This window comes from Betta splendens, chromosome 1 (genome assembly GCF_900634795.4).
Source record: "Betta splendens chromosome 1, fBetSpl5.4, whole genome shotgun sequence".
NCBI classification, from domain to species: Eukaryota; Metazoa; Chordata; class Actinopteri; order Anabantiformes; family Osphronemidae; genus Betta; species Betta splendens.
In genome coordinates, this window is record NC_040881.3 from 20,516,284 (window position 1) to 20,588,099 (window position 71,816).

At 42.6% G+C, this 71,816-nt stretch overlaps 4 protein-coding genes and 1 long non-coding RNA gene across 9 annotated transcripts in view; 3 read left to right on the forward strand and 2 right to left on the reverse strand.

The window, feature by feature from the left end:
* The first annotated feature begins 3,812 nt into the window (after positions 1–3,812).
* Positions 3,813–6,031, forward strand: LOC121202433 (uncharacterized). Of its 2 annotated transcripts, XM_041072076.2 has the most exons (4): positions 3,813–4,123; positions 4,433–4,516; positions 4,919–5,064; positions 5,534–5,667. In XM_041072076.2, the coding sequence occupies exons 1-4, from the start codon at positions 4,010–4,012 to the stop codon at positions 5,541–5,543; spliced, it is 354 nt and encodes a 117-aa protein (XP_040928010.1). In that variant the 5' UTR covers positions 3,813–4,009; the 3' UTR covers positions 5,544–5,667. The 2 variants fall into 2 exon arrangements, with proteins under 2 accessions (XP_040928010.1, XP_040928007.1); XM_041072073.2 differs by having other exon boundaries at positions 3,828–4,123; positions 4,919–6,031.
* Positions 5,654–16,820, reverse strand: LOC114860826 (G2/M phase-specific E3 ubiquitin-protein ligase-like). 4 transcript variants are annotated; one of them, XM_041072066.2, is made up of 12 exons: positions 16,488–16,820; positions 16,095–16,178; positions 15,489–15,572; positions 14,941–15,366; positions 14,587–14,650; positions 14,319–14,466; positions 14,150–14,242; positions 13,750–13,853; positions 13,343–13,563; positions 10,690–10,890; positions 10,304–10,493; positions 5,654–6,549 (listed from the first exon to the last, which is right to left on the reverse strand). In XM_041072066.2, the coding sequence occupies exons 1-12, from the start codon at positions 16,599–16,601 to the stop codon at positions 6,242–6,244; spliced, it is 2,037 nt and encodes a 678-aa protein (XP_040928000.1). In that variant the 5' UTR covers positions 16,602–16,820; the 3' UTR covers positions 5,654–6,241. The 4 variants fall into 4 exon arrangements, with proteins under 4 accessions (XP_040928000.1, XP_029015578.1, XP_029015587.1 ...); XM_029159745.3 differs by having other exon boundaries at positions 13,750–14,039; positions 16,488–16,818; XM_029159754.3 differs by lacking the exon at positions 16,095–16,178 and having other exon boundaries at positions 13,750–14,039; positions 16,488–16,819.
* A 6,270-nt stretch (positions 16,821–23,090) lies between these two features.
* Positions 23,091–23,702, forward strand: LOC129604684 (uncharacterized). Its single transcript, XR_008695766.1, has 2 exons — positions 23,091–23,205; positions 23,417–23,702. It is a non-coding gene; the product is annotated as an uncharacterized LOC129604684 (long non-coding RNA).
* Positions 23,703–49,069: 25,367 nt separating this feature from the next.
* The window catches only part of LOC114846083 (vascular endothelial growth factor C-like), a gene marked incomplete at its 5' end in the record, with an annotated part of 29,698 nt that continues 6,951 nt past the window's right edge, over positions 49,070–71,816 (reverse strand). The window contains 2 exon segments of the mRNA XM_029134892.2: positions 49,070–49,465; positions 56,724–57,048. Coding sequence (XP_028990725.1) covers positions 49,357–49,465; positions 56,724–57,048 — 434 coding nt within the window.
* Positions 59,700–71,816, forward strand: part of LOC129604663 (syncytin-A-like) — an 82,546-nt gene continuing 70,429 nt past the window's right edge. The window contains exon 1 of the mRNA XM_055512026.1: positions 59,700–60,612. The gene's annotated coding sequence lies outside the window, so the exon portion shown is untranslated. The remainder of the gene's footprint in view (positions 60,613–71,816) is intronic.

The following is a 71,816-nucleotide window of genomic DNA, read 5'->3' on the forward strand; positions in this document are numbered from 1 at the left end:
CATCATGCCAAGGAGGGTGGCTCTCTCCTCATATTGTGGCAATGTTGTGACACAAGCAACTATCATGTCACATGCCCTCTCTGGACTGACCCTGAGGTCACATAGAAGCTGAAACCTCGTCTTATGGATGCCTATGGTCATCACCTTGGCCTCTGTTCTGCTGTGAGCCTGGTTTGGGTCCAGGCTCAAGTTCAGGGTAGGGTGTAATCAAATAGGGCAGACAAGGGTCCCCTCTGTCCCCCAGCAAGTAGCTATTGTAGTGTCCTGTAATAATTGAAATGTGTAAAACAATACAGTAAAACGTGAACTTGCGAAATTACAACATACTCGAGTAAATGTCTGGCATAGTGATGACTCCCTTAATATTGTGGAATAATGCACTGACCCTGGCCATTTTGCTTCCACATTTGTGATCAGATGGGTTGTTGGGTGTTGATGGGTTAGTGGAAATAGTAATGAGTTTAATGGTTTTAAAACCAAAAGATTCATATGGAACACCAGTTTACGTTAGCCACCTGTTAGCGACATAGTAATCTGTGGATGAAGCGCTTACTGTTATCTACTGTCATGAAACTCGCAGAGGCTCTTCTTTTAGTTGATTCACAAACGCTTTATTTAATATGCACCAACTAAACACAATACTGAACACTGCTTGCTACAACTTAACTCACTCTACCTATAATTCCCCGTCAACAACCTTGCATATATGGCACTAAAGTGACATTCTGTGACTGACATTGCCACTGCAACTAAGTGTCATCACACCTATTAGGAGGTTAGGGTTACGTAATGCAAACCAAGCGCTTCATCCACAGATTACTCTCTGTAGCTGAAAGCACACACTAACAGGTAAGTAAAGTAAACTCGTGTTCCATATGAAAGAGTGACCACGTTAAGTTTGTTACCTATCGTTAGAGCGTGCACTCTTGATCGGGAGCGTCTTTTCCCTTACCGACCTATGTGTTGTCTGTTGGCACGGGCTATCGCCTCAGTAAACTGTGGGTGAAGCAGAGTCAGTGCGGTTCAGGTCTCAGCTGACGGTTGAAAGTGAATACTGCAAAGCACTGAGACTCACTGAAATCCAAGAATGTCTAACAACTGCTTTAACAGTGCTTAAAAGCACTGTTAAAGTAAAAATACTCACCTAAAGCAAATGTGTTTATTGTGGTCTGATAAACATGGATGGAACATACCCCACTCCAGCTGCATCATACAGTAACATAGCATGGCCTTGCTAATAGCCTGTCGGCTAACATGCTACATTACCGTATGATAGCAACACCAGTTTATTGTTCGTGCAACTGCATCACCTCCGCAAATCACGAGAGTAGCGTCACACTTCATACACATGAATATGAGCCATCATGTCTCTCTGATCATTTAAATATAATTAAATTCATCAGTCAGTGGACTAGCTTGTTGCTGTGTACTGCTTATGGAGCTTTCAAGACTGTGATAACTTCATTGTTCATTAGCCAATCAGAGCGTGGAGGCAAATTAAGGTCACGTTATTGTACTTGTAAATTTAGCCACGATTTGTGTGTAATTTTAACATCCCAAATTATAAGTGTAAGCATGGTATAGCCCCACTAAGTCTACAAGTACAAATCTGGTTACGCACGCACAGATCATTTTACACACGCACAGATTGGTTTACGTGTGCACAGATCGGTTTACGCACGCACAGATTGGTTTACGCATGCACAGATTTGATTACGCATGTGGACATCTTGTTACGCACACACGGATCAGACCCTCATCATTTCATTTCCCATTACATGCACTTCATTCAACTGTCAGAAAAAAGAACATATACTGTAGCTCTCAGTGGGTATAAATTCCTAGATGCTTAGCTCTAATTTGAAAAAGTAAACAAAAATCCATTGTTAAGGCTTTGCTCCGATTTCCGGGGTTCCCTTCTTAGAAAATCCTACTCCACCTGCTCACAGTGAAGTGAGTGATCCAGACAGATGGAGAAGATGGATCTATTGTTGCTACACTAACACTTAGGGCAGAATCTGAGTTCCTGACTTGACAGTTTAGTTTTTAGTACTTAGGTTTACTACATTCCAAACAATAATCATTTTAAAATCCTCCCTCACCTGCTCACAGTGATGTGAGTTATCCAGATGTGACAACTTTGGACTTTCTGCTTCTGTGGAGCTGCTGTAATGGAGCATGCAATTTGATTGGTATAGACAGACATTCTACCATTGACAGAGGGGTCAAAAGGCAGAAGCAACTTCAGGATTTTGGGCTCTTGGCATCACACCTTTGTGGTGTACGCACTGATCTCCCCAGCTGGCTTTGATTTGTTGGTGTGCACGATCAACACCCATGTTTTTGATTTGCTTTCCCCATTAATAAATAAATAATAAATAATAATAATAATAAATACAGATGCCTGAACATTAGGTGGCGTATAAATCCCCCAAAAGTCAACTCTCTCATGTGCTTGTTTATGGGACATTTCCACCACACTGTCAATGTAACAATATTACAAGGAGCTTCAGTAAATGTGGCATTAAAACAAAGACAACAAACCTCAAACATTGAACAACCAGCCATTACTGAATAATGCTTTTTGAGCTTGTTAAGCAATTGTGGAGCAGCCTTTGCAGCATCTGTTTTTATTAAAGAAATAAAATTATCGAACTTGTTCATTTAAAATCCTTAAACCTATTGTGTCTTACTTGTGTCAGATGTCCTGACAGGTAACACGTTTTAGAAGTGCACCACGGTTTCTATGAGCGGAACTGTCTGAATGCACGGAGACTGAACTGAGGTATGGATTACATTAGAGTGGATTTTACCAAGATGTGGTTCCTTAATTTATTGTGAATATATCAATTATATAATTCATTCCCCAACACGTTATTTTACGTCAGTCAACTTTTATCCATCGTCTAATGTTTTATCAGTGAAGTGCCACCTTCTTCATCTCTCGCTCAGTCTTATTGTAGAAGTTCATTATGGCCACCAGGTGACAGCATTTAGCTGTGTTGAACCTGTTGGGATCAGTGTCCTGGTGGCTGGAAAGGGTTTGACACTGCCTCTGTAATCCCATTCTGATGGGGATAATTGCATCTGAGTGTGTAACAACCATGCTTGTTGTGTTCTAAAACTTATCTGTTAGAAAAACATCTTTGGTGACAAACAAAATGAAAAACGTTTGATCTTTGAATGACTGAACTGTTGCATTAAGAACTGATTAATGTTGGACTGTTCATGTCACAGATGCCTTCCATGTTTTGAGAGGCCCAGTCAAATCCTGATGGTGCTTTTCAGATGTACTGTAAGATTGTGAAAGTGTGGATGATTTTAAGTTCAAGGCTGACCAGCTCTTCTTTGTTTTCTATTTCTAATGTCTAATCAGAACCCGCTGGATAGAGCAAGGACCTGAAATGGGGGCAAGTTATTCACACTGTACCTTCAAAATAAATGCTGGCCTGTGATATTGTAGTTCATAATACAAATCATTTGTTTTGTCAACAAAGCACATTTCTAAAATCTGCAATGAGTCATGAAATCCATCAAAGTAATGAACAAACTTCATAACGTTCAAACACACTGTCCTCAAACCTTTCAGCCTCCCAAAGTATGGGGTGCCAAATGTAAAAGTAGCACCTATAACTAGTTTTCTCACATTTAACTAAATGACACAACATGTTTTCTCACATTTAGTTAAATGTGCAAAAGTCTAAATGTAAATGTTAAATATAAATGTTAAATGTTAAATGTAAATGTTAAATGTAAATGTTAAATGTTAAATATAAATGTTAAATGTAAATGTTAAATGTAAATGTTAAATGTTGGCCAAGTGTAAAACTGAATATTCATGATATATGCAAATACCCTCCACCCCTACCCTCAAACGTCGCTCGTGGTGCTCATCTCAGATCAGTGACGCGGACTCACACACCTCAAGCCGTGCGCACAGCCCCGCCCACATCTGACTCTGGATCGGCGGACAATACTGGAGGGAAAGCTGAAGTCTAATGAAGCCATCATGGCCGTCAGCTCCGGCTCTCTCCCATTATCAGAAATTGAACGGGCTGTAACGGCAGGTGTGCGGGCTGCACTTCAAGCTGCTGTTCCGCAGGCGTTGAATACACCATTAACGGTGAGTTAAGTAGGTTTGAATGGAATATTTCTATTGCACCTGTCGGGAATTACAGTTAGCTAACTTTACTAGCTAGCCATCTTACGTAAGGTAGTTGCAAGCTACAGTATAAACAAAGGTTTTGTGACCGATACTCTTTCTCTAAGCTGTTTAACTTTATTAAACGACTCCTTATTCTATTCGGCTAATTTTTGCTTTTAACTTTTTCAAAATGAAAACATTGTATGTAAGACTATGTATGACTATGTATTGATTGACAATTAAAGTCAATCAAAACCGTCAATGTTAAAATACAAGCTCTTATTTCAGGTCTCCACACTACCAGATGACACACACAGGCACCCAGGCACAGCCACTGCCAGCCTAGCTACTGCTGTCACATCACTGAGATCAGTAAGTGATGCTGTGGTTACATTAATGCACAGGGCGACAAAAAGACTCAAAAAAGGCCATGCATCCAAACAGTGCCCATGTCAGAATGTGATGGAACCGTGGATTCTGCTTTTTCAGAGACGAGTGTTATAGCTCTGCTTGGTCCATATCACACATGATATTGTGCTTTGATTAATTTACAATATATTAACTTTTTTCCACGTCATTTTTAACTTGCACTCACTTCACCAGTGTACATAAAGCAAGTTTTGCTTCATGTACACTGGTGAAGTGAGTTCTATATGTTTATGTTAAGCATTGGTCACATTGGGCTGACACAGCTTGTAATATGAAACATTAAAAGGATATAATGTTTTGCATTGAAAAATTACTGAGTATCCTTATTTCTTTCTCCCTTTATAGCATGAGCATACTTCCATCTCCAGAGAGGACATTGAGAGTTTGCTGGCGCTTGGCACAACACTTACTGAAGTGGCAAAAGTCCTGCAGATCTCCCGGCCTACGTTGTACAAGCTCATGCAGGACTACAACATAAGGCACACAAGATTTTGCAACATTTCTGACGAAGAATTAGATGCAACCATCAATGAAATAAAATCGGAACATCCTAATATAGGACAAATTATGCTGATTGGACATTTACGTTCGAAAAACATTGTTGTGCAGAGATGTCGTATCAGACAGTCTGTACAAAGGATTGATGCTGCTGGTATTGAGTCCAGGAGAACCGCAACAATTCAGAGGAGGGTATACACTGTGCCTTTTCCAAATTATATATGGCACATAGATGGGAATCATAAACTGATCAGATGGAAATTAGTTGTGCACTGTGCAATGGATGGATACAGTAGACTCTTAGTCTTCCTTCAGTGTTCCAGTAATAATATGGCTGAAACTGTTATGGATCTATTTCGCACAGCCATCAGCAAATATGGCCGACCCCTTCATGTCAGAACTGATTATGGGGGGGAGAATGCCCAGATTTGGCAAGACATGAGACTGCACAGGGGTGAGACCTCTGTTCTGACTGGCAGCTCTGTTCATAACCAGCGCATTGAAAGATTTAATCGGGACTTGAACAAAAACTGCAGAGATGTGTTTGCACCCATTTTCAATGAGCTTGAGTCAACAGAAGCATTGGATGTTGACAATGATACAGATTTATTTTGTCTACATTATGTTTACATTCCCAGGATCAATCAGACATTGAATGCATTCAAAGCAGCGTTTAACAATCATTCAGTTTCAACTGAAGGGAACAGGACACCGCTGCAAATGTTCTCCCTAGACAGACATACGCTCCTGTTAAACCATCCAGATGCTGCTACACAGAACAACATAACAGTAGATTCAGCATCAACATTGCATGCACCTGTCTCCTTGTGCCCACTTAACCACCAAGACCTGCAAGAACTGGCTGTCACAATTAACCCACTTGAACATGATGGAAACAATGGAAAGACAACATATCAACGAGTACAAGAATTCGTCTTCCATAAGCTTGTAAATGAGTAAATAAACACCTTTACAAGCAAGAGCATCTCTCTGAATTATTTGTGTGTCTATAGCAGTATGGCAAGCCATTTTAACACTTAATAGCTAGCCTGGACACGTATTGCAGGACTAGTCAGGATTGAATAATATATCTACAACACATCTAGACTAGCTATTAAATGTTAAAATGGCTTGCCGTATAGCGATGCAGCCTTACTTTGATTTTGTAAACTACACTGCACTGAAAATGGCTCCATTCATGAGAGCAACCAGAAAATGGTAATCAAATTCATCGTCATCTTCCAAATTCTTTTTGTTAACAAACATTTGAAGTTCATTTGAGCATGTGTGAGACACAGGAAGGTGTTTTGTCTCATCATGGACAAAAGTCAGTTTGGGACTAGGAAGAAACCCAGTAGCTGGCACTTGGCTGCTTCCTGTTGCAAAGGCCAAGATATGTCCAGCAGTCAGCGTCTGGATGAACTCCTTTTCTGCCTCAGTGAGGTCCCGGGCATGAAGACGTTCCCCAATTTCCTTCTCTACAGAGCGAATGTGATACAAAACAAATAAAAGTGGGCATTACAATTCTAGCTAACAATAAATGTTTTAAAGACTTCAACTGTATAAATGTTGTATGAAGATTAAAATGTTTGAGAATTATCATTCATAATCCAATAGCAAGTGTCACGAGTTAAAGTCATATAGATTTTGAACAAAGTAACAAGCTCCAGTGTCCTAGGATGAATTTTAGACAAAAATGTCTAGAATTCACCACAATTCACAATATTAGATTAGCATTATGCATGGTGTTCCAGCACATCAATGCAGCTACAGTCGTAGCACTTCAATGTGTCAGCCTTTACGGCAATCTGTTTGCATTTTCAGCGCGGTATCACCGGGTTTTCAGCGCGTTGGAGCTGTGTTGCGTCTATTTGGCCTATAGGTGGCGATCAACCCCCACACTGGCCTTTATGAGGCTGTCTTAAACTTATGTTATATAGGTCCATGTAGAGCCACGTCACAACGCCTCCGTGGTGTAATGGTTTGTTTATTGTTAACAGCCTTGACGTGTCCATTTTTTACTCTGGGTTCGAATACCGGTGGAAGCAGAAGTTGTAATTACTGAACATTTTTATATTTTGGCATACAAGAAAATAACAAATGATTAATAGGCCTGGCTGCCTGTATTATTTAGCAGAGCTACAGCCATGTTACCAAGAGGTTCACCAGCCGCTTTCGGCAGTGAGTCATAGACGGACGTTGTTCTGCCCGCTTTCATGTAGACACGGAAGTCTTCACTGTTTTTTTAAACGTAGATTTTGTTGATTTCGTTATTCATTTACAACAACATGCAAATGCTAAAAATTTTCTGAAAAGATGACTGTACACCCATCAAGTTTGGGTGAACACGCATCAACACGCAGGACAAAGATCTGCGTTTCTCTGCTGCTACAGCCTCGGCTGCGTTGGGTTGTTAGTCTCCCTTTCACCTCTACCATATGAAATGTGTTCCTACGAAAGTGATCAGCCGCTTTCAGAATCAGAATCGTTTTTATTCCCCAGGTTTGAACAGGGCAAACATTATTTTTATTTGTTTAAAAAAAATCCCATACGGTTTGCACTGTAACGTCACCAAAAATTACGAAAAAACGATAGTACAGTTTTAATAAATGTGCATTAAAAATATAAACAGAAAACGCTTGAAAGCGTTTCCTTTTTATATTCCGTTTATTTCGTTATTTTCCCTTTCACCTGTACCACATAAAGTCATTGCAGAGCTAGAGCCATGTTCCCAAGAGGTTCACCAGCCGCTTTCAGCGTGACGCACGCATGGACGTTGTTCTGCCCACTTTCATGTAGACACAAAACTCATCAAAGTAAAAGAGAGCTCAGTGCAGCATTTGCAATTACAACAGGCTGAAAGAGGAGGCTGAAGCAGAGGAACACAGGTCTTTGTCCTGTATGTTGATGTGCCCAGCCCCCACAGTCAGCGCTTACCTTTGCTACGGGACAGATAGCCCCGCCCACTTTTATTAAACAGACACATATGAAAGTGGGACTAACAAAATAAACGGAATGTAAAGTAAAATGCTTTCAAGAGTTTTGTCTACATCAAAGCGGACAAATCACATGTAAACGTTTTATTTTTTTTTGTAAATAAAAATAATGTTTGCCCTTTTTAAACCTGGGGAATAAAAACGATTCTGATTCTGAAAGCGGCTGATCAACTTCGTAGGAACACATTTCATATGGTACAGGTGAAAGGGACACTAACAACCCAACGCAGCCGAGGCTGTAGCAGCAGAGAAACAATTTATTTATTTTTATTATATGATATTCTCTACAAGTTAGCAGTGGTAGTCTGCCAGACCTGTGTTAAATACCATAAGAAGAGCGTTTAAAAAAGTCAAGTGAAAGGTTTTGGCGTCTCACAGCCTACGTAGGTGCAGCTGATCACGCTGCCCGATCTCCCATGGAGCTTTTTCTTTGTCTCGGAGCTAAAGTATTTTACACCTATTGACCGAGTGGAGACAATATGTTAATGTCTCTGTGCCAATACGTAGTAGGGGATGGGGTTTGAAGTTTGCTTTGCAACTGAATCAACATCACACGCTGTAACTCGCGCGGAGCGAGTTCCAAATCCACTATGTTGCCTGTGTAATAAAACATTGTTTTTCTGCAGATATTGTGGTAAATGTCATTACGGTAAAGTATAATACTGCAGCTTCCGTTTAAAAGGCACATTGCCTATGTCTTAGTGTTTTAACTGTTTAATTGCACCAAATCGTTGAAACCAAATGAGAAAACGGAAAGCGGCTTTAAATCTTTTCAGCTCGATTTTTCGTTTTTAACACGCTGCTTTGAATAAATGCCGTTTGTTTCTTTTTAATTGAGAAACGGAAAACGGTCCGTGTATGTTCCAACTGTTTGATTTGTCCCCCAGAATAAAATCTTTTTTTCCACAAAACGAGAAAACGGGAAACGGCTTTAAATCTAATTCCAGGTCTAGTTTTGAAAACACTGTTTTCAGCTCGTTTATTTGGTTTTAACACAGTGCTGTGATTAAATTCCGTTTTTCGCTTATATCAAGACAAATAAGGAAGCGGATGTTCTTTGTATTTTATTTTCTGGATAATTTACCTAGAAAACGGCTTGATTTATTTTAGAGGGGGAAATCAAAGGTAGAACGTACACAGACCCGACACAGTACTTACACACAAGGACATACTGTATAAGGCAGCAGCGAGATCAGCATTTGACAACAAACACTAGCACGCATTGACAACTTGATCCAAGTGATCTGCCTATGAATAAGTGGCTCCTCAGCACCATCGTTGGAACGTCACATCACTGTCTGCTTCAGACGGTGACGCCACTTCCCCGATTCTCTCGTTGCCTGCATTATCACATGCATACATTTCTGGTTAAGCTCTACCTGGACACATCATCTGTCATTCGGGCTTTTCATTCAGAGTCAGAGCAAACTATAGGTCATTGCGGTCTGAGTAAATTTTAAGAGTTTGGTTAAACTTAAACGCTGCTATAACGAGAGAACGACTTAGTTTTTCGTTCTCTGCTTTTTTCTCAAAACGAAAAATCAGCTTTAAATCCAACTCCGTGCCTTGTGTCGAAAAAACAACAACACTTGAATTCCGTTTGTCGCTCATATAAAGAGAGGACGAAACGAAACAAATCCAGTTTGTTTTGTATTTTTTCCTCATGATCAACACACCAGAAGACGAGTGCAAATATGCATATAAAATACATTTATAACACAGATTGATGAATAAATATAGATTCCTATTTTATGTTATTATACTTATATTATTCTATTGGATTGGCTGGAGGAGGGACTGTGTCTCTCGGCTGGCCTGAAAACTGTGTAAAAACATCAGCAGCTTCGGCAATTGACAACAAACACTAGCCCACACTAGCGAGCAAAGGCGCATAATAATCTAACTATTTATAATAATTAATTTATAAAAAAAATTAAATATAATATAAAATGAACTACTCTACATTTAATGATACAATACCATGCCATCGTTTTTTGTGCTTAATGTGCAGACACAGATAGAAATGAACAGTCAGACCTCACGTCTTTGCGCCACCTGGTGGTTAACACGAGACTAGCACCCTGATTTTTTTCAGCTTGCTGCAGGATTAAAAATCCTTAGTCGGGGACGCACCCGTGGCGTGCTGGCGACGCGCACGTACTGCGGTAAAAAAGGTGGTCGCTTTGAAGTGCTACGACTGTAACTTAGAACTTATATGGGAAAGACAATTAATTACCTTGTACACAATGGAGAAACTCTCTGAACTTGACCACCAATAACTCCTCTCTTGGTCTTTTGTTACTTCCAAGAACAGAATAGACAGGTTTTAGAAGAGTAGCTACATCATCATCTGTGACATCGTTGCATTTTTGGGGCATCTCAAGAAGAACCCGAATACCAGGGTTTTCTTTGAGAAGTGAAAAAACCTAGGAATGAAAGAAAAAACACTATTAGAAACACTATTACACATTCCAAACCTTTTGCACTTATTCAACCCAAATTTATACTTGCAGGAAAAAGTGTAAAAACAGTTATAACTAATGATGAAATGACACATTCAAACATACAGTAGGCTAACATACTGCAACTGTGAAAGAAAAATTGAATGACGTTGAAACTCACTTCATACTGCTTCAACCCCTCACCTAACTGATCATAGCAGCTCTGTCGTTGTATAAGAACATGGAAAAGTATTGCACTCTTCACAAATGCATCCTTGTTGTCCATAGTGACTGGATTTGGAAGACCTTCGATTTGGTACTGCCATGATTCACAGTATCCGATGGCTTGATCCAACTCATCCTTTGATGCAGCTTGATCAACCTCAAGGTCAATAAAGCAAACACAACCATGAACTAGAAAAAGTAATTTCTCGAGAAATTACGTGGGAGAGCTGATCTGCTGCCGCAACGATGACAAACGCTGATTAAGCTGCTGACGTCAAAAAGTTGACTACGGCAAAACGATGAAAACGATGAAAACGAGAAAACGTTGACAAAGATTAAAACGATGACAAAAGATGGCGATTAAAAAGATGATGATTAAAAAGATGACCAAGGTCATACTATGACAATATTAAAGAGATGACAATGATTCAAAAGTTGACCAAGGTTAAAAGATGTCAAAGATTAAAAGGTTGACCAATGTGCATTGTTGACAATCATAAATAAGCTGACTAGCTTTTTGATTTGAAGAAAGTATTTGTAAATAATTACCTAACTGTGTAATATTTTAATAACTAGTAGAAATTTACCAGTCAGAAACAAAAATCTTGCCATTTAGGTAATAAATTACATTGGTGCTTTTATTTTGAAAGGATTTAGAGGTTGTGTGTGGGCGATTACTAAACTATAAAATAGTCATTAGATAGTCATAATTTATCATTCAATAGCAAGAATAGCCCTATTAAAGCAAAAGATTTAGATTTAGCCCTTTCAGAATAAAAGCACCCTAATAAGTTTGAGTGGCTATTTACTGAACTCTAAAGTAGTCCCATTAACGATTGGTAAGTATTCAGAACCACAATTTTTTTTAATCAATCTTGCCATTAAAGGTAATAAATTGTAATTGGTGCTTTTATTTTGAAAGGATTTAGAGGAAATGTGTGGGGGTAATAGCATAACTGTCAATTAATCTTTAATTACCCATTAATAATCATAATTACCCATTCAAAGGCAAAAACAGTGCAGTTAAAGCTAATAATTGGCATTGGTGCTTTTATTTTGAAAGGATGTAGAGGAAGCATGTGTGGGTAATTACTAAACTGTTAATCTATCTTTAAATAGTCCTAATTATCCTACTAAAAGCGGAAATACTGCTTTTAAAGCTAATTATTTGGCTTGGTGCTTTTATTTTGAAAGGATTTAGAGGAAGTGCGTGCTTAATTACTACACAATCCAATAGTGTAGTTGACTAATCAGTAACAAGCATGGAACTGCTCTGTACACTGAGCATCAGCAGTTTGACCTGTCAGTCAAATCTGCAGCTGCGCCGTCGCCATGGAGACGAAAGGCGGGAAAATCAGGCTCACTCTGCTCTGTAAAAGCAGAGTTTCACCCTGTATAAACAGGCTCGTTCCAGCTAAAGCATAATAGTTATCACAAAAATTATTTCATTTTACGAGTCCCAAGGCTTCAATGAGCAAATGGTGTGAATTTTATGTTTAAGGACAAAAGCTTGTAGCCACAGTGGCAATTTCAAAATATGTCTCCTCTGTTTTTCTCCCCAGACGTCTGCCGAAAATTATCATTGGAGTCTATGGGAGAATTTCAGGATGTCTCTGCGCTTTGAGGTTGATAGCGACTAAAGTATAGGTCTGAGGGTATATCCAGACACATCATTAGAAAGAAGACAAGTATGACTACGATTTAGTGAAGTAATTACGTTGATAGAGTAAAAATTGTGGCTGTAGTGACAAGTTAAAGACAGAAGTTCTGTCTTAAAAAAGCGCACCTTCTCACTGTAGCTGTGACATCACGCACTCTAGCAGAGCCAATACACACTAATGGAAAAGCTGAAAATTTAACAAAAGCCACACGATATTTAAACGCTCACAAGTCGAAAAGTATAGAAGATACGACAACGCTGATTTACAAGGAGAAAGTTGAACGTTGATGGACGCTTTTGAAGTTGAAATGACGTTTCTACGCCAAAGTATGACGATGACAGAAGCTGATGAAAAGAGGGAAGTTGACAAAAAGTTGAACGACGATTCCCATAGACGACCATTATAAAAAAACGATGAAAAAAGTTGAATAACATTAAAAGTTGAAAAGCTGAAAACATAAAAAGTAATAGCCCACATCTCCTAAAGATGACACACATTTAGAAAGTTGAACGACGATTCTACGATGAAGCGTTAAAAAGTAGATAGCAATCGAAAAAAGGGCGGAATAATTAGAAGAAAAATAATAATAAAGACCGAAGATAACAATAGTGTGAGAGCTGTTCAGCTCTCCCACTAATAAAGCTTAGAAAAACAATACAGTGAATGCTTTGCAGCATTCACTGTGATAAAGAGCGAAGATCTCAATAGTGTGAGAGCTGTTCAGCTCTCCCACTAATAAAGAGCGAAGATATCAATAGTGTGAGAGCTGTTCAGCTCTCCCACTAATAAAGAGCGAAGATCTCAATAGTGTGAGAGCTGTTCAGCTCTCCCACTAATAAAGAGCGAAGATATCAATAGTGTGAGAGCTGTTCAGCTCTCCCACTAATTAAAAGAGGCACTCGTTTAACATAAATGTGCTTAATATTGAGGTTAGGGCCATGCATATACCTTCTTGAGGGCTTCTCTCAGCTCCATGTCAGCTACATCATCTGGAGTCACATTGAATTGAAAGTGCCCTGTCAAGAGGTAGCCCACCACAAGAGGGGAAAGCAGAGCTGGAGACTCACCACCCTGGACTATGATAGTGGCCATCATCTGTCCAATAGTGCGATACAATCCATTTTGCACATGGGTAATGTTGAGTCTTGGAATAAAGCCATTTGAAGACTCTAAGAAAATGACAAAATATTGCATAGTACAATAAATACAAAAATATGTGAATAGTGTATAAAAATCAAAACCAACAACCCTAACTTTGATCTTTACTAACACTGCATATGTGTAGCTAAATTATCTCCTATTAAGATAGGTCTCGTAATTGAAACGTGTAATTAGAGCAACTTATGAAAAAGCACCTTCAAAAGCTCCACTCTCCTTGTAGATGGCTTTTACAAGTAGACGAAAGAATTCCCGCCTAGGCCCTCCAAGGTCTTCAGCATCTTCAGTGATGTCTTCATCACTGGCAAAGGTCACATATAGCATGTGAGTGCTCTCAGCAAATCTCTGTCTGCTAAACTGTCTGAGGGCAGTTGTCCACAGGTTCCCTCGACTGATGTAGATTGGCTTGTAAGATGTCGTAACAACCCTCTCACTGTGTGCTTTTACAATTCCAGTTATTTCTTCTTTGGACAGTGTTCTTGCAAATCTTCAAGATAAGTGATCAAAAGTAAACAAACCAAAATCAAAATTAATGTCCATCTGAGAGGTACACTACAAATACTTTACTGAAATGTTATATATGCCATGTAAGATTACCTTGAATCCTGTAAGGATGAAGATCCTGCCTCTTCTGAAAGACTGCGTCTGATGGCCTCCTCAATGGCTTCTTCATCATCAACATAAACAGGACTAAAAATATATAAAAGGTAAAAATAAATTCCATATCATAAAACGGCCAACAACAACTGAATAAACACATTCATACATAAAATCTGTGAAGTGAGTAGTAGCTTGATTCGGTCCTCGCTGTTCATGTAATTCCATCTCAATGTCAGCTTGAGGCCTGGTTTCTTCACCCTCCTGCCTTTCATATTGTTCCCTCTGGGATATGGATGATACATTCGTCCGTCTTGCTGTATGAAAAAATCTGTCATTAATATAACCACATTATTAAAATAAATGATCTTACCATCTAACCTACTGTAGATTGGTTGTGATTTGCATGACAGACATTTTCTTTTCTTTTTACTCACATCTCCTTAGTTGTGGAGCTTGGCTTTCAAAATCACTGTCATCAGAGAGTTCCACAAGCAAATTCTGTATAAAAAGGATAGGATATACATAACAGGAAAAAAGCATTGTTAAAAAGTGTTATGTTAAAAGTTATTGTTTCTATCCTGTGTTTAGAGGTGGGTTTTGGGTTGAGCTATGTGCTCCAGGTTGACTTTGAATATTAAACAGTTTATTTTTGTTCATTTTAGTGTGTAGTCAAAAATACCTTATAAACATTAAATTACATAAGGCTTAATGATTGCAGAGAGTAAGTGATATCATTTGTAGTTAGACCAACAAGTTCAAATTGGAAATGTATGCAACAACATGCTCACCTGTGATGGAGCTTCCATTTCTGCCATGATGTACATACAAAAGTTGGAGCACATGGAAGCAACTTCTTTACCACCCCAGGGGAAATTGGAGGTGACCTGTGGTTTCATTAGTTTTTTGCACCCCTTGATGGTGCTCAAAAACTGAAACGGTAATAACTGGTGTTCTGATAACCCAAATACTCGTCTGAAAATAGCTGTTATTTCCCATCTTAATTGGTCTTCAGTCCATTCAGTAGAAAATGACATTTTTCCAATAAGGCCAGCTTCAGCTAACCTACTCCGAGAATCTCCTCTGGGAATAACAAAGAGTGATGACTCCAGTGAAAAAGGCAAACACACAACTTCCTTAGTGTATGTTTTGACATGCCTTCTGTTTATGTGTCTTGATCGATACACGTGACGTCCAGGGATGGATGGCAGAGGCACCTGTATTGAAAACAAGCAGACAGAATATCGTTGTATAGTGAACTGTAATAAGTGTAATGCTTATATGCATTTAGGCTGACATTTAATGCTGTTCAGACACTTGTAACCACAGCATCACTTACTGATCTCAGTGATGTGACAGCAGTAGCTAGGCTGGCAGTGGCTGTGCCTGGGTGCCTGTGTGTGTCACCTGGTAGTGTGGAGACCTGAAATAAGAGCTTGTATTTTAATATTGACAGTTTTGAATGACTTTCATAGTCAATCAATACATAGTCTTACATACAATGTTTTCATTTTGAAAAAGTTAAAAGCAAAAATTAGCCGAATAGAATAAGGAGTCGTTTAATAAAGTTGATCAGCATTTTTCAATGCAAAACATTATATCCTTTTAATGTTTCATATTACAAGCTGTGTCAGCCCAATGTGACCAATGCTTAACATAAACATATAGAACTCACTTCACCAGTGTACATGAAGCAAAACTTGCTTTATGTACACTGGTGAAGTGAGTGCAAGTTAAAAATGACGTGGAAAAAAGTTAATATATTGTAAATTAATCAAAGCACAATATCATATGTGATATGGACCAAGCAGAGCTATAACACTCGTCTCTGAAAAAGCAGAATCCACGGTTCCATCACATTCTGACATGGGCACTGTTTGGATGCATGGCCTTTTTTGAGTCTTTTTGTCGCCCTGTGCATTAATGTAACCACAGCATCACTTACTGATCTCAGTGATGTGACAGCAGTAGCTAGGCTGGCAGTGGCTGTGCCTGGGTGCCTGTGTGTGTCATCTGGTAGTGTGGAGACCTGAAATAAGAGCTTGTATTTTAATATTGACGGTTTTGATTGACTTTAATTGTCAATCAATACAAAGTCATACATAGTCTTACATACAATGTTTTCATTTTGAAAAAGTTAAAAGCAAAAATTAGCCAAATAAAATAAGGAGTCGTTTAATAAAGTTGAACAGCTTAGAGAAAGAGTATCGGTCACAAAACCTTTGTTTATACTGTAGCTTGCAACTACCTTACGTAAGACGGCTAGCTAGTAAAGTTAGCTAACTGTAATTCCCGACAGGTGCAATAGAAATATTCCATTCAAACCTACTTAACTCACCGTTAATGGTGTATTCAACGCCTGCGGAACAGCAGCTTGAAGTGCAGCCCGCACACCTGCCGTTACAGCCCGTTCAATTTCTGATAACGGGAGAGAGCCGGAGCTGACGGCCATGATGGCTTCATTAGACTTCAGCTTTCCCTCCAGTATTGTCCGCCGATCCAGAGTCAGATGTGGGCGGGGCTGTTCGCACGGCTTGAGGTGTGTGAGTCCGCGTCACTGATCTGAGATGAGCACCACGAGCGACGTTTGAGGGTAGGGGTGGAGGGTATTTGCATATATCATGAATATTCAGTTTTACACTTGGCCAACATTTAACTGTTACATTTAACATTTACATTTAACATTTAACATTTACATTTAACATTTACATTTACATTTAACATTTACATTTAACATTTAACATTTACATTTAACATTTATATTTAACATTTAACATTTACATTTAACATTTATATTTAACATTTACATTTAACATTTAGATTTAACGTTTAAAAAATATATTCACATTTAACATTTACATTTATATTTAACATTTACATTTAGACTTTTGCACATTTAACTAAATGTGAGAAAACATGTTGTGTCATTTAGTTAAATGTGAGAAAACTAGTTATAGGTGCTACTTTTACATTTGGCACCCCATACCAAAGACTCTGATAAAGACACGGCCTGTCACGTAAAATGACGCCAAAGACGCATTTATGAATTGTTTCTTGGACCCATCAGAGCATCAGAGTGAACACAAGTAGGATTCATTAATTGAAAGTAAACACCCACACAAACCCAAACACTCAAAAAACAGAAAACATTTCTTCTATTCTAAGCAAAAAGTAACACAACAGGATGACAAAACACCCATTCAAAACTAAAATGGATACTGAATACTGTGGTATGGACGGAGAGGTGTGGCACCAGCTCCTGGAGAGACGGTAGCCAATCACCTAGATGATATGATTATTTTATCTCTGGCTGCAGCAACCCAGACTGTGATGGAGAAGGTGAGGGTGGATTTGATGAAGACAGTATCAAAGTTCACTAGCATCTTCACAGGGATGTGAAGCTTCTTCAGCTGCCCCAGGAAGTACAACCTTTGCTGAGCCTCCTTAATGAGGGACCTGATGTTCTTGAGAGTGTGGAGCTCCACCATGACACCAGACAGCCTATCACACTCCTGTAAAGCAAATGAGGCCAATGAGGGTGGTTTCCTCTGTGAACTTTAAGAGTTTGAAGGATTGCTTTCCAGATGTGCTGTTGCTGGTTTACAGGACGTAGCCTTGAGGGGGGCGGTTCCAGTGCTGACCACAGATGTCAGGGCAAGGGGTCCAAGGCTAAGTTGTCTGTACATGTGGCCTGTGGTGGACTTGTGACCTGTCCTGGGACTGGAACACTCTAATAATAATAAATACAGATGCCTGAACATTAGGTGGCGTACATGTACGTCTTTACTTATATGTGTTTTAGCATGTTTAAATCAATAGACACATCACCACACACAGCAGTAGTTTGATGAAGTCTGTGATATGACAACCTCCTTGAACTGGACTTCGCCTTGAATGCCTGCAGACCCTACTGAAAACATTCTTCCAATGCTGTGAGGGGTGATCTGCCATAAATTAGGTTCATGTTCATTAAACACAAGTCTCATGTTCATTCCTACACTATGTTTAGAAGAAGGAATGAGTAACATTATATAGAATAATGTGTGATTTACAGAGAGTTTTTAATATTAGCTAGATCCAGCATCTGACGGTGTTGGCAGTTGCTGTGTTTTCTTAACCAGCGGAGAAGCTCAGTCAGTATGTCTGTCTTTGTCTACAGTATGTGCTGGACAAGCGAGTCACTGTAGCCAGCGAATCGTTCAAAGATGTTACACAGAAACATATTTTTACTGGCTGACATCCCTTCTGACCTTTAGTGGAAGGTCAGACTGTGGAGAAGAGACTCGTTAACATTAGTGTGTACAGTACATCAGTGTTTGTTATCTGTGGGCTGGAGGGACCACAGAGACGATCAGTCTCTGTGATGTGATACTTGAGTCAAAAGTCATTTTGAGGAGCCTGCATTAAAACAAACACACAAGTTTGGTGCTGAGTAGAGAATATTCTTTTTTGTGAGCCATGCATCTGGAAGTGAAGCTCAGGACTGAAACACAACCCAGAACCTCTCCAACCCCAACCACACACAAACAAAGTCCCAGCAGGTGTTTTTAATATGTGCTGCCTTCAGTCATGATTATTCACAGGCAGTAAAGACAGACTAAATATTATTAAGCCACTGGAGACACACTCAGGTGTCATAGTGTGGAGGAAACATAGACTTACTGTGAGCCTATGACAACATAAACAAAAAAAAGTACGAACAAAAGAAATAATATTAAGGAACAAATATGATATGATATGATATGATTTTACTAATCAAAATTGAAAGAATAAACAGAAAAGTTAAATAAGTATAAGACAACAAAAAGCCTGTAGAAATTCAACAGTATTATAGCCCTCTATACTATGCTGTAGGAGACACACCCACACATACTGAACATGCGTGGGTCATATGTCAAAACGTGCTATAATTACAGGAAGGGAGGGGACTGTTAATATTGGACTTACTACTGTAAAATATGGTGTGAACTACTTTCTCTGCCACTTTACAGACCCCCCAACACACACGCACATTCTTTTACCTCCATCAACATATCACATCACCATACTCTAACCCTAACAATTACAACTAAAGGCAGATGTCTAATCATTGCTCTAATCCGAACTCAACACATTTCTAACCTCTGCCCTAAAATCACATCTTAATGTCACTTTGATGCAAGTACACACACGCACACACACACACGCACACACACACACACACACACACACACACACACACACACACACACACACACACACACACACACACACACAGTTGTGCCAACATCTTATCTTTGCATCTGCAGACCTGGGTAGGTCTGTTGCTTCCTTCCCAATAATGAGGAGGTGTGTTTACATACTGCATGTGTGGGTGTGGGTGTGTGTGTGGGGGGGGCTGTGGTGGTGGTTACTTCCCGGAGATAGAAACAAAAGAAAACAACACAAAATTAACAGGAATGATCAAAATATAAAATAGCTAAGGAGAGCATTTCACAGGCCTTAGTTAGGCCTTAGGCCTAGGTTTGTAACATAGAGATGTTTTTGTTTCTGACCTGAGGATATCAATCTTAATATTTCCAGTACTGTTACTATAAAAAGCCTAATAACTGTGTGGAGACGTGGTCTAGTGCTGTTTCTGATCCAGTCCAGATGTAGAGTAATAGTTGCTGAACCGCTGTGACGTGTCCTTGTCTTATTGTGTGTGTGTGTGTGTGTGTGTGTGTGTGTGTGTGTGTGTGTGTGTGTGTGTGTGTGTGTGTGTGTGTGTGTATGTGTGTGTGTGTGTGTGTGTGTGTGTGTGTGTGTGTGTGTGTTTGAAAAAACGTACTTTCCTATCAAAGTAAGGACAGTATGACAAAGTGAGGACATTTTGGCCTGTTTGGTTGTTAAGATGTGATTTTAGGGCTGAGGTTAGAGTTTTGGTTTCGATTGGAGCAAGGGTTAGACATCTGTCTTTAGTTGTGATAGTTATGGTTACGGTAAGGGGCTAGGAAAGGCATTATGTCAATGGAGGTCCTCACTTCCTCACTTCGACGTAAGTACAGGGGTGTGTGTGCTGTTATAGGAGCTCCTGTTTGTGATGGTAAAAATATTCTCCATGAGGTTCAGTGTCTCACAGTACCTTAATCCTCCAACCTCTGGTCAACCAGGATAAGGCTTGATAGAGCTGATTGTAGAACAGCAGCAGTGGCAATGCTTCATGTAGAATTGAATTGAAGGCATCCCTACGTCCTGAGCTGTCAGCTGACTGTGTCCTCATCTCCTTGGACCTTCCTGTCTGGACCGACCTGTTTGCTTCAGTGGCACAAATCACTTACCAGCTGTAGTTCCTCATGATCACTAACAAAAACGTAAGACATTCTGAAACCTTCAGAAGCAACGAATTAATAATCAGATTGCATGTCAGTATGTGAAGCTGTACTCAAGTGATAAGTTAAGGTTTAGAATAAGTGCTGCTATGGAGTCAAATTAGAGTCAAATTAGATTTGTGCGTGCGTAAACCGATCTGTGCGTGTGTAACCAGATGCGTGCATGTGTAATCAATTCTGTGTGTGCGCAAACCGAGCTGTGTGTGCGTAACTAAATTTGTACTTGTAGACTAAGTGGGGCTATACTATGCTTACACTTATAATTTGGGGCGTTAAAATTATGCACAAATCGTGACTTAATTTACAAGTACAACTAACGTGACCTTACAGGAGTGGCAAATTTTCGCTGTAGTACACAAACATCATGAGTGTCTTAAATGTAAAGTAGTTTATAAGTGAACTTAAAGTTATTTTATTATTATTATTATTATTATTATTATTATTATTATTATTATTATGTCTAAGTAAGTAGAAAATTACAGCAGTTTTGAATACAATGCCCTTTAGTCAAACATTCAGTCAACATCCACATGGATATTTCATTTGTTCTAATTATACTACGTATTACTGTATTTTAATGTTTAGCACTAAATTTACTGGCACTTTTTTTTCAACCAGCCAAGAATAAATGAATAAATGACAACTGACAAAGACCAAAAGCTTCCTCAGTCTGAGGGAAGTTCCATAGTATACTCCAGTTTGGCTTTACTTCACACTTGCAAAGAACTGGCTCCTTACGTACACAAAAGACACAAAAGTGAGTAGGTGTGATGAACCCTCCCCTAAGAAGAACTGTAGAAGCTTGTTTTTGCTCCAGACTGAAAGAGTTGACATGACTCAACTTTCACACAACTTCACCTGAGCCATGAAAACTAGATATATTTGTAAACTGCTTAACAATTTTTTTTTTCATGGATCAATAACTTTAAAGGTTCCGCTCAAATCAAGACTTTGTTAACATAATGCTGTATGAAGGAAATTAGTGTCTGTCCAAACAGTAGGTCACCCTCAAAGGACCAACAGCGTAGTTGAACAAAGGACTTTGAGAAGGTGTGAAGACCATGTACCCCATGAAAGACGTATAATGTAGAAGCTCCTTGAGAAACATTTCTGCTCTAAAAAAATGTAGTTGCAATAACCCAACTTTCAAACAAACTGGTTGAGAAAATGGTCAAATGAACTGGATGTTTATAAAATCTGTAAATAAAACTTGCACACGCTTTTTTCATGCTACACAATGCTAAAGAATTGGACCTTGATGTCTCAGTAAGGTGTCTGTAACTTTTCATGCCAAAAAGCGCTGTAGATTGCACACAGGGCCCGTCTGAAATTGTGTTTTAAGCTCTCTACACTCTCTTTTAGGCTCACTGCACTTTACAAACTAAGGTTTAAAACCTCACACAACTAAACCCAACAAATCCCACATACAGCAAGCATTTAATTTGATAGCAACAGTGAAGAGGAAAAACTCCCTCTCTAACGAGGAAGAAACCTCCAGCAGAACCAGACTGGATGTGGGCGGCCATCTGCCTCGACCGGTTGGGGAAAGAGGATAGAGAGAGAGAAAAGCACAGCAACAGCAACAAGCAACAACAAGCAACAACAGAGCACAGGCAGGATGGTAGGACCAGGGACTGGATGCAGGCAGGATGGTTGGATCCGCAGCTGCCCATCACAGACACCAAAGTTTGAGTCCAATGATACCTGTAGGTGAGGACAGAGAGGGAGAGAGAGTGTGGGGGGGGGGGGGGGGGGGGGGTCGAGAGAAAGGGAGAGAAGCACAACTACTGGAGAGAAAGAGACAAGGTTAGTTAAACATGGGACAATGATGAGAGGTTATTGGACAGAGGAGGTAGAAGGAAACAGAGGAGCTCAGTGTATAAATTAAGTTCCCCAGCAGTCTATGTCTATTGCAGCTTAACTAAGAGATGGTTCCTGTGACTAACAATAAGTGACCTCAACCATCTCTAACTATAAGCTTTATCAAAAAGGAAGGTTTTAAGCCTGCTCTTAAAGGTGGAGAGTGTGTCAGCTTCTCGAACCTGAAGAGGGAGCTGGTTCCAGAGGAGAGGAGCTTGGTAGCTAAAAGCTCTGCCCCGTTCTACATTTAAACACTCTAGGAACCACAAGTAGCCCAGCGCTCTGAGAACAAAGTGTTCTGCTGGGAGCATAAGGAACTATGAGGTCTTTAAGATAAGAAGGAGCTTTATCATTGAGTACTTTGTAGGTGAGTAGGAGAATTTTAAATTCTATCCTACATTTTACAGGCATCCAGTGCAGAGAAGCTAATGTAGGAGAAATGTGATCTCTCTTTCTAAGTCCTGTCAGAACTCTGGCTGCAGCATTTTGAATAAGCTGTAGGCTTTTTAAGGAGCTGTTAGGACATCCTATGAGTAAGCAGTTACAGTAGTCCAGCCTAGAGGTAACAAATGCATGGATCAGTTTCTCTGCATCGCTCTGAGAGAGGATGCTTCTGATTTTAACTATATTTCTAAGGTGGAAGTAGGCGGTTCTGGAGATTTGTTTAATGTATGATGTAAAAGAGAGATCCTGGTCAAAGATGACACCAAGGTTCCTCACAGTAGAATCTGAAGAATTCCTCACAGTAGAATTTGAAGCTAATGAACCAGTCAGAGAACCATATGTTCTCTGACTCTGAAGTCGAATGGGAGGCTGTTGAAGTGGTTACACTTCGACTGGCACAAGGTATGTCTAACTGGCAATTTCACATTTCATTTAATTTATTGATTTATATAATACACAACTTGATTAGCTGCTAACGCTAATACTAATGGTTGCCAATAAGCAGCCTGAATTAATACAACAGAATATTCATAACACAACTACAGCCTGTTTGGGAGCATAGCTCGATAAACTAATATAAAATCATTTTTACATGTTTTATTCTTTCTGTCAGGACTCGGGCAGGCGGCGGACCCACATGCACAGCACGGAGGCAGGATTACGATCAAAAAAAGGTTTATTTCTTAAGGCACGGTCAGACGGTCCAGGTCATACACAAAATGGTCACGGCAAAAATACAGGCAGGGATCAGGCAAACTCACGGTCAGTAGCAGTCCAGGGTCAGGCAGGATACACGGAGACACAGGAAACTCGGAACAAAGAAACACGAACGAAACTCGGAACACTCATGAAACACAGCCGGATGGAAACAAGGTACTGGAACACGGAACACGAAAACACGGGAAACACGGAACGCTCAGGAAACACGGAACACTAATGAAACTCGAATACAACAATCTGGCAAAGGACTATGGGAAACGGTGGTGGCTAAATACACAGAATGATTACATAATTACTGACAGGTGTGGATACTGAGAACCGGTAAGTGGACAGCTGACTGGAACGGGAAGTTAACAAAATAAAACAGGACATGGCGTGACTACTGGAAAACAACTAGAAACGAAAACACAGATCATGACACTTTCTCGTGCTGCTGCTGTGTCAAAATAATTTTTCCATAATGGGGTGTTCAGCTGCAGCCTATATTTTGCCGTATTTGTCTGTAATTAAGTGCCAATGTGGGAACGGTGAATGCCTAAAGAGGCATGGTGTGACATAAACTGTTGTCAAGATATTGCATGTGTTTATTACTTTTATTAATTAATTAATTAAATTAAAATTTCGATAAACCTTACCTCAAGACGCCTGAACCAGTTGCCAAACCTACTGTCATGAATGGACATGAATGAATCAGACAATTACACGTGCATGGAATAAATCAGTATCTCAGAAATTCATAAACACTTTTAGGACATTTTACTATTTACAAATTAATCGTAAAATTAACGTACCTGGGAACTTTGGTTTACAAACATAGTTTTAAATACATATTGACCTAATATATTTTTAATTGCTTTTAGTAAGGTGTATGATATATCAAGTGCTAATATATAACTAATAAAAATGTAGTTATTGTTTTTTTCTACATAAAATTTGACAGTACTATGTCTGTGTGTATCTCAAGTTGTTGCAGGTATCTAGCCTAGAAGTCTTGTTAGCTGGTGCTGGGGACTTCTAGGGCGAAGAGTCCAAGTCATCCCACCTTCCCTGGTCTGGATCAGGGCAGTGTTTCCTGAGGGACAAGGCGCCTATGTTGGACCACCTGTGAAATACCTAAATTATTGTGTTTGTGGTAATACCTCAATAAAAGTTGAAATATTATAAAACATTTTTCTGTTTTCCCTCATAGTTATATACATACAAAAATAGTTCAGTGAAACAGCAATAGTCAAAGCCAACTTTATTGTCAACCAGCACTATAATGGTGGATAAGTTACCTTCACAGCTCAATGTGCAGACCACAAAATGAATGGGTAGAATTCATAGTTATGTTGAAAGCATAGTTTTTGAAGTGGAACAGGTACAGTCATGGGCAGATGTAAGGATCTTTTTTGTCTTCATCACGTTTTGGAAGACATCGGAAGCAGTGCAGCTGCTGTACAGATGGAGGATGCAGCTGTTTTCCTTGACACCACTCTAGAAGGTATAGAGAATAGAATAGTAGATTAATGAAATGTCCAGTATTTCCTATGTATCTCACAACCCTCACAAATGTGAACAATGTATAGAGGTAGTTAGATCAGTTTTAAGGGTAGTTAGATCAGTTTTAAGGAAGTTTGGAGCAAACACGTTTTCAACTTAGCTTTTATAGTGCTGGTTCCAGGATGGAAATCTTGGGATGACATTAATGATCTCCTTACTGTCAGGTTGCTCAAATTCTGCTCAGAGCACCAGTGGGACAGTGATGTTCACAAGGTCCTCCATATAACGACCTTGGTCCAGCAGGATTTTTTTGAAGATGGTCTCTATCACATTTTCCACATAATCTGCACCATAACACTAAAATTACAAATTACCCGTCAACAGACTAAAATGTCAAAATAAGTTGACCAACTGCATACAGAGTAAATATATAGACAATAATATAGATCAGATTATGAATACTGAAATGTGAAATCCAAAATCTGTCCAATATAACTGCGTATTGGCCAACGAATTATCATACTGCTGTTAAATGTACATACCTCTGGTCCTGAGGCGAGCAACAATTCTTCTACAAGGCAGACGTGTGTCCACAACCTGCAGTGAAGTCAGTCTGAGAAGCAACCTCCTCGCGTTTCGGTAGCTGGCATCAACAGCCTGTGTAAAAAAAAAAAAACATTGTCATTGTTACAGCTACAGTAGCTGACTAGATTAGCAACACATACGAGAAGACAGCAACAACATACATGTTAGACTTAGATAGAACTTGCCATAACCCAAATTCACAGGTCTACTTGAGGTACGACATGTACACGACAGGCCCGGTAGTAATTAGAAACACAGCTGACTTTCACAACTTAATATCGCAGCCAAACCAATGTCATATAGAGGCTAGGGCTGTAGGCTAGCGCTATTCGCACTAGCGACTAACACGATGCTAGCACCTAAAATGTGAGCTGCGTGATTGACCTCAGTACCACATACTGTATCACACGATTCGAGCCGGAAAAATGCTGGAGAGAATTGGATTTATCCAAATTGCGTGGCAGCACCTTGCAACACTGTCTTTCTCTGTCGCTGTAGCTGAGAGATTCAACTGTTCTAGCAATTAGCATTCCTTACACAGAAGGGAAGCTAGATTGTAAACAAAGAAACTTCTGGAGTACATACAGTATATCAAGTTAGTATCAAGTATGTACTTACGTTTGGCAAAGCAGCAAGTGGATCAAGTCTTGTAGGAACGGAGAGCTTCTTCAACCTGAGTGACTTCTTCTTCTTTTGTCTTTTAAATGGCGGGTGGCAACCAACTGGAAGGTGCATTGGCGCCACCTACTATGCTAGCGTGCACAGAGAGTGAATGAAACTAAATGTTGCAGGTACATTTAGGGGTTTGTCTGGGCGGGCCGAAGCTGGTTCTGTGAATGGTTAAGCGAATGCAGACGTACATAGTCCACCAAATTTGAAATGATGTTTCTTGAAACGGATTGGATAAACATTACATTTAACACTTAACATTTACATTAAGACTTTTGCACATTTAACTAAATGTGAGAAAACATGTTGTGTCATTTAGTTAAATGTGAGAAAACTGGTTCTAGGTGCTCCTTTTACATTCGGCACCACATAACCATTAAGCCATAATTCCTACTGGTGGTACTTTTCTGAGTGGCCCAATGAACACCATTATACAGACAGAACGCTAAATCCAGTTAATTTCAATCATGAAAAAAAAGATTCATATTTTCAAAAGTATAAGAGATATAAGTATAAAAAATAATAGCACACGTCTCCTCAAAAAGCTGGAAATTTTGATATTTGAACGGTCTCTGTATGTGTTTAATATTGAAAGGATTTGGAGGATGTTTGTGCCCAATTGCTAAAGATAAATAGTGTCAGTAACTATGCAGTCAGAAGCAAAAAACCTGCTAAAAAATCTAATCGAGTTGGAGTGATTTTATTGTGTAAACATTTTGAGGGAGGGAGTTTAGGTATTTATTATACTGTAAAATATTTTAATTACCTATTTGTAATTATTCAGTTGAAACATTACTGAAACTAGCTGATGGATTGAATGTATAGCCAATTGGATCTGCAAAGCAAAAGGTGCAGAGCTGAATGTGCATAAAAAGCAAAAGCAGATTTAAAGAGAAATTTACTTATGGATATTATTACAGTGCTTTAAATGATTGTTCCAATCAGGGATTGAACAGGGAGCTCTAGGATCAGAGTCAAGTTCCTCAACCACTCTGCCACACTAGATGCTGAAAGCACTGATCAGATCAGCACTATACATAATATATGAAAAATAAAAAGAAAGTTGTACATTGGAGATACATTAAGCATTTAACTTCAGTTATCTGGGAAATACGTGAATTTATATTGTAATGTCACTGCATGAACATGACTGAGACGTGATTTGAACCCAAATACCCCACTCCAGAATCAAGGACTTCAGTCATTGCACCAAAGCATATTAAAGCTAAGAGAGGACAAAGCCGAAGGGCTTTCTCTGGAAGGGGACTAATGTTTAGTAATTAATATATTTATTTTATTAGTCACAAAGATGTAAACCCAAGGCAAACGTAATTTTTTAATATGTAAATTATTGTAACTTTAAGTGGAAGGACAAAGCTGAACATCCTGAAAATATTTTTTAACAAACACCTGAGGTTTATAACAGATTTTAAGGTGCAACTCTTATTTAAACATTAAAGATTTATAGAGTCTAATGCAAAAGACATTCACCAATCATTTCAAGGGTCACTTCTGTTAACACCAGTTTCCGTTATGGTGCACAAGGCATTGCGCTATAAGTATGCATATATTGCTAAATTCATTCCTTTTTAATTAGCTGAAAGTGGTTGATAGAATACTAGTATAGCTAAATATGCCTATATAAGAAAGATCAGGTAGTATAAAAAAAAATCTGAATATGTACACCTGCAGCTCAATCACTTCAATCTACTGCAGCTGCACCATTGTCATGGCAACAGCTCTCCAAAGGCAGCAAACTCCACAGATCAGCTCAATGAGCTGTAGTGAAGCGGATTTCAACCCTTGTTTATCAGGCTTGTTGCAGCAAAACAAAGATGGTTATCACAAAAATAAATTAACTTTATAAATCCCAAGGCTTTAATAAGCAACTGGTATGAGTTTTATGTTTGTGGAGTGGAAATTGTGGCCACAGTCACGATTTAAACATTTGATTCCTTCATCAGGTAAATGCATTAGAGTCTATGGGAGGATTTCTGGAACTCTCTGTGCTTTGAGGTAGATGCAAACTAAAGTGTAGGTCTGAGGGCTTAATCACACACATCATTAGAAAAAAGACAAGTATGACTACAACTAAATGAAAGAAACATGTTCATAGAATGAAAACTGTGGCTGTAATGATGAGTTAAAGAGAAGTAGAAGTTCTATCTTAAAAAAGACGTGTCCTCACACTCTAGCTGTGACATCACGCACTCTAGCTCACGCAATACACACTAATGGAAAAGCTGAGAATACCTCAAAAACCACCCTATGCTTAAACTGCTGTAACTCAAAGTATTAAAGATATTAAAAAGCCGAACAACAAGTTAATAGTTGAATAGTTGAAGAGTATTTAGTAATTCAAATGGTGTCTGTAGCTCAAAGTATGTGGAAGTAGTTAAAGCTGAAATAAGACAAAGCCAAAGTGGATTTAAAAAGCTGTTTGAAAAACCATGAGTGAAAAAAGCATAATAACTTAATAACCCGTGTCCTAATTGAATAGTTTATGTAGCTTAAAGTATGTGGGACTAGTTAGATGCAGACCGAATGCTGGATATAGTGTGAGAGATGTTGCCAGCTCTCCCACTAATAAAGAGTGAAGATCTCAGTAGTGTGAGAACTGTTGCCAGTTCTCCCACTCATTAGGTCCCCCAGTAGTCTACGTCTATTGCAGCTTAACTAAGAGATGGTTCCTGTGACTAACAATCATTGCCAGTGACCTGAAGCTTTATTAAAAAGGAAGGTTTTAAGCCTGATCTTAAAGGTGGAAAGTGTGTCCGCTTCTCGAACCTGAACAGGGAGCTGGTTCCACAGGAGAGGAGCTTGGTAGCTAAGGGCTTTGCCTCCCGTTCTACATTGAAAGACTCTAGGAACCACAAGTATCCCAGCGCTCTGAGAACAAAGCGTTCTGCTGGGAGCATAAGGAACTATGAGGTCTTTAAGATAAGAAGGAGCTTTATTTATTTTACAGGCAGCCAGTGCAGAGAAGCTAATGTAGGAGAAATGTGATCTTTCTTTCTAAGTCTTAAAAGAACTCTGGCTGCAGCATTTAAAATTTACTGATTTCTAAGTAAAAGAGAGATCCTGGTCAAAGATGACACCAAGGTTCTTTACAATATAATCTAAAGCTAATGTTATGTCATCCAAAGTAACTATCTGACTTAACGGTGTGTCTCTGTGATATTTAGGGCCAATAATAAGAACCTCTGTTTTATCTGAAATTAGTTGAAGGAAGTTTTGGGACATCCAGGATTTGATATCTTTTAAACAACTTTGAATTTTGACTAGTTGATCTGTTTCATTTGGCCCCAAGGACAGATATAGCTGAGTATCATCTGCAAAACAATGAAAATTTATAGAATGCTTCCTAATGATATCACCTAAAGGAGACATGTATAGGCTGAACATAATTGGAACAAGCACAGACCCTGTGGTACTCCATAGCTAATCCATGTGCATGTGGAGGATTTGTCATTAACATGAACAAACTGGAATCTGTTCAACAAATAGGATTTAAACCATCCTATTGCTGTTCCTTTAATTCCGATACTATGTTCTAGTCTCTTGTAATAGGATTTTGTGATCAATTGTATCAAATGCAGCACTAAGATCTAACATCTAAATTTATTTAAGTGGTAGAGGTAGGTTCATAAGCCGTAGTACAAGAACAAACAGGAAGTAATACATGCAAAAGAAAATACAAAACCGGACAGGATCACAACACATTGTGCGGTGGCCCGACATTCAGTAACCAGAGAAATGCCCAGGCCTGGTTGAACAGGTCCCAAACCAAAAGCAGGATCAGTTGAACACTTCCCTGAAGGACGCTGAATTAAGTTGCGATGGTGATTTATTCTTACCCAGAGCAGGTTAACAAGAGAAGTTGGCCCTAATCACTTATCTTTTAGTTTAGTGCCTGTTCTAGTAAGTAAGACCGAGGACTTGGTAAATTTAAAGTTGATGGATCTAGAGTGTGCTTTCTGTTACTTGGAGGAAATCGCTGCTGAATAATTTCTCTGTCATAATTTTATAAATAAAGTAATTTCATAAAGTCATTGCTGCTGAGATTTAAGGGGATAGTAGGCTCAACACAGCTATGACTTTTAGTCAGCCTGGCTACAGTGCTGAAAAGAAACCTGGGGTTGTTTTTGCTTTCCTCAATTTAGGAGGAATAATATGTTTTCCTAGCAGCACAAAGTGTTTTTTTATATATTATTAGACTTTCCTTCCATGCAATGCAGTTTACATTTATTTGGTTGGAACGCCACTGCCTTTCTACTTGTCCGTTCCTGCTGCAGATCTCTGCGTTATAACAGGGAGCTAATCTCCTCTGATTCACTGTGTTCTTCCTCAGAGGAGCCATTGTGTCTAACATTGTATGTAGAGAAGCTGCAGCATCATCTACAAGACAGTCAACCTGTTCATAAGGATTAAGGTGGCTGTTCTCCTCTGTGTAGCTACAAGACAACGCCACTGCCCTTCTACTTGTTGGATCCTGCTGCAGATCTCTGCGTTATACCACGGAGCTAACCTCCTCTGATTCACTGTCTTCTTCCTTAGAGGAGCCACTGTGTCTAACATTGTATGTAGAGAAGCTGCAGCATCATCTACAAGACTGTTCTCCTCTGTGTAGCTACAAGACATTGAAGCAAAAGATGATGGAATCATCTGCTTGAATCTGGCAACAGCGTTGATAAACATCTTCTATAGCAATTTCTTTCCAGCTATTGTAAGGTCAATTATGCTAAATTCAAACGTTAATAAGAAATGGTCAGATAACAGAAGGTTTTGGGGAAGAACTATTAAATTATCAATCCCCATATGTCAGGACAAGATCGAGGGTATGGTTAAAACAATGAGTGGGTTCATTTACCTGCTGTGTAAAACCAATAGTGTCTATTAAGGAGTTAAAAGCAGTGTTGAGACAGTTGCTGTCAACATCTACATGAATGTTAAAGTCTCCCGCTACAATGACTTTATCTGTGCTAAGAACTAAGTCAGATAAGAATTCAGAGAATTCAGTTAAGAAATCCGAATATGGAGCAGGAGGATGGTAAACAATACAAAACACAACTGGCTTCTAGTTTTAGAGTCTGGGTGAGAAAGGCTCAGAGTGAGGCTCTCAAATGAGTTATAACTATGTTTAGGTTTAGGAGTAATTAATAAGTCTGATTTATAAATTGCTGCTACTCCTCCACCTCTACCTGTACTTCTAGGAACATGATAGTTTATGTGACTCATTGGAGTCGACTCATTTAAAGTAACATATTCATCCTGCTGCATCCAGGGTTCAGTGAGACAGAACAGATCTATGTGATGGTCACTTATGAAGTAATTTATTTACAAGGATTTAGATGAGAGAGATCTGATATTTAATAAACCACACTTTATTAACTTACTGTTACTTTGTTCTGTAAGAGGAACTGTTTTGATGTTTATTCAATTCTGGTAGGTCACTCCTCTTTGATTTGTTTGTGACTTGTATAGTTTAGGTGGTTGGGGAGCAGACACAGTCTCTATGCGATAACTAAGACTAAGAGTGGGAACATGCAGAGAGGCGTGTTAAGACTGCGACTTTGCGTCCTGGGCTCCACTCTGAGTTGTCACGGAGTGGGGAGACTAAGCAACGTGGCCATGTTACTAGAAAGCAGAGAGTCCTCGTTCAACGTGGGATGGATGCCGTCTCTTCTAATCAGCCCAGGTTTTCCTCAAAAAGTGCTCCAATTAGCCACAAAGCCCACATCGTTTGCAGGACACCACCTAGAGTGGAGCGATGACAGCCGGCTATACATGTCATCGCTGGTCACATTGGGGAGGGGTCCAGAAAAAACTACGGAGTCCGACATTGTTTTGGCGAACGAACACACCGACTCAATGTTAGTTTTAGTGACTTCCGATTGGAGCGTCATTAGCTCCTGCGTGTATTACGGTCTTAGCGTACTTACGATCTTATCCTTAGACAGGAGCTTAAGATAAGACTCAATCTCGTCCGTTCTGGCCCCAGGCAAACACTTAACTATGAACGCTGGACTCTCTAACTTCACGTTTCGGACTGTGGAGTCACCAATGATCAGAGTGGACCTCAGTTACGCTGTAGTGCTTTGGAGGCTTCTGATCAACGCTGCGCCACCTGATGGTTAAAATGAGACTAGCGTCCTGATTTTTTTCAGCCGGCTTTTGTGCAGATGTGCTTCAGTCAGCAAAAAACAAAACCTAAGCCCAGTATGCCCAACATAAATGTCATTGATCTAGTTTCATGTCTATTTTCTATTTTATTTTGCTAAATTCCTGCCTGTTTCTGTTCTTGCCAGCGTTACTTCAGTCATATGATTCACCAGCTGTACTTTATCAGTAATCAGTAGTATTTAAGCACTAGTATTCAACATTTGCCAGATCGTTTGCACACCTACCCTCCTGCCAGCTTTTCAGCACTCATTCGTCCGGTCGGTTATTTTTTAGTTCCTGTTCCTGACCTTGCTATGTTGTTTTTATTGAAACATCTCTAAACTCAGTTGTATGGAGGTTTTTCAAACTCAAAATTCATTTACATCAATACATTTGTCAATTAGCAATTCAATATGCAATTTGGTCATGCAATTTGAAAATACATTTTGCAATTCAGTATTAAAAGTGACAATTCAACACTTAATTTCATTATTAAAAGTTTAAAAAAACTTAATCAATTGTCTTTTTTCAAATGGCAATGTATTTGGCAATTGACAATTGAATATGCTATTTTGTCATTTAATTTGAAAATGCATGTTGCAAATGGAAATGCAACATGCATTTTGGAAATGCACTCTGCAAATGTCCACACAATGTTACACTTCAACTGGCGCAAGGTACATCTAACTGGAAATTTCATATTTAATTTAATTTATTGATTTATATTATATAATATGCAACTTGATTAGCGGCTGCTAACACTAATAGTAATGCTTGCCAATATGCAGCCTGAATTAATACAGAATATTCCTAACAGGAAGTATAGCTAGAGAGACTAATATAAACTCATTTTTACACGTTTCTTTTTCTCATGCTGCTGCTGTGTCAAAATAATTACTCCTTAATGGGTGTTTTTAGCTGTAGCTTATTGTTGGGTCTGAAAATACCACAACAGCACTGATACACACAGAGACGAGAACAATATACTGTAGCACACTGAGAGCCAACCAGAGATTTTACTTGGCCAAGGGGAGCTCGCCTGAGATCTTAGCGTTGTAAGCGCTTCACTCAGAGACCAACCAACTCCAACGAACTTCCCCAAAGCACAACATTTTATTGAAGCTTGTACACGCCTTCATCATCACATCATTGCTGAACATGCGGAAACACACACATTAGGCATAGCAGTACTCCTCCAACCCCTCTTTTGGTTTTGAACACCTACACCTGAGTAGAAGGAACAGAGCAAATGGTAAATGTGACAAAATTGTTCTTCGTATATGACAATACTTGAAAACCTGTGGTTAGAAGTCTGTGCACCTGTCAATAGGGTTATAAGGCACAGCAAATGCAAACCATAAATGGAAAAGGTAAAAAGGTTAAATGATACATAAAAAGATAAATGAATATAAATGAGTATATGGGTTAATTGATATAGAATAAAAAACAAAGATAAATGACATTAATAATAGATGAAAATATATTTTCTTCAACACTTATATTTTGCCGTATTTGTCTGTAATTAAGTACCAATGTGGGAACAGTGAATGCCTACTTACACATGGTCTGACACCAACTGTTGCTGTCAAAATATTGCATGTGTTTAATAATTTTATTAATGTGACATCGTATTTGATATTAAAATTTTGATAAACCGTGGCGAGATCCAGTCCAGGTTTCAGTGCCAGCACCACGTCAACTGTCCCCGTTGGCCCGGAGGAGGCCATTCCTGTCCCTGTTGGCCCGGAGGAGGCCATTCTTGCCCCTGTTGGCCCTGAAGAGGAGGCGGGTTACAGCTGGGCCGGGACGCAGCTGGTCCAGGATGGCACACAGACTCTCCTCGCCTTCATCCTCTCTGAGGGGATGATTTGGGACCTTGTATTGTGCTTCCTGTGCTGTGGACTTACCTTATGTATTCTTATATTTAGTTTCATGTATAGTCTTGCCTTTTTGTTGTGGCCCTCCTCCTGTCTCCCTCCACCCACCCTGTTAGTGTTCTACGGTCTGTTTTGTGTCTGGCCCTGCTCTGGGCCTCCCTCCACCCGCTCTGTGGGGGTTTTCTGTGTAGCTTTGGGTGTCTGAGAATCCGCCCTAGAGGGGGGGTTCTGTTGTTCAGCTTCAGCTGTTGAGCTTTTGGATCTGGATTTGAATGGCCACTGTTTTCTTTGTCTGTTTGCTGTTTTCGGTTTTATTTTGTCATGCTTCCTGGTTGTGTTCTGTCAGTTTAGTTTCCGCTTTACGTTTCTAGTCATGTGCCTTCTCAGCTGTTTCTGTTTAGTAATCAATTTTGTATATTTAGTCACCTCAGTTCTCCGCCAGATCATAGCGTGTACTCGCTTCCTGACAACTGTCATGTATGGTTGATGATCCAGGACTGGAGCCAATATGTTTCAATGTGTATTCATTACAGAACGCATTTAATATATAGTATATCAGACAAACTATGGACCATAACACATGCATGGAATAAATCAGTATCTCAGAATTTCATAAACAACAACAACAACATTTTACTATTTACAGATTAATCACTGCGTAACCTACTTGGGAACTCTGGTTTACAAACATAGCTTTGGTTGACCTAACATATTTTTAATTGCTTTTATTAAGGTGTATGATACATCAAGTGCTAATATATAACTAATAGATATATAATTTTTGCCTTAATAAATTTGACAGTACTATGTCTGTGTGTATCTCAAGTTGTTACAGGTATTTAGCCTAGAGAAGTTTTGTCAGCTGGCGCTGGGAACTTCTAGGGTGAAGAGTCCAAGTTGTCATCCCATCTTCCCTGGTCTTGTGGATCAGGGCAGTGTTTCCTGGGGGACAAGGCACCTATGTTGGACTTAGACCACCTGTAAAATAACTAAATTACTGTCTTCGTTGCAATACCTGATTAAAAGTTGAAATATTATAAAACATTTGTCTGTTTTCCCTCAAAAAAAAGAGTTCAGTGAAACAGCAATAGTCAAAGCCAACTTTATTGTCAATCAATGCTCCAGCACTATAATGCTGGATAAGTTACCTTCACAGTTCAATGTGCAGACCACGGAATGAATGGGTAGGGTTCATGTTGAAAGCATAGTGTCTGGAGTAGAACAGGTACAGTAATGGGCAGTTGGTTGGGGAGATGTGAGGATCTTTGTTGTGCTCATCACGTTTTGGAAAACATTTTGATCTGAAGCAGTGCAGCTGCTGTACAGATGGAGGATGCAGCTGTTTTCCTTGACACCACTCCAAAAGGTATAGAGAATAGAATAGTAGAAGAATGAAATGTCCACTATTTCCTATGTATCTCACAACCTTAACAAATGTAAACAATATGTAGAGGTAGTTAGATCAGTTGTAATGGGCCGGTGGGACAGGGATTTTTACAAGGTCCTCCATATAACGACTTTATTGAAGATGGTCTCCATCAGGTTTTCCACATAATCTGCACCATAACACGAGAATTACAAATTAACCATAAACAGATTAAAATATCCAAATAAATTGACCAACTGCATACAGAGTAAATATATAGACAATAATATAGATCAGATTATGAATACTTCAACTACTCAAATGTGAAATCCAAAATCTCAAAATAAAATAAAACTGCCTATTGGCCAACAACTCATCATACTGCTGTTAAATGTACATACCTTTGCATACCTTTCCTGAGGTGAGCAACAACTCTGTACAAGGTAGCCATGTGCCCACATCCTGCAGTGGCATATCAGTTTGAGAAGCAAACTCCTTGCGTTTCGGTAGCTGGGATGCGCCTGACTGACTAGATAAGCAACACTTACGAGAAGACAGCAACAACATACATTTTAGACTTTGATAGAACTTGCCATAACCCAAATTCATGAGTAAGTTGTACTCAACGTCATGTGGAGTTGTACTCAACGTCATGTGGAGATCTAGCGCTAGCGGCTTACGCTGTGCTAGCGGCTAACATGGCGCTAGCAGCTAAAATGTGAGCTGAGTGAGTTACCTCAGTACCATATATCACACGATTCGAACCGGGCAAAGGCTGGATTCATCCAAATAGCGTGGGAGCGCCTTGCAACTTAGCATGAACTGTTCTAGCCATTAGCATTCCTAACACAAAGAGGGAAGCTAGATTATGACCAAAGAAACATCGGGAGTACATACATCTAATAAGTATCAAGCATGTTATTACGTTTGGGGAAGCAGCAAGTGGATTACAGATGGAGCGGCAAATTTCCGTTGCCTCGTTGCTGCAGGATTTCACACTGATCTTGTCATGTTATTAGCATGACTTAGGTACCATTCCACCAAGCCCACCTACACCAGTCATGACCCCCCACTGTGATGTACTTAATGCATGGCTGCCTTGTTAACGCCCCCTAAACCTTTAAGAAATTACCTGCAATTGCACATACATGCACCAGGTGGAGCAGTGATGTGTAATCCAGGCCCACATGCAGATTGGAAGTGCATGAGGTTTGTGTACTATATATATATAAAGCATATATATACACACCACCACTCTATTCTCACCCTCTGCGGGTGGTCTCATCCACTTTCCAAGCTCGGGTCCTCTACCAGAGGCCAGGAAGCTTGAGGGTTCTGCGCAGTATCCTTGCTGTTCCTAGGACTGCACTTTTCTGGACTGAGATGTCGGATGTTATTCCAGGGATCTGTTGTAGCCACTCCTCCAGTTTGGGGGTCACTGCCCCCAGTGCTCCAATCACCACAGGCACCACTGTGGCCTTCACCTTCCAAGCCTTCTCCAGTTCTTCTCTGAGCCCTTGGTATTTCTCTAGTTTCTCATGTTCCTTTTTCCTGATGTTGCCATCGCTTGGTATTGCCACATCCACCACTACGGCTTTCCTCTGCTCTTTGTCCACCACCACAATGTCTGGTTGGTTCGCCATTACCATTCTGTCTGTCTGTATCTGGAAGTCCCACAGGATCTTGGCTCCCTCGTTCTCTACCACCTTGGGAGGTGTTTCCCACTTTGACCTTGGGGTTTCCAGTCCATACTCTGCGCAGATGTTCCTGTATACTATGCCAACCACTTGGTTATGGCGTTCCATGTATGCTTTGCCTGCCAGCATCTTACACCCTGCAGTTATGTGCTGGACCGTCTCTGGGGCCTCTTTGCACAGTCTACACCTTGGGTCTTGTCTGGTGTGGTAGATCTGGGCCTCTATGGCTCTGGTGCTCAGGGCCTGCTCCTGTGCAGCCAGGATGAGTGCCTCTTTGCTGTCCTTCAGCCCAGCCCTTTCAAGCCATTGGTAGGATTTGTTGAGATCAGCCACTTCAGTTATGTTCCGGTGGTACATCCCATGTAAGGGCTTGTCCTCCCATGATGGTCCCTCTTCCAGCATCTCATCCTCTGTTCTCCACTGCCTGAGACATTCACTCAGCATGTCATCTGTCAGGGCCTTCTCCTTGATGTACTTATGGATCTTGGATGTTTCATCCTGGATAGTGGCTCTCACGCTCACTAGTCCTCGGCCTTCCTTGCGGCTAGCGTACAGTCTCAGGGTGCTGGATTTGGGGTGGAACCCTCCATGCATGGTGAGGAGCTTTCGTGGCTTAACATCTGTGGTCTGTATCTCTTCCTTTGGCCACCTTATTATTCCCGCAGGGTATCTGATCACTGGCAGGGCGTAGCTGTTTATTGCCTGGGATTTGTTCTTGCCATTGAGCTGGCTTCTTAGGACTTGCCTTACTCGTTGGAGGTATTTGGCTGTTGCCGCATTCCTTGTTGCCTGTTCAAGGTTGCCGTTTGCCTGTGGTATTCCAAGGTACTTGTAACTGTTCTCAATGTCTGCTATTGTTCCTTCTGGGAGTGAGACCCCTTCTGTGTGGATTACCTTGCCTCTCTTTGTCACCATCCTCCCACATTTCTCGAGCCCGAATGACATCCCGATGTCCGAGCTGTAGATCCTGGTAGTGTGGATCAGTGAGTCGATGTCTCGCTCACTCTTGGCGTACAGCTCGATGTCATCCATGTAGAAGAGGTGACTTATGGTGGCCCCGTTCCGGAATCGGTATCCATAGCCAGTCTTGTTTATTATTTGGCTGAGGGGGTTCAGACCTATGCAGAACAGCAGTGGGGACAGTGCATCTCCTTGGTATATGCCACATTTGATGGATACTTGGGCAAGTGGCTTCCCATTGGCTTCAAGGGTGGTTTTCCACAACCTCATCGAGTTTGCAATGAAGGCCCTTAGAGTTCTGTTGATGTTGTACAGCTCCAAGCATTCAGTGATCCATGTGTGTGGCATTGAGTCATAGGCTTTCTTGTAGTCGATCCAGGCTGTGCACAGGTTGGGGTGTCGCATTCTGCAGTCTTGGGCGACGGTTCTGTCTACCAGGAGTTGGTGTTTTGCTCCTCTGGTATCCTTACTAATGCCCTTCTGTGCTTCGCTCATGTATTGACCCATGTGCCCATTTATCTTAGCTGCGATGATGCCTGACATGAGCTTCCATGTTGTGGAGAGGCAGGTTATTGGCCGGTAGTTGGGTGGGACGGCACCCTTTGAGGGATCCTTCATTATCAGGATCGTTCGCCCTTCGGTTAGCCATTCAGGGTGAGTCCCATCCCTTAGCAGCTGGTTCATTTGTGCTGCCAGGCGCTCATGGATTGCAGTGAGCTTCTTTAGCCAGTAGGCCTGGATCATGTCAGGGCCGGGTGCTGTCCAGTTTTTTCATACCTAAGACTCTCTGTTGGATGTCTGCCACTGTGATAGTCACTGGATTCTGTTCAGGGAGGTTGCTGTGGTCTTCCCTCAGATCCACCAGCCACTGTGCATCTCTGTTGTGTGATGCCTCCCTCTCCCATATCCCTTTCCAGTACTGTTCAGTTTCCAGCCTTGGTGGGTCTGCTCTGCTGTTATTACACTGCCATTGAGAGTACACTTTCGCAGGTTGTGTTGCGAACAGCCGGTTTATTCGTCTGGCTTCGTTATCTCTGGTGTATCTCTGTAGGCGGCTGGCCAAGGCTTGTAGCCTTTGCTTGGCAGTTTCGAGTGCTTCAGGTATGGGCATCTGGCTGTACCTCTTGGGCATCAGTCTTTTCATTGCACCTCTCTGGGCCTCTGTCATTTGGCTCACTTCCCTCCGAGCTGCCTTGATTTTTGCCTCCAACCTTCGTTTCCATGGTGGGTATTGTTTCTCATGGCTCCCATGGTTGCTCTTATTGCCAAGCACCTCTAGGATCACTGATGCTGAAGCGTATATCAGCTCATTGGTTTCTGTGATTGTTGTGGTAGGGATCACTCTCAATGCTGCATTCACATCTTCCATGAGACTTTCTGATGGTACTTCACTTAGCCGTTGTAGTGGGGTTCGGGCATTCCAACAGTTCTCTGTTCTCGCATCTTAGCCATTTCTTTCTTGTTCCAGTAGCCCATTTCTCGTCAAGGTGCTCTGGTTCCCCAACACCTGACGCAGACCTTGTTAGACCGGGTGACGTCTGAGCCGGTATCTCATGTGGTTCATTGTCTCTCATGATATGAGGTAGGCGGTAGCTTGAAGGGTCTTGCCCAAGGACCCACACTGGATGCTTATTTTTGCCCTAACGGGGATTCGAACCGGGGACCACCCGCATACAAGTCTTGTCTCCAGTGAGATATATATATACACACTCTATTCTCTCCCTCCGCGGGTGGTCTCATCCACTTTCCAAGCTCGGGTCCTCTACCAGAGGCCAGGGAGCTTGAGGGTTCTGCGCAGTATCTTTGCTGTTCCTAGGACTGCACTTTTCTGGACTGAGATTTCGGATGTTTTTCCAGGGATCTGTCGTAGCCACTCCTCCAGTTTGGGGGTCACAGCCCCTAGTGCTCCGATCACCACAGGCACCACTGTGGCCTTCACCTTCCAAGCCTTCTCCAGTTCTTCTCTGAGCCCTTGGTATTTCTCTAGTTTCTCATGTTCCTTTTTCCTGATGTTGCCATCGCTTGGTATTGCCACATCCACCACTACGGCTTTCCTCTGCTCTTTATCCACCACCACAATGTCTGGTTGGTTCGCCATTACCATTCTGTCAGTCTGGATCTGGAAGTCCCACAGGATCTTGGCTCGCTCGTTCTCTACCACCTTGGGAGGTGTTTCCCACTTTGACCTTGGGGTTTCCAGTCCATACTCCGCGCAGATGTTCTTGTATACTATGCCAGCCACTTGGTTATGGCGTTCCATGTATGCTTTGCCTGCCAGCATCTTACACCCTGCAGTTATGTGCTGGACCGTCTCTGGGGCCTCTTTGCACAGTCTACACCTTGGGTCTTGTCTGGTGTGGTAGATCTGGGCCTCTATGGCTCTGGTGCTCAGGGCCTGCTCCTGTGCAGCCAGGATGAGTGCCTCTGTGCTGTCCTTCAGCCCAGCCCTTTCAAGCCATTGGTAGGATTTGTTGAGATCAGCCACTTCAGTTATGTTCCGGTGGTACATCCCGTGCAAGGGCTTGTCCTCCCATGATGGTCCCTCTTCCAGCATCTCATCCTCGGTTCTCCACTGCCTGAGACATTCACTCAGCACGTCATCTGTCGGGGCCTTATCCTTGATGTACTTATGGATCTTAAATGTTTCATCCTGGATAGTGGCTCTCACGCTCACTAGTCCCCGGCCTCCTTCCTTGCGGCTAGCGTACAGTCTCAGGGTGCTGGATTTGGGGTGGAACCCTCCGTGCATGGTGAGGAGCTTTCGTGTCTTAACATCTGTGGTCTGTATCTCTTTCTTTGGCCACCCTATTATTCCTGCAGGGTATCTGATCACTGGCAGAGCGTAGCTGTTTATTGCCCGGGATTTGTTCTTGCCATTGAGCTGGCTTCTTAGGACTTGCCTTACTCGTTGGAGGTATTTGGCTGTTGCCGCATTCCTTGTTGCCTGTTCAAGGTTGCCGTTGCCTGTGGTATTCCAAGGTACTTGTAATTGTCCTCAATGTCTGCTATTGTTCCTTCTGGGAGTGAGACCCCTTCTGTGTGGATTACCTTGCCTCTCTTTGTCACCATCCTCCCACATTTCTCGAGTCCGAATGACATCCCGATGTCCGAGCTGTAGATCCTGGTGGTGTGGATCAGCGAGTCGATGTCTCGCTCACTCTTGGCGTACAGCTTGATGTCATCCATGTAGAGGAGGTGACTTATGGTGGCCCCGTTCCGGGGTCGGTATCCATAGCCAGTCTTGTTTATTATTTGGCTGAGGGGGTTCAGACCTATGCAGAACAGCAGTGGGGACAGTGCATCTCCTTGGTATATGCCACATTTGATGGATACTTGGGCAAGTGGCTTCCCATTGGCTTCAAGGGTGGTTTTCCACAACCTCATCGAGTTTGCAATGAAGGCCCTTAGAGTTCTGTTGATGTTGTACAGCTCCAAGCATTCAGTGATCCATGTGTGTGGCATTGAGTCATAGGCTTTCTTGTAGTCGATCCAGGCTGTGCACAGGTTGGTGTGTCGCATTCTGCAGTCTTGGGCGACTGTTCTGTCTACCAGGAGTTGGTGTTTAGCTCCTCTGGTATCCTTACCAATGCCCTTCTGTGCTTCGCTCATGTATTGACTCATGTGCCCACTTATCTTAGCTGCGATGATGCCTGACATGAGCTTCCATGTTGTGGAGAGACAGGTTATTGGCCGGTAGTTGGATGGGACTGTGCCCTTTGAGGGATTCTTCATTATCAGGATCGTTCGCCCTTCGGTTAGCCATTCAGGGTGAGTCCCATCCCTTAGCAGCTGGTTCATTTGTGCTGCCAGGCGCTCATGGATTGCAGTGAGCTTCTTTAGCCAGTAGGCGTGGATCATGTCAGGGCCAGGTGCTGTCCAGTTTTTCATACCTGATTCTCTATGTTGGATGTCTGCCACTGTGATAGTCACTGGATTCTGTTCAGGGAGGTTGCTGTGGTCTTCCCTCAGATCCACCAGCCACTGTGCATCGCTGTTGTGTGATGCCTCCCTTTCCCATATACCTTTCCAGTACTGTTCAACCCCCTGCATGCAAGTCCTGTGACTTTACCGATTGAGCTATCCAGCGATATATATATATATATATATATATATATATATATATATATATATATATATATATATATATATATATATATATATATATATATATATATATGAAATGAGAGAGTTATTAAAGTTATTTATGTCTAAGCAAGTAGAAAATTACAGCTGTTATGAATACAATGCCCTTTAGTCAAACATTCAGTCAACATCCACATGGATATTTTATTTGTTTTAATTATGCTGTATTGTATGTATTACTGTATTGTAATGTTTAGCTCTAAATTTACTGGCATTTTTTGACAACTGACAAAGACCAAAAGCTTCCTCAGTCTGAGGGAAGTTCCATACCATCCTCCAGTTTGGCTTCACTTTACACTTGCAAAGAACTGGCTCGTTACGTGAACAATAGACACAAAAGTGAGTAGGTGTGATAACCCTCCCCCAAGAAGGACACCAGACTGAAAGAGTTGACATGACTCAACTTCCACACAACCTCACCTGAGCCATGAAAACCAGATATATTTGTAAACTGCTTAAAAAGAAAATTCTTCATGGAATCATAACTTTAAAGGTTCCACTCAAATCAAGGCTCTGGTAACATAATGCTGTATGAAGGAATTTAGTTACTGCCCATACAGTAGGTCTCCCTCAGAGGACCAACAGCCTAGTGGTTAAGGCACAGAAGCTCCCAGCTAGAGACTCCTGGTGTAAACTTGCCTCTGGTGTCTTTCGTTTACCACACAAATTCAAGTGACACAAAATACAGAGATCTGCATACATGTGTTATGAGTTATGCCAGCTGATATTCTTTCAGTTCTGTGTCATTTCAGTCACCTTTTACTGCCAAATGTCACCACAATCGGCTGATTGTGACTGCTCAATAATTTTCAAGTTAACTTACAGACTTTTCTTAAAGCAGAAACATTACCAAAAGTGCAGGAACCTTCAGTCTGAGTAAAGTTAGGCACTATCCTCTATTTACAATAGGCTTCACTTCACACCTGTAAAGAACTGGCTCATCAGTTGAACAAAGAACTGTGAGAAGGTGTGAAGACCATGTCCCCCATGAAGGACATATAATGTAAAAGCTCCTTGAGAAACATTTCTGCTCTAAAAGAATGTAGTGACCCAACTTTCAGACAACTTGGTTTAGAAAATGGTCAAATGAACTGGACGTTTATAAAATCTGTAAATAAAACTTGTTAAAAAGAAAGTGTTAAGTCTATGGCTTTAGGATAAAAGTTTCTTATTTTAAACCACCAACTAACAAAAACAGTTTATTTAAAAACTGTGGGTGAGAAGTTGTGTGCTTTAACCACTAGGCTCTTAAGTGATGGATGGATGAAGTAGTTCACAAATGTATCTGGTTACATCACATCAGGTAACAGCACTGCAGGACTCTGGTGCTTTGGGGAGAAGGGGGTGGTGTTAAACCAGTCTAACTAGTGCTGTGGATTGGTCGTTCTGTCTGAAAAGAGGCTCTCTATTGTTATGTTCATCTAAGCTTGCACCGGCCAGAGTGGATTGGGCGGCAGTCGAAGGCGGGAGCCTGGGCGCCCCAATCCCTGGATAACCAATCTGGTTATTGGGACATGGAATGTCACGTCACTGGGGGGGAAAGGAGCCTGAGCTTGTGCAGGAGGTCGAGCGGTACCGGCTAGAAATAGTCGGGCTCACCTCCACTCACAGCCTGGGCTCTGGAACCCAACTCCTTGAGAGGGGCTGGACCCTTTTCTACTCTGGAGTTGCCTGCGGTGAGAGGCGGCGGGCTGGTGTGGGCTTGCTCATAGCTCCCCAGCTTAGTCGCCATGTGTTGGAGTTTTCCCCGGTGGACGAGAGGGTCGCTTCCCTGCGCCTTCGGGTGGGGGATAGGTCACTCACCGTCATTTGTGCTTACGGGCCGAATGGCAGTGTGGAGTACCCGGCCTTCTTGGGGGTCCCTGGAGGGAGTGTTGGAAAGCGCTCCAACTGGGGACCCCATCGTTCTTCTGGGAGATTTCAATGCCCACGTAGGTAACGACAGTGATACCTGGAGAGGCGTGATTGGGAGGAACGGCCTCCCTGATCTGAACCCGAATGGTGTTATGTTATTGGACTTCTGTGCTAGGCACAGTTTGGCCATAACTAACACCATGTTCGAACATAAGGGTGTCCATCGGTGCACGTGGCACCAGGACACCCTAGGCCGGAGGTCGATGATAGACTTTGTAGTCGTTTCACCTGACCTTCGGCCATATGTTTTGGACACTCGGGTGAAGAGAGGGGCTGAGCTGTCAACTGATCACCACCTGGTGGTGAGTAGGATCCGCTGGCAGAGAAGGAGGCTGGAACGACTTGGCAGGCCCAAACGTATTGTGAGGGTCTGTTGGGAACGCCTGGCTGAACCCTCTGTCAGACGGACCTTTAACTCACACCTCCGGGAGAGCTTCGACCAGATTCCGAGGGAGGTGGGAGACATAGAGTCCGAGTGGACCATGTTCTCCGTCTCCATTGTCAACGCGGCCGTTCGGAGCTGTGGACGCAGGGTCTCCGGTGCCTGTCGTGGTGGTAATCCCCGAACCCGGTGGTGGACGCCGGAGGTAAGGGACGCCATCAAGCTGAAGAAGGAGTCCTACCAGGTATGGTTGACCTGTGGGACTCCTGAGGCAGCTGATGGGTACCGGCAGGCCAAGCGTGCTGCAGCCCGTGCCGTTGCGGAGGCAAAAACTCGGGCTTGGGAGGAGTTCGGGGAGGCCATGGAGGAGGACTATCGCTCGGCCTCAAAGAGATTCTGGCAAACCGTCCGGCGCCTCAGGAGGGGGAAGCAGTTCTTTAACCAACTCTGTTTTCAGTGGAGGTGGGGAGCTGTTGACCTCAACTGGGGATGTTATCGGACGGTGGAAGGAGTACTTTGAGGATCTCCTCAACCCCTCCGACATGCCTTCTGCTGAGGAAGCAGAGGCAGGGGACTCAGAGGCGGACTCGCCCATCACCCAGGCTGAGGTCACCGAGGTAGTTAGTAAGCTCCTCGGTGGCAGAGCAGCGGGGGTGGATGAGATCCGTCCTGAGTACCTCAAGTCTCTGGATGTTGTGGGGCTGTCTTGGGTGACACGCCTCTGCAACATCGCGTGGAGGAGGGGGACAGTTCCTCTGGACTGGACAATCGGGGTGGTTGTCCCTCTTTACAAAAAGGGGGACAGGAGAGTGTGTTCCAACTATAGGGGGATCACACTTCTCAGCCTCCCTGGGAAAGTCTATGCCAGGGTACTGGAGAGGAGAATTCGGCCGATAGTCGAACCTCGGATACAGGAGGAACAATGTGGTTTTCGGCCTGGTCGTGGAACGCTGGACCAGCTTTATACCCTCAGCAGGGTGCTTGAGGGTTTGTGGGAGTTTGCCCAACCAGTCTACATGTGCTTTGTGGATCTGGAGAAGGCATTCGACCGCGTCCCTCGTGACATCCTGTGGGGGGTGCTCCGGGAGTATGGAGTCCAGGGCCCTTTGCTAAGGGCTGTTCGGTCCTCTGTACAACCGGAGCAGGAGCTTGGTTCGCATTGCCAGCAATAAGTCAGACCTGTTCCCGGTGCATGTTGGACTTCGGCAGGGCTGCCCTTTGTCACCGGTTCTGTTCATTATTTTTATGGACAGAATTTCTAGGCGCAGCCAGGGGCCGAAGGGGGTCTGGTTTGGGGACCACAGGATTGCATCTCTGCTTTTTGCAGATGATGTTGTCCTGTTGGCTTCATCAGGCCAGGACCTCCAGCGTGCGCTGGTGCGGTTTGCAGCTGAGTGTGAAGCGGCTGGGATGAGAATCAGTTCCTCCAAATCTGAGGCCATGGTTCTCGACCGGAAAAAGGTGGTTTGCTCTCTCCAGGTTGGAGAAGAGTTCCTGCCTCAAGTGGAGGAGTTTAAGTATCTTGGGGTCTTGTTCACGAGTGAGGGAAGGAGGGAGCGTGAGTTTGACAGACGGATCGGTGCGGCGGCTGCAGTAATGCGGTCGGTGTATCGGTCCGTCGTGGTGAAGAGGGAGCTGAGCCGAAAGGCAAAGCTCTCAATTTACCGGTCAATCTACGTTCCTACCCTCACCTATGGTCATGAGCTTTGGGTCATGACCGAAAGGGCAAGGTCACGGATACAAGCGGCTGAAATGAGCTTCCTCCGCAGGGTGGCTGGGCGCTCCCTTAGAGATAAGGTGAGGAGCTCTGTCACCCGGGAGGAGCTCGGAGTAGAGTCGCTGCTCCTCCACATCGAGAGGAGCCAGCTGAGGTGGCTCGGGCATCTAGTTCGGATGCCTCCTGGACGCCTCCCTGGGGAGGTGTTCCGGGCATGTCCCACCGGTAGGAGGCCCCGAGGAAGACCTAGGACTCGCTGGAGAGACTACGTCTCTCGGCTGGCCTGGGAACGTCTTGGGGTCCCACCGGAAGAGCTGGAGGAAGTGTCCGGGGAGAGGGAAGTCTGGAACTCTCTGCTTAGACTGCTGCCACCGCGACCCGGCCCCGGATAAGCGGATGAAAATGGATGGATGGATGGATCTAAGCTTGATTAGAACATTGAAATGTCTTTTTTTTTATTTAAAACAGCTCCTGAAGCAGGCAGACTGACACACACTACATTCAAGTGAATAAGAATAATATCTAGAATGAGAATTTAATAATTTCATTTGTGAAGTCCAACTCAACCTAATACAGCCAGTAACTGATAAACCTCCAGAAGGTAGTTTGGCAGCTGTGGCAGCGTGAGCTGCCGATGCTTATCTATGATTAAAAAAAAGTTAGTACAACATTCAATTCTGAAATGAAGTCAACTTTTCAAGTTTTCTCAACTTTTTAGTTCACTGTTTAGACAGACTATTGTCTGTCTGTCTGTTTGTCTGTCTGTCTGCCCTAGCAAACAGTGTAGAACTGACATTATCAGATCTATGTCCTGTTCTCAGAACTGTGCCTATACTTGCTGTTTGACTCTAACTCTACAGGTCAGATACTAAAGCTCCACCTTTTGGTTTTACCCTGGAATTGTGTCTTTGGTGCTAAAATGGGGGTGGCCTCATTAACATTTTTAACAACTTCCCCAGACTGACCAAGGAGGGGGGCTGCTGACAGTCGGCTGATGAGGGTGTGATAAGTGTGTGATCAGCGTCAGAAAGGTGACTGACAGTCGACTGAAATCAGCGAAAATGAACCACTCCATCTGTAGAATGATAATTTAATAATTTCATTAGGTACTTTTGTGAAGTCCAACTCAACCTAATACAGCCAGTAACTGATAAACCTCCAGAAGGTAGTTTGGCAGCTGTGGCAGCGTGAGCTGCCGATGCTTATCTATGAATAAAAAAAAGTTAGTACAACATTAAATTCTAAAATGAAGTCAACTTTCCAAGTTTTCTCAACTTTTTAGTTCACTGTTTAGACAGACTATTGTCTGTCTGTCTGTCAGTTTGTCTGTCTGCCCTAGCAAACAGTGTAGAACTGACATTATCAGATCTATGTCCTGTTCTCAGAACTGTGCCTATACTTGCTGTTTGACCCTAACTCTACAGGTCAGATACTAAAGCTCCACCTTTTGGTTTTACCCTGGAATTGCGTCTTTGGTGCTAAAATGCGGGTGGCCTTCCCCAGACAGACCAAAGAGGGGGGCTACTGACAGTCGGCTTATGAGGGTGTGATAAGTGTGTGATCAGCGTCAGAAAGGTGACTGACAGTCGACTGAAATCAGCGAAAACAAACCGCTCCATCTGTACGTCTTGTAGGAACAGAGCCCTTCTTCAACTTCAAGCCCAGTAATAAATATACCCTCGTTTTCAAAGCAGTCGGAGGTGAAATGAAACACACACGAACAAGCATTTAGGCAGGGGTGCCAGCACCGGTCCATTTACAATAAAATTAATCCTTAAAGTTCTCCTTTCTTGCTCCGCTGGTGAAATGAAAAGGTTGCAATGCTGGTTGGAACGACCGACAACGGAGCTCTTTTTGAAACCCTAATGGCGCCATGTCAGTTCGTATCACAGTAAGTGACTGAAACACAATGTTGCAGGTAAATTTCGGGGTCCAGGTTTGTCTGGGCGGGGCCCTGTGAGTGGGTTCTGTGAGTGGTCTAAAGACTGGAGACATAGACAGTTTGCCAAATTTGAACCTGATGGCTCTTGAACCGGATTGGGTATAGTTGCTAAATCTGAAATAAGTAGGGAGTCTACTTCTAACACCAGGAGTGTATTAACATGAACCAGAGAGTCATATAAATGTACTGGAATGTCCAAAAAGTGAATTTTGTATGGTTTTGTTTGTAAAGTCTTGATTCAATATCCAATTTAATTAATAAAGTTTGAAAAAAGACTTATTAATTGCATTTCTTTTTCTCAGGGGTTAGGGGTGCCTTTATTCAAATGCAACAGCAGACAGCTGGAAGGCATTGCATGATCTGTTAACGAGCTCCAAGAGTGTCAAAATTAAAAAGCGTCGTTCAAACTTGATTGGCTAAGGTTAAACAGTCCTAACCAATTACACGTTTTACATCGATCGAATCGAACTTCACATCTCTAATTGGTTATCACTGTTTAACTTCAACCAATCAAGGTTTTTTTTACTTTTGACACTCTTGGAGCTGCAATGCATTCCGGCTGTCTGCTGTTGCATTTTAATATTTAACATCCAGTATATATTTTATTTACACATATACTTATATAATAAAAATACAGATCAATGTGCATTTTCATGAAATAATATTTAATAAATTATATAATCAATATCTGACATAAAAACATAGAGACAAAATTAATACAAGAACACAGAAAAAGTTGTGAGTGTGTCTCTTTTAGTCCAGGGCTTGAATCAGTCACGCTCCCAATTAAACATCCTCAAAGCAGAGTCAGTGTATTTCCCACAATTCACCAGGTTCCATATCTGCGCTCCAGTCATTCAGGCCTTTACATACCCATCAAGGTATTACACACTTAGCTGCCATCACAGCTGATAACCAGCAGGTCTCTTGGGGACGGTCAGTCCAGCCGCCTCCAGTGGGATGGGATGCAGCGACACACTTCCTCGCTGAAGGAGAATCCTGGTTCACACCTTCGCCTTCTGACCTCGCAGGGAGGTCGAACACAGCTAGAATGAAACAAGATGAACTTAATGACATAACAGTGGAGTCAGGAAAACTGTTATAATGTGAGGATGTATTGTTAATTAATCTTATGATCGAGTAATCAGGTTACAGTCGGCTTTTGTATTAAGGTAGTGGATTAAATCAGGTTTTCGAGGTGGATTCCTCCAACGGAATGCGTAAACAGCTTACTAATCATCTGTAGGCTGCCTCCTGATACTCTCCAGACATTGAATCCTTCACTACAATGAGTGATGAGGTTCATTGTTTAAATAATAATGTGTAGCTATGTGTTTGCTCAGGTGCTCTGTTTCTGTCTCAGCATTCAGTCAGCTCGTCCTCCTGCCGCCACACACACATCATGATACACACATCCACAGTAAAATGCCACATCTGTCCTTGACTGTACACTGGAATCGAAGAGGTGGCGGACAGAAGGATGCTGGCCAAACTAACATCCATCATAGATACCCCCCCGAACCACACTGTAGAGGCTCTGACCAGCTCCTTAAGCACCAGACTGTTACAAGGAAGGAGCGCTACCCAGGGCTGGCTCTGGGCATAGGCAAACTAGGCGGTCACCTAGGGCGCCACCTGCTTGGGGGGGGGGCACCGCTCCAAACCTTCAGAAAAGAAAAATGTAAAGAAACTTGTATGTTCGCCCGGAGCGGAGAAGAAGGGCGCAAAATCACGATCTCGCCAAGAGCAATGAAACACACAGGTTCGTGAACCAGGGGAGGATAGAATCCACAGTTCAACATCTCTATACACATGTAATGAAGTTCAAACCATCCACAGAGAAGCATCTTGTGTTCAGCTAAGCACCAATTGTTCTGTAGCTACACTAGTTACTGTTAGTCTACCAGCCTCCATGCTACCCATCATACTCCTTCACACAAAAGCATCTGTTCTCTAACTAAGTCGCAATGTTTAGAAGTTTACACTCATTAGAATAAAGTCCCCCCAGCTGGTCCTTTACTAACTGAATGCAGTCTGTAACAGGAATCTGAGGAAAACCGGCCGTTAAATAAGCTACACGAAACGTATTCTAAGTTGTTGAACCCTATATATGTACATGACTTCACTTTATCTGTCCCTAGACTCTAGAGACAGAGAGACATACAAGTATGAGGTTCTGTCAGCTTTGTCAGAACCATCTCAAATTCACTTATTGTTGTGAAACACACTGAGCCTTCGCTACCTTACAAAGACGTTTTATAGGGTTTAAAATAATATAGAGATTTCATTTGTGATTTACATTTCCATTAATGAAGAAGAGTATTTATATTACTCATATACTCCTGTTAAAAAAGAAAAACTGTCCAACACAATACTACATTCATGCATGCTGCTTGTTGAACTGCTGGACATGACACACATGAAAAACAACAACCCACTTTTCAATCAGGGGTTACGTGAACAGAACTCATGAACCCGAGGAAACAAACACACTCGAACACAGGGTCCAGATTCCTGCCTCTCATAAATCACTCTAAAGCAGGGTCACAGAGGGTCACAACTGGAATGGAAAGAGAGAGAGTGTGAGTGTGTGTGTGTGTGTGTGTGTGTGTGTGTGTGTGTGTGTGTGTGTGTGTGTGTGTGTGTGTGTGTGTGTGTGTGTGTGTGTGTGTGTGTGTGTGTGTGTGCTTCCTCCTTGTGCAGGGAGAGGAAATGGTTAAGTGACAGCCAGGAGGAGTCATTAGCACACTGAGGTCTTCTATTAACCACCACTGGACCTGCAAGTCGCTCTGGAAGCAATGAGTTCACCATGGATTACATTGTTTGCTGGACTGGTGTTTGTGCTTTAGTTTTATTACTATTATTATTATTATTATTATTATATAAATAAAAATAATATACTGCATATCAACATAAAAAATACACTCTTGTTTTTCCAACCACATAAACCTGTGATTTTTGTTTTCCAGCAACAAAAATCACAGCGCGGTCACCAAACGCTCAAACATCAATTCGTGTCGAGTTTGATACGATCTGTTGCAGTCCAGCGAAAATAATCGAGTAAAGCGTTTCAGTCCAAAGCACACAGTATATCCACACTGGTCCGAAAACTGCAAGTGTTCTGCTCCAGCTCCTGAGCTAAAAGTTAATTTTTTCTTCTTTTATGAGCCATAACTTGCTACACGCAAACCGGACAAGCCAAGAAGCGGACAAGCCAAGATAGAGGCCTTAGGTTTCGTTTGAGGCCAAGGAAGCCTGAAAAGTTTCCTCAGCAACAAGCAGCCAGTCATGTTCAATTTCCTGTAAACCTTCCCTCCCCCACTCTCAGGCTTGTAGAGTTACCCCCGTAAAAGCCGTTTGAAAGAGAGTGCTGTGTACAATTAGATATCCAACAAGTGGGGGTAGGGGGCTCAGACAGCCGTCTCCAGTCAGGTTCAAAGGCCAGAAAGTGAAGCCTGCTCTTTTCTGCCTAGGAATTGTTTGGTTATATATATATACCACTCTATTCTCACCCTCCGCGGGTGGTCTCATCCACTTTCCAAGCTCGGGTCCTCTACCAGAGGCCAGGGAGCTTGAGGGTTCTGCGCAGTATCCTTGCTGTTCCTAGGACTGCACTTTTCTGGACTGAGATTTCGGATGTTTTTCCAGGGATCTGTTGTAGCCACTCCTCCAGTTTAGGGGTCACAGCCCCCAGTGCTCCGATCACCACAGGCACCACTGTGGCCTTCACCTTCCAAGTCCTTCTCCAGTTCTTCTCTGAGCCCTTGGTATTTCTCTAGTTTCTCATGTTCCTTTTACCTGATGTTGCCATCGCTTGGTATTGCCACATCCACCACTACGGCTTTCCTCTGCTCTTTATCCACCACCACAATGTCTGGTTGGTTCGCCATTACCATTCTGTCAGTCTGTATCTGGAAGTCCCACAGGATCTTGGCTCGCTCGTTCTCTACCACCTTGGGAGGTGTTTCCCATTTTGACCTTGGGGTTTCCAGTCCATACTCTGCGCAGATGTTCCTGTATACTATGCCAGCCACTTGGTTATGGCGTTCCATGTATGCTTTCACTACCAGCATCTTACACCCTGCAGTTATGTGCTGGACTGTCTCAGGGGCCTCTTTGCACAGTCTACACCTTGGGTCTTGTCTGGTGTGGTAGATCTGGGCCTCTATGGCTCTGGTGCTCAGGGCCTGCTCCTGTGCGGCCAGGATGAGTGCCTCTGTGCTGTCCTTCAGCCCAGCCCTTTCAAGCCATTGGTAGGATTTGTTGAGATCAGCCACTTCAGTTATGTTCCGGTGGTACATCCCGTTTAAGGGCTTGTCCTCCCATGATGGTCCCTCTTCCAGCATCTCATCCTCTGTTCTCCACTGCTTGAGACATTTACTCAGCACGTCATCTGTCGGGGCCTTATCCTCGATGTACTTATGGATCTTGCATGTTTCATCCTGGATAGTGGTTCTCACGCTCACTAGTCCTCGACCTCCTTCCTTGTGGCTAGCGTATAGTCTCAGGGTGCTGGATTTGGGATGGAACCCTCCATGCATGGTGAGGAGCTTTCGTGTCTTAACATCTGTGGTCTGTATCTCTTTCTTTGGCCACCTTATTATTCCTGGAGGGTATCTGATCACTGGCAGGGCATAGCTGTTTATTGCCCGGGATTTGTTCTTGCATTGAGCTGGCTTCTTAGGACTTGCCTTACTCGTTGGAGGTATTTGGCTGTTGCCGCATTCCTTGTTGCCTGTTCAAGGTTGCCGTTTGCCTGTGGTATTCCAAGGTACTTGTAATTGTCCTCAATGTCTGCTATTGTTCCTTCTGGGAGTGAGACCCCTTCTGTGTGGATTACCTTGCCTCTCTTTGTCACCATCCTCCCCACATTTCTCAAGCCCGAATGACATCCCAATGTCCGAGCTGTAGATCCTTGTGGTGCGGATCAGCGAGTCGATGTCTCGCTCATTCTTACCGTACAGCTTGATGTCATCCATGTAGAGGAGGTCACTTATGGTGGCCCTGTTCCGGAGTCGGTATCCATAGCCAGTCTTGTTTATTATTTGGCTGAGGGGGTTCAGACCTATGCAGAACAGCAGTGGGGACAGTGCATCTCCTTGGTATATGCCACATTTGATGGATACTTGGGCAAGTGGCTTCCCATTGGCTTCAAGGGTGGCTCTCCACAACCTCATCGAGTTTGCAATGAATGCCCTTAGAGTTCTGTTGATGTTGTACAGCTCCAAGCATTCAGTGATCCATGTGTGTGGCATTGAGTCATAGGCTTTCTTGTAGTCGATCCACGCTATGCAGAGGTTGGTGTGTCGCACTCTGCAGTCTTGGGCGACTGTTCTGTCTACCAGGAGTTGGTGTTTGGCTCCTCTGGTATCCTTACCAACGCAATGCCCTTCTGTGCTTCGCTCATGTATTGACCCATATGCCCACTTATCTTAGCTACGATGATGCCTGACATGAGCTTCCATGTTGTGGAGAGGCAGGTTATTGGCCGGTAGTTGGGTGGGACTGCACCCTTTGAGGGATCCTTCATTATCAGGATCGTTCGCCCTTCGGTTATCCATTCAGGGTGGGTCCCATCCCTTAGCAGCTGGTTCATTTGTGCTGCCAGGCGCTCATGGATTGCAGTGAGCTTCTTTAGCCAGTAGGCGTGGATCATGTCAGGGCCAGGTGCTTTCCAGTTTTTCATACCTGAGACTCTCTGTTGGATGTCTGCCACTGTGATAGTCACTGGATTCAGGGAGGTTGCTGTGGTCTTCCCTCAGATCCACCAGCCACTGTGCATCACTGTTGTGTGACGCCTCCCTTTCCCATATACCTTGCCAGTACTTTTCAGTTTCCAGCCTTGGTGGGTCTGCTCTGCTGTTATTACCCTGCCATTTAGAGTACACTTTCGCAGGTTGTGTTGCGAACAGCCGGTTTATTCGTCTGGCTTCGTTGTCTCTGGTGTATCTCTTTAGGCGGCTGGCAGTTTCGAGTGCTTCAGGTATGGTCATCTGGCTGTACCTCTTGGGCATGGGTCTTTTCATTGCCTCTGTCATTTGGCTCACTTCCTCCAAGCTGCCTTGATTTTTGCCTCCAACCTTCGTTTCCATGGTGGGTATTGTTTCTCATGGCTCCCATGTTTGCTCTTATAGCCAAGCACTTCTAGGATTACTGATGCTGAAGCGTATATCAGCTCATTGGTTTCTGTGATTGTTGTGGTATAGATTGCTCTCAATGCTGCATTCATATCTTCTATGAGACTTTCTGATGGTACTTCCCTTAGCCGTTGTAGTTGGCCTCGGGGTTGCCTATTCAATCTCGCCATGATTTTATCTTTCAGGTCAGTCGCTGCCTTGCTCAGCGTGCCTGTGCTCATTGGGGCTTCGTACCCAATTTCCGGTTGGGGAGATGGTGAAACCTCCCCTCTGACCTGGCGTCCTGGCTCCCCCCTGCCATAGCATTTGTGTTGTACCTCGTCAATTTCAAGTTGTTATAGCAGTTGCTGTTTGTGGATGTTGGAACACTGAGCTACTAGTTGCTTCGCCGTAAGTCTTGAATGTGGGTTTCTCTGTTCCCATTCGCCGCACATTCTTTGCATGTAACCCCTCTGACTGGGGTTACTTGAGTAGTAGCATTCCAACAGAGCCTTGTTCTCGCATTCTTAGCCTTTCTTTCTTGTTTCCAGTAGCCCATTTCTCGCCTAGGTGCTCTGGTTCCCCAACACCTGACGCAGACCTTGTTAGAAGTCTAAGCAGAGTAGAACTCTTAGGGGATCAGTAATTGTTTTATTGTTGTGTTGTTTTCCTGAACACGAGATCTGATCACTGTGTATTTCCGCAATCATGTGACTGTAACGCTGTTACAGATCTGCGTGAATCTAAGGGGTGCACATTGAAGTGTGGTAATCTGTGATTTCGCTAGCTTAAGCTTGTTTTATGTGGTACTGTGCGATTGCTCTGTTTCTGCTGTGACCACGCCAAGCGCACGTTTCAACCACTGCGCGCTTCCGCGATCACGTGACTATATCGTCGAATATAGCTCCACGTGTTTGTGAGACCGCAAGCCTTATTCACGCTAGTCCCACTTCACCCTCCTTTATACGCTTCTTTCCCTGTGAACGCCAGACATGCACACTCCATTCAAAGGGCACACCGGCACACGCGCGCAGCTGTGCCATTTCACCACGCCTCTAAAGGGGGCACGCTCTCCCTCCTTCTTTCTCCTTTTTTCTCTCTCTCTCTTTCTCTCTCTCACTCACACACTCACACACACACACACACACACACACACACACACACACACACACACACACACACACACACACTTGAGACTGTATTGGCTATTTCAAATTGGTTATTCGTCCCTGGCAACAGGGTGGTGCCCGTAAATTCATTAATTATTAATTCAGTTAATAATTACTAATCAATAATAAAGTGTTTCACTTACCAAACTATAGTCCTTTGTCATATAGTCACATATATTAAGCTAATAACCAAAATTTGTGAGTCTAAATTATATACATAATTGGTATCTCCACTCAGGGAGCTATAAATCCAATTATTATATTTGTGGTCCCTCGCATACCCCAAACATAATTGGTGCAAACCTGTGTGAGGTTAATCAAACTCAGTCCTTTTTGAGACCAGGTGGTGTTACTAATTCATTTGACAATACCACCACCCTGACATTGCCCCAACATAAGATTTGTCGTAAGCTGTAGAACAAAAAAGGAGGGACAAAGTGAAATATCATAAATAGGTCCCATATATAGGTTATTAATGCTATTTGATTATTTTTTTCATATGTAAATGCATTTGCATCCCTTTTCTCTTTAAGCCTATTCCACCATAAACCAGGGATATATTTCCTTGTATTTATAAGGGGAAAATCCAGGCGAGGTGGAAGATTTTTCTTTCTCTGTGTCTAAAGTATATAATTATTTACTGTCTAGATCTACAGTAAGCAAATGTCCATTGATTTACAAAAACTGACAACTGGTTCCAGTGTGTGGATGTCCTAAAGGTCTGCTAATAAACACTAATAACAATCCAAGGGTCTTAATAACCTGCTCACTAAGCTCTATTGATATCATCCTGTGTCATTAGGTTACAGAAATATTTTAGACTTAACATAAGCATTTTACTGAATGCTCCACTGGATCTAAGAGACTTTCACCTCATCAGTTTTCAGCAAAACATTACCACGTGTCCTTTACGTCGGATGTGAACAGTGGATGAATCTCTAATTCATAAAACCTGACTCGACCAACGTATTGAGGTTAGCCATCCGTGCTTGGATGTGGACTCCTACGTCCCTCCTTACCTGCAGGTAGCTACATGGAAGCGCCGTCCTTTCAGGAAGCACTTGTTTGGTGATTCAATACATTCACAGGAACACTTGGTTCTGTTGAGCGGCTGGTGCCTCGGACACGTCCGGGCACACACACACTGACAGGTGTCTGTGCTGAAGACGTGGTTGACTGGACAGGATGGGGTGAAGGCGGTGCTGCAGACGCACTGGCAGGTGTTGCGTCCACATGTTGGTTGGGGCCCACAGCCGTCACTGGGATCCCTACGCCGACACACACACTGACAGGTCTCTACATCCAGCTCCTTATCGGAGCCACACACATCTGCAGAGAAGATGTCTGAAGTTGGAAAAAGGACAAACACAAAGGTGCACTCGGTTAGTTAGAGTGCTGAAGGATCATGGGTAACTCTTAGAAAGTAAAATCAAATACTAAATGACAATATTTAATTGTTTTACAAATACATTATTTTAATACAGTTTTCCTTCAATTGCTTGCAGGCACATGAACTTCTGGTTAAGTCAAATTCAACGGAAGGTTTAAAGGAACGTGTGGATGTCCCAATAGTGTGGCAGCATCAGTTGTACCACATGTGTTGTGTGCAGCCTCCTGTTCATCATGTCAGCCATGAACATGGGACAACAGACATTTTGCCTCAGCTTTATAAACCCACTAACGTCACACATCTACATTAGCTCCCATACCTTACTGTCTCTGGAGATGTGTTTGCTTTTTAGATTTAAATCCTAACATAAGTCCCTTAACAGTTATAGTCACTTAGTTTACCCTCATTAAAAAAGTTTAATCAAATAAAGAATGAACAAAATAAATCCAAGTACACACATTAAACCATTCACTATTGTTACTCCATAACATAAAGGTTATATATAGGAAATCCGAACAAAAACAGACCAGCACAGTCCAGTCCGGTCATTATCTATCGTGACTGGGACAGCCTGTACAGTACATACAGGAGAAGCAGAGTAGATGTTGGAGAAATACTGCATTTAATCATTGAAACATTGTTGGAATTTATTTTGCTGATCTGCTCAAGCCTTGTAAGCTGTGCTATAGCCTTGAAGTTTTCTCCCTTCTGCTCTGCTAGAAAATAGGGAGTACCGGTGCATCCTTATCTGATGAGCCCAATGCTTGCTTTGTGCAGGAAATATTTCCCACGTTCTGTGTGACGATGCACCTCCCAGAATGCAATACATATTATGAGCTGAATCCCTGTCTTCTCTTCAGTGAGAGGAAGTTGCCTTTGCTGTAAACTGCTCACTTCTTGCAAGTAAAATCCTAAAGAAGGTCTCAACTGATTGTGTCTTCTTTATTTAGATTTACAAAGGGAACTAGACAATTTCCCTAACATAATTGGGGGCTCGTCCGGGATCCCAAGATCCTCGCTTTGCTGGGACATCGATGTTGGCGACTGAAGTCTGTGCACAGCCAGGTTTGGAACCTGCAGAAAATCCTGGGAGGTGAATTCCTGCCCAGGTCAGACGTCGGCTGGTGGTCCGACGAGGCCGAGGTGACGGGATCCTGAACCAGAGCCAGGACACAGATCAGGCGAGTATGAAAAGAGTAAAATCCTAAGGTATCTTAAATTCCGTGAGTGGCTCACGAGGTAAAAGAAGACCGGGTCTTCAGAAAAGTTCCGTGACGAGGTCACGAGGTAAAAGAGGACGGGTCCTCGTCAAATAGATTAATGATAGTTTGTCTGATTGAAGCAGCGGCAGAGTGGAAACCTGACGGTGTCAACCTAAACTCTGTATCAGCTGGAGTGAATCAGACTATATAAATAAGTGTTATTGTTTGTCGGTCTCTAAGTGAATTTTAACTTCTTAGAGGAAGTCTCAGAGACCTTTTGTGTTGTGTGTCTGATTGAGATCAAAATTGAGAGGTTGGTTTGCTGAGACAGCTGTGTCCGCAGGAAACTAGTTCCTGTAGAAGCTTGGCACAGTCGATGATCTCTGTGAACACTGTGACTGATCGTTGATCTCAATCCTCGTAGTGAAGCAAATAAAAGAACACTAATGTCTAAAAGACATTATCAGTCGACTACAATAATATATATAATACTCACCACAAGAAATTTGATTTGATGGAAATTTAAAAAAGTAGAATTGTGTAAAAAATTGATGGATAAAATAACTGTGATAACTGAGATGGGGAATATATAAAGGGACCAGTTAAAAATTCATGCTATATGCATAACAAGATTTTGAATTCAAAGTAAACACTAAAGTGGTGTAAAACTATGGAACAAATTAAGTGAAGACATAAAAAATATTAATGAAATGATAGAAATATAATAGAAACTATATAATAGATATAATTTAATAATTGTTTTATATTAATATAAAAAATAACCTATAATAAACAAAATAATATAATTGATGAGCTTAAATATAAAGGCATGCGTCAATTAAAATATAGAAAACAAGCTCATTGATTAATTAGATGGAATGTTGTGGAAGTGGTGCACGAATATTAACATTATGTTATAATTCCTTATTAATATATACTTTATGTGATGTATCAAACTAACAGTCTATGTTCAGATATTGAATACAAATCAATTAAATGAAGCAAAAGCAACAATGTTTGTTGTAGACAGTGAAGAATGCTATTGGCACTTATGTGAAAGACTGCATGATTACAGAGGCAGCCGGTAAAAGTGTCTACCCCCACCGTGTTTGGGTTTCAAATTTGCCGCGTCAGTGCCGGGTTTGTACTGCGGGAGGAGTGTGTTACGTCCTTCTGGCCTGTAGGTGGCGATTGACTCCCACTTTTGGTCCTAAAACATCGTAGTTGCTTCCGTCATATAGCCTCTTGTAGAACGACCATGATCAGGTCTTTGGTGGCCTAGTGGTTAACGTGCATGGCCACAACGTTTTTTTTTGTCCGGGGTTCGAGTCTGGGTGGAAGCAGTTTTTTTTATTTTAATTATTGGAAAAACAGCGTTCTCATCATCATGTGATCACGAGATGACAACGTTGTATTACTTAGTGCATGGATCGCCAAGACCATGAACCGCTGGTCGCGTTATAGTATGAAGTTATGAATGTAAGTAAATTATGGCAAATTATGGCAGTTTAAAACCGAAAATAAGAAGCTGAATGGTGCGCCCTCCCGCGTGCAGCATTCGATTTGTGGCAGACAAGCTACTGTAACGCTGATTTCTTGCTGTTGGTACGGGCAATTTTCTTTACGTGGAATGCTTCTTTAATGCACCACACGGCAAGACAGTGCGGCACATGTACACTTTTTTCTTTACGCCGCTCTTATCCAACGCGCGTCACATTTTCCTGTCCCCGTCAACAAGGACAGGTAGGAACTAATGTTGATGACAAATAAAATCACAGTAGCTGAAATGTCACGTTTCCCAAACATAAAATAAAAAAATAAAAAGGAAGACTAACTAAGGTTACACTACTACAATTTAAAAAAGTGAATAAGGATGATCTAGACCAGAGGTCTGCCACCGGTAACACCCACGTTTTAAATGAAAAAAACAAACACTGGGAGCCGCGGAGGGCGGCAATATTATATTATTTGAGAACATTCAACATTTGTTTTTTAATCCAAAGAAGACATAAAAGTCGGGGCTCAGAGATCTAGCCGATGATAAAACATTGTCAAGGCATCGACAAGGACAGCTAACTCGCTTTTCCCTGCTTCAAACAGCTGTTTTAACTGAGAGCAACCCGTGCGGCATCACCGGTCAATCTGTAAACGTATTAATTTTTTTTTGTAAATAAAAATAATGTTTGCCCTGTTCAAACCTGCACTTCCATTCAACAGACGGACATGAAAGAGGGAATAACGAAATAAACAGCTGGTTAACTTTGTGGGAACATGGCTGTAGCTCTGCAATGACTTTATGTGGTACAGGTGAAAGCAGTAATAACGAAATAAACAGCTGGTTAACTTCGTAGGAACACCTTGTAGTAGGAACTGGTATATTTAGAAAACCCAGTAGTCCTAGTGTTAAGGTGTGTGAACTGGGGAGGAGACGGCAACAGCGACGAAAGAGCGACTGAATAGAGTTGATGTCTTCCCCGCTGACAGGCGCATTCATTTGATAATGCACGTATCTTGGCTGACAGTTCAGTTAAAAACCACACTGAATCTTTATTAAACCGTCCTGAATAACAAATATGAACTGCAGTTTCTTCTTCGATTATCCATGATTATTATGAAAGAAGCGCAAATCTTCGCCAGTCCAAATTGTGCAATTAATACTGTGTTTACAATAAAGGTAATAAATAATAATATTAGTATTTTCATTTTAAAAAGCACTGCATATTTTAAACGAATGTCGAAGTGCTACAAATAACTTAGACCAGAAAGCTACGATAAATACATACATTTTTTTTTGCAGAGTAAACATGTAGAACAAACTACTTGCTGCATTAATGAGTCTTAGACCTGCAGCTGATCACGCCGCCCGATGCTGCCCAGTCTCTCACAGAGCTTTGTCCCGGAGCTGAGGTATTTCTCACCTGCTGATCGAGTAGCAACACATTAGCATGTCTATGCCTCTACGAAGGAGGGGGGAGGGGTGTGTAGATTTCCTTTGCGACTATGAGCAAACACGAGACAAACAAAAGCTTGGTCGAACTCAGATCCAAGTCATCTGAGTATGAAACACATCACATATCATTCGATCTCGTGTTTCATTCGAGCGGCAGTCTGGAGCTCTCTGCTAAGACTGCTGCCCCGCGACCCGTCCACGGATGAGCTTCCATTAAAAATTCAAAGCAGTTTTAGCAGTTTGTTTTTCGTTTTTCTCTAAACGAAAAAAACAGCTTAAAATTCAAGTCCGTGTGTTTTTGTTAAAAATATTTTTGTTCGGTTTATTGGTTTGTAATGCGGTGCTTTTATTCGGGATAGATAGACGGATGGGAAATCAAAGTTTTGAAACATACACGGGCGAATAAGTCACATCAGCCACTCATTCAGTGGACACGCACAGTCAAAACAAATTCTCGCTACATCTAGTGCGCCACTCCCCTGTTCCTCTCGTAGCCCGCATTTGCACATCCATACATTTGTGTATTGGTCACTCTCTGTCTGGACACATGACTCCGAAACACGTCACATGTTTGTGTAAGAGATTGATGTCTCCACCAAATTATATGCAGAGGTAACGACAGAACGACTTTTTGTTTTCCGTTTGTCTCTAAACAATAAAACATATTAACTCCAATTCCGTGTCTTTTTGTAAAAAACAAATATTTTTGCCTGTTTTATTGGTTTGTAAGGAGGTGCTTTGATTAAAATCCGTTTGCAGCTCAACGAAAGAGAAACGAAAACGCCGGTGAAAGTGGCTGGATGGACGGATGGGAAATGAAAATGTTGAAACGTACACGGGTCGAATAAGTGATCTCAGCCACTCAGTTACAATGATACGCACAGTCAAAACAAGTCAAACTGCAGTTCTGCAGACACAGAGTAAACGCGTAGGAACAAACATGTTGCTGTAATGCGTTGCTGTAGATCTGCTGATTTCTGGCGTCCTGTCAAAATTACGACCGACAAATGCTGTAAAACAAATTCCTATGATTATTACGGTTATTTACGTAAAATCTGCGACTATTGGAAAACATTCATTAACAAGTTGTGGAAGTTTAAAACCTAAATAAGCGGCTGTAGTCGCAGATGGACTGCGCTCTACGTCTTTACTTGCGCATTCAAATTATATTAAATAAACCGCGACGCATAATCATGGTATTATGTGAAGTCAATGTGTTGTATCGGTTGTTAGAGCGGTGGGTGTGTACATATTTTTAAGAGACGCCTTCTATTTAAAGACACGAAAAAGCTGAGGAGAATAAAAACAAGAATGTGTTGCTGCTGTGGCGCTGCCTGTTTTAAACCACACAGAACGATTATAACTTCGCAGTGAACAGAAAATAACTAAGCCATCAACAAGTTGTTGCCCTTCATACTCCCCATGTTTTAGCACACAACAGATACTTAATAGTAAAGACTTAATAGTAAAATAGGTCTGGTGTAATATATGTGTGTTACAGGTAGAAATGAACAGTCGGACCTCAGTTACGCTGTAGTGCTTTGGGGCTTCTAATCAACGCTGCGCCACCTGGTGGTGAAAATGAGACTAGCGTCCTGATTTTTTTCAGCCGGCTGCAGGATTAAAAATCTTTAGTCAGCGACGCACTCGCTGCGCCGTGGCGACGCGGCGGTACTGCAGTAAAAACCCTAGTCACTTTGAACCGCTGCCACTGTACCCACAAATTACCCTAACCATATTTGGCAAAAAGGAAAACCTGCCCATGAGATTGTTAACAGAGTGTATCATTGGAAACAAAAGTGTGACTACAGCTCAATGACAGTGTGGAAGAGAATAGCTCTGAACTGGACAACCCAGACTGTGCCCACAGCCCACCTCAGAGGAAATCAACAATCAGTGACAGTGTGCTTTAAGTTTGGCAGAGAGACGCTGCCCATACTGCACGGCTGAGGCCACAGACCAGCTGATTGTCCACAGAATGATTCTGCTGGGGCAAAGTGATGGGCGAGAGGCCGGCTGGGTTCCAGTACCAGTGTAGATAACACTGAGGAGGGAGGTGAATGCACTGACACGCTCCACAATGAAGATACACACACGCACGCACGCACGCACACGCAGACGCACTTACTGATGATGTCACAGCTAACAGCAATGAAGAATGCTTGCTATGCTTAGACTCAGAAATGCTCACAGCTAACTGCAATGAAGACGCTTGTAACGCTTAGATTCAGAAATGATTTGACAATGTTTGTCAAATGTAGAAAAAAAAACAACTTTATAAGTCATGTCAGAGACAATATTAGACTAATACACTCAGACCTGATGCAGAACAAGAAATAGCACTCGTCATAGACTCCCTGTTAAGAACTAAGATTGATGACTAAGGATGATGACTCTCCTTGCGATACTCCCATATTCCCAGTAAAGAAAGCTCCCACTTCCACTGGCTGGAGGATGGTACAAGACCTTCAAGCTACAAATAAGGCTGTACAACCAAGAGCAGTCGTGGTACCTGATCCCTACATTCTGTTAAATAATTTACACCCAGATAAGCAGATCTTCTCAGTTATAGATATTAGTAATGCCTTTTGTAGCATCCCATTTCCCCCAGGTTCACAATTTTGGTATGCGCTTACTTACAAAGTTCAGCAATACACATATACCAGGCTACAATAAGGTTTTTGTAAAAGCCCGACTATTTTCTCAGTGTATGCCAGCAAATCTTGCTAAATTTACACCCCCACACAGTAGTCAGATATTACTGTACGTAGATGATGTTCTGGTAGCGTCACAGACTGAAGTGCAGTAAAGATACTGTAGCGCTTCTTTCATTTCTGGCAGAGAACAGTCACAAGGTCAGTAAAAACAAACTGCAATTGTTGAAGAAAAAACTTAAATATTTAGAACAAAGTGGACAAAACTTGATCTAAATAGAGTTTTCAAAAGTAGAGAACCTAGACCAGATTTACAGGACAACCCAATACCTGGTTCTGTATTTGTCTTTGTGGATGGACCAAGCACAAAGTCTGAAACTAGAAAAACGCAGAGTGGCTGTGAGGTTCTGACTGATAGTGAGACCTTGAAGGCAGAACTGCTACCCCCACACTACAGAGCACAAGCAGCACAAATAATTGCACTGACAGAGACATACAAACTCAGGTCAGATAGTTACCATCTATACTGATAGCAGATACGCACAATGAACTATTCATATATTTACCAGTCAATGGGAAAATACAGGCATGATGACATCAACAGGAAAGACTACATCCAGCCATTTTCTATATCGCTTATTCCCTAATGCGGGGTCACGGGGGTGCTGGAGCCTAACCCAGCTGACTATGGGCAAGAGGCAGGGTACACCCTGGACGGGTGGCCAGTCCATCGCAGGGAAACACATAGACAGACAACCATTCACACACACACTCACACCTACGGGCAATGGAGAGAGTCCAATCAACCTAATGCACGTCTTTGGACTTTGGGAGGAAGCCGGAGAACCCGGAGACACGGGGAGAAGGTGCAAACTCCACACAGAAAGGCACCAGGGCCGCCTCCGGGAATCGAACCCAGAACCTTGCCATGTCTCAACGGAGGATGGTATGGATAAAAAACAAATACTATACTGCTTATGCATTTACAAATTATTCTAAAAAATTTGTTCCTGATGCATCGCATGCGCTAAATATAAACCTCAAGGAAATATTCGACAAACCAATTCAACAATCCCTCCAATGCCTTCCTTATGTCAAAGGTGTAAAAACATCACAAGAAATGTTTTTCTGAAAATGCTTTTCAAGATGTGCCTTGTCCACAGGAGGGACCACTGCAGGTTGGTGACTGGGTGTTCATCAAAGTCATAAAGCGCAAGAACTGGACCCCACCCCGACGGGAGGCCCACACAGAGTGACGCTGACAACACCTACAGCCTGCAAAGTCAAAGGCATCTCTGGGTGGATACACAACACACACTGCAAAAGACAACAGGTACAGGCAACCAAGTAGTATTGTCCGTGAGAAAAAAACCCAACTGAGGGAGGGGAAAAGTCTGCCTACAAAGGAAGCAACATTTAGAGCACTGGTCGTCTCAACGGCAGTGAAGAAATCAGCGGTACCTTCTCTCACTTAGGGGACATTCTCATAAGGAGATACTATGAGGGGACACTGTCCAGCCACGGGAGTTGTACTAACTGCCCTTGTACTGTTGATTGATGCTAGGCCACTCCCAAACCTCAATGAGGATGAGGAGAGACCTCCTGATCAATATCACGTTAACTTGTGGTATTGTTACCAAGACAGAGCACTCTTAACTTTACTGGTTCAGTGTGTCTCTTATTATGATGGCCTGATTTCATGGGGACCCTCCCACAGTCTTATATCAACTATGTTTGTGGACACACAATCTATGTGCATCTTCCACCCAATTGGGTAGGATGCTGTGCTCCTGTTTATGTTTCAGATGGCTCCTACGTGATAACACCACAGCAGACGACTTCCAAGAGACTGCTACGGAAGCGAGAGATCGACCTGAAGGAAAGTGATCGGATCTGGGGATCAGTCGTTCCAATGGACAAGAAGCTCTGGACTACAGGCCAGAAAGTGGCACTATCCCTATTTCCATGTTTGGGGGTAGGAAAAATTATGCTAAGAGTTGAAACCATAAATTACTGTATGACCCTGTTCTTCAATGTCACGGTAACGGCCCTTGCCAGTATAGATCGTCGTCTCACCGCCCTAACACTCCGTGAGTTACAGGACTGCCTGGTGTTAGAGCTGCTCACTGCAAGCCGAGGTGGAGTGTGTGCAATAGTGGGCCCCAAGTGCTGCACATACATTCCAGGAGACAACCAAGACGCAAAGGTCACCCAACAGGCACTCCATGACCTACAGCACATATCCAACGTGCAGGCGGCTGATGTAGTGAAAGACAAATCCTGGTTTGATTGGTTTAGGTCTGGCACATGGACTGACATTCTGATGAAGATTTTTGGACCGATTCTACTGATTCTTTTGGTTCTGATGCTGATTGTGTTGTGCGTAATTCCCTGTTTGAGGGCCATGATCATCAGGCTGGTGAATCAAGGCCTTCTCAGGGTGTGCGCAGTCATCCACTCTCGGCAAATACACATACACCTTTGAAGCTCGATAACTGTGAAGAGGATCTCCACGATGTCGACGGAAATGGACGCTAAGCTGTACATATTGTGCTTCTGTGCTTTTGACCCTGCCTACGATGTTGTAACATTTATTTCATGTTTTATGATGACTGCACTGAAAATCGAAAGAAGTTGTGCTGTTCTGATGTATGCATGATTGTTTAATAATGTTTCAATGTTAAACAGGAGGGAAATGTTGGAGAAATACTGCATTTAATCATTGAAACATTGTTGGAATTCATTTTGCTGATCTGCTCAAGCCTTGTTAGCTGTGCTATAGCCTTGAAGTTTTCTCCCTTCTGCTCTGCTAGAAGTAGGGAGTACCGGTGTGTAGCATCCTTATCTGATGAGCCCAATGCTTGCTTTGTGCAGGAAAATTTTCCCACGTTCTGTGTGACGAATGCAATGCAATACATATTATGAGCTGAATCCCTGTCTTCTCTTCAGTGAGAGGAAGTTGCCTTTGCTGTAAACTGCTCACTCCTTGCAAGTAAAATCCTGAAGAAGGTCTCAACTGATTGTGTCTGCTTTATTTAAGATTTACAAATTTAAGATTTACAAAGGAAACTAACAATTTCCCTAACTGTAGAGAAAAGAGCTTTTCCATATCCACAATCTTCTTCTACCTCTTCTCTTTCCTCACACACTGTCACAAAATGGCAGGACTTCAAGGTGAGGATCCAAGCGCACAGCTCAAAGAGAGATTTAGTGATTACTGCATCAGAACAGCAGGCAACAAGGTGGTTGAACAGGCAGTGGTCAGAAACCTGGGATCCGGTTGTGCTCCTGGAGGTGTCACCCACCTTCAGTGCACTTTAGTTCCACACACTCACGTCCAAGCTGGGTTGCAGGGTTCTGGGGTACCTTTTTCTACTGCCCTCTGCCTCCCCCGGGTTGGGGGGGTTGGTCGGGGCTCGGGAGGAGCTGCGGTCCCTGCCTGGGGCCACATGGACGGCAGGCCGGAGACCTACCCTCCCCAGGAATGTGATCAAGCGAATGGTGTGGGTGCGAGAATGTATCTGAGAGTGCATTGGTTCACGTATGTTGACTAGTTTGTTGTGAGAGAGTCTATGGTGTTTGTATGTGTTGATGTGATGATGTGTGTGTGCATATGTGGGTGGGTGTATGCGTCTGTGTTTGTGTGAGTTGGTATGCGTGTGGTGCGGTTGAAGTGTGGGGGGTCCGGTTTTTCGCCCGGGGTACGATGATCGTCTGCCTGGGTGGTCTCTTTTCTGCTGACCCCACCAATTGCTGGCCTTGTGCTGCAGGCAGCGGTGGCGCCAGGGGATGAGGTCGAGCCGATGGGGTAGGCCCCGCTCCGCTCGTGTGGGGGTGGTGGACTGGGGGCGGGCCCCACTTTGCGCGCGGGGCATCTTCTGGCGGGCTCCCTACGGACCGTGGGTCCTCGGGCTCTACTCTTTCAGGCCGACCCTCCCGCCGGGGGGGAGTGTTCGCCATTGGTTCTCATGGGGCGGACAGCGTTGACCCCCGGTGGCCCACTCTGGCCTCAGGTGCTGTCTCTGTGGCTGCTGCAGCTCTGCCTGGGGGGCTCTGTGTGGGCGGCTTGGGTCGCAACACCTGCCCTCCTGGAACTGAAGGTGTGTGGGCTCCCTGGCTGCTGGGATTCCTTCCTCTGCTTGCTGGATGGGCGTAGTGGCCGAGCCCCTCACATCACCCTGGCTTCCACAAGTGGCATTGTTCATGCACGAACGTCTGCCTCACCCTTTGGGTGAATAATGTTAAGCTACAGCCTTACTAACCTTGTAGTGGGACACTTTCCAAATCCAACTGTAAGTATTATTGATACCTATCACTACCAATATGAATAATGTGTGAATATGGAATTTGTGGTTGTTGTATGTCATGACTTTTATTAAGTAGCATGGGATATGTATAATATTGCACATATGTATGTATATTGTATGTATATGTTTGTATTAGTATGTGCACATACCTTAGCACTATTATTGGTATTAGTATTAATCTCCAAGGTAAACCACAGTACAAAAATTGTTTAGTTATGAATGTGTTAGCCTAAGGTACATCCCTGCTTCTTATTTATTTATTTATTTATTTATTTATTTATTTATTATTTATTTATTATTTATTTATTTATTATTCATTCATTCATTCATTCATTCATTCATTTTATTTATTTATTGCTCCGATTGTTTACTTAACAGATTTGCTTGTTTCAGCAGCTGGTTGCACCTAGGAATTCTAGGAATTAGAAAACATGACCACAAGCAAAACAAAGGATTCCATAGGTTATTGGTTTTCGAGTCCAAAACACTCCTTTCAAAGAAAGGGGGAGGCGAGGAGAGTCTCACTTTTCCCCAGGAGCAAATGTCAAGTTCTGGGAGGCCGGCTTCGGACCGAAACACACCCAGAGGCCCACAGAGAGCGACAACGTCCTTTAGGTGGAAGACAGCTCAGGAGATGGGAGAGTGGAGGGGGCCAGCGACGCCTGAAGGTGAGGCCACCAGTCCGGCAGTGCAGCTAAGAGCGAGTTGCTTGGACCACCAGATGTAGGGACAAAAGAGTTTAATTGAAGGCTAGGGACTGCAGAGCAGGGCAGAAAAGTAGGACCACGGTACCGGGGCATTGCAGCTGGGTGCAGACGGCAGAGCGACTCTGAACACAGGAGCCTGGGAGCTGAGCAAAGCAGTGGGACCTCAGAAGGCTCTACAGGTGCAGAAGCCAATTGAGGGAGCAGGCCAACAGTAACACCGGTGCCTGGAACCTGCAGAGAACATCTGCAGACACGAAAGAAGAACAGAGGCGACTGGAACCAAGGCAGGCGTGGTCACTTCCAGTCCAACAGGAACCAAGGCAGACATGGTCATCTCTGGGCCACTAGAAACAAGGGCTAGACTGGTCATTTTCAGACCATCAGGAACTATGATTGGAGAGGTCCGCTTTACCGGGCCACCAGGAAACAAAAGCTGGAATGGTCACTTCCAGACCAACAGGAACTAGGGCTGGAGCAGGGGTTTGACATGACTGAACTGGATCTTGAGCAGGAGCTTGACATGACTGAACTAGAGCTTGAGTAGGCTTGGGCTGGACAACGCTGAGCTGGAACAAAAGCAGGACATGAATGCTGGGCAGTGGTTTGGGCCGGACAAGACTGCAGCTCTAGAGCTTGAACCGGGCCAGACAATTGCTGATCTAAAGCTTGAACTGGGCATGACGACTGCTGCTCTGGAGCTTGAAAGGGACGTGGATGCTGCTCGGGTGCGTGGCTTCGCAGAGCAGCAGAGACCACACGTGACTGGATGACAGGTATAGCCCGGACCAGACATGGCTGGGCCACAGGTGCAGCAGAGGTCAGACCTGGCAAGGTGACAGGTGCAGCAGAGATCAGACGTAGCTGGGCGAGGACTGCAGTTGCACGTTGGGAGTTCAGGACAGGGTGCGGGACTGGAGCACACTGATATCTGGTGGTCGAGGCATCTCAGGCAGGGAGAGAGTCTGCAGCAACAGTCTGTGGGGCAGTTGCAGGGGCATGCAGCAATGCTGTAGCTGGAAGAAGCTGCGATGCTGTAGCTCAGGCAGGCTGGGGTGCTGTGGTACGTGCCTGATGCAGGCAGCAAGGCCGAGGGTTGAGGTGGTTCTAACAGAGCCTCTAACAGTTCATCTAACAGGGCTATCTTTGCACTGTTTTGCTCATATTTTTATATCCTCTCATCTAATTGCAGACGTGTGGCTATATTCAGTTTCCCTGCTTTACCTCTTAGTGTCGCCAACAGACTAATAGTTGTAAAAGTACTTATGCCAGCCAGGGAGCTACAGTACTGCAGTTCTGCGCAAATTTCTACTTTACATAGAAAATGTAGTAAATTTTGGCGTAGATTTGTCATTAAGCCAGGTTTTTGTGCATAAGTACCCTTTGTACAGGAAACATGTTTTAATGCTCTGATTACATTAATCATTATCACCTACATAACGTCATATTGTGATTTCTCTTTCCAGCCTTCTTTACACGCCTCACCCCAGATTGATTCCTGTGTGTCTACCCTGAACCCCTGGTATCTACCCTGGTTGGTTTTGGTCTGTGGTTTTCTACAGAGTGGCTTTGTAGTAGTTGTAGCTATTAGTATCCTGCAGAGCTCTGAGTATGTGGTCAGTCATACTGTATCTTCACCTAGCTGCCCTCCCCTCTCTGTCTGTGGCCACTACTTCTGCTCCGTTCTTGCTCTGGTTGCTCCCACCTGCTCAACCAATTTATGTTGACAGTAAGTGGCTAAGTCCTTACTTGTGGTCTTTCTTCTCTCTCATCCCATGTTAAGTAGCTGCTTTGTGTTTCGTTTGTGTAACTGCAGGTTTTGGACTAATGATGGAACTATTTTACCTTGAACTATTATTTCATCACAACCACTTGTTTTACTAAATTTCACGTCCTGCTTTGTCTCAATTTTTTTTTGGCCCTTTTATACCAAATGTATCTGTGTCTGTGGATTGTGCTACTCTGGGCTCTGAACATTCTTCAGTTTCTCATTTGTTTACACTCAGTCCAAAGTGTTATCGTAGCCAAACACACGCAGCGGAGCTTACAAACATACAAAGACTGACTCAGCAAACACACAGCAGCCATAAATACTCTGCATGAGCATTCTCTTATCACAAACACTCAGCTAACGTGAATGTTTCATTTAGGAATGAATCATCATGGAGCAATAACCCGGACTTTCTGAGAAGTTACATCAAAATACAAAACAATAAATAAGTCTATGATGTCTTAACAGAATACCTTGAACCCCTTTTCGTGGCCCTTGGACATAAAATCACGGTTGATTTGACTTTGACACTGGTCTCCAGTTCACCTTGGAGTTTCCCACATAGCTTCTGGCTAAATCTAACCAAGAGGTAATTGATGTTTTGACTGCAGTTATTTCAGCTATGCTGGAAATATAACCCTTTTTATCTTATGCTGTAGATTTTAGCTGCTCCATCAGTAACTTTTGTATCTGTATGATAAAGGCATTCTCTGAACTCAGTAATATCTATTTACTTTGATGAGGTCTATGTGCTGCAGTTGATACAATAGATCACAACATTCTATTACAGAGACTGGATGATAGCATCAGAATTCAAAGAACAGGACTGGGATGGTTTAAATCCTATTTGTTGAACAGATTTCAGTTTATTCAGGTGAATGATAATTCTTCCACATTCACAAGGATTAGTTTTGGAATCCTTTGGCTTGCAGAGGGTTCTGTGCTTGGTTCAACACTGTTCATTCTATACAGCACATGTCTCCTCTAGGTGAAACATATTGCCCATTTACCTTAGTGTAGTGATCTGTGCAATTGTTGTTGTGCTATTATTTGTAGTAGTAAACGTAATATTCAGGTTCTTTGTTGTGTGTGGTGGTGTACTTATATAATATAGCATTGTCTTATTCTATTTTA

What these genes read in the sequence shown, in the direction of transcription:
- LOC121202433 (XM_041072073.2), top strand. Translation starts at nt 4,010, where the DNA reads ATGGCCGTCAGCTCCGGCTCTCTCCCATTATCAGAAATTGAACGGGCT. An exon ending in CGTTGAATACACCATTAACG is followed by an intron (nt 4,124 to 4,432) that starts GTGAGTTAAGTA and finishes CTCTTATTTCAG; the next exon opens with GTCTCCACACTACCAGATGA. An exon ending in CTGTCACATCACTGAGATCA is followed by an intron (nt 4,517 to 4,918) that starts GTAAGTGATGCT and finishes CTCCCTTTATAG; the next exon opens with CATGAGCATACTTCCATCTC.
- LOC114860826 (XM_029159745.3), bottom strand. Translation starts at nt 16,601, where the DNA reads ATGGCCGTCAGCTCCGGCTCTCTCCCGTTATCAGAAATTGAACGGGCT. An exon ending in TCATCCTTACAGGATTCAAG is followed by an intron (nt 14,040 to 14,149) that starts GTAATCTTACAT and finishes CTTATCTTGAAG; the next exon opens with ATTTGCAAGAACACTGTCCA. An exon ending in TGAGAGAAGCCCTCAAGAAG is followed by an intron (nt 10,891 to 13,342) that starts GTATATGCATGG and finishes ATTGACCTTGAG; the next exon opens with GTTGATCAAGCTGCATCAAA.